This window comes from Nicotiana tabacum, chromosome 8, assembly GCF_000715075.1.
Source record: "Nicotiana tabacum cultivar K326 chromosome 8, ASM71507v2, whole genome shotgun sequence".
Classification (NCBI taxonomy): domain Eukaryota; kingdom Viridiplantae; phylum Streptophyta; class Magnoliopsida; order Solanales; family Solanaceae; genus Nicotiana; species Nicotiana tabacum.
In genome coordinates, this window is record NC_134087.1 from 148,096,971 (window position 1) to 148,157,918 (window position 60,948).

General features: G+C 37.9%; 2 protein-coding genes and 1 long non-coding RNA gene across 6 annotated transcripts; 1 reads left to right on the plus strand and 2 right to left on the minus strand.

Moving 5' to 3' along the window:
• The first annotated feature begins 7,211 nt into the window (after window positions 1-7,211).
• On the plus strand, window positions 7,212-10,546 carry LOC107818309 (uncharacterized). Its single transcript, XR_001655383.2, has 2 exons — window positions 7,212-7,413; window positions 10,276-10,546. It is a non-coding gene; the product is annotated as an uncharacterized LOC107818309 (long non-coding RNA).
• A 2,997-nt stretch (window positions 10,547-13,543) lies between these two features.
• LOC107818308 (protein DETOXIFICATION 29) lies at window positions 13,544-20,710 on the minus strand. 2 transcript variants are annotated; one of them, XM_016644299.2, is made up of 9 exons: window positions 20,304-20,710; window positions 19,689-20,230; window positions 18,336-18,422; window positions 18,187-18,243; window positions 17,876-18,114; window positions 17,676-17,794; window positions 17,425-17,511; window positions 17,037-17,105; window positions 13,544-13,679 (listed from the first exon to the last, which is right to left on the minus strand). In XM_016644299.2, the coding sequence occupies exons 1-8, from the start codon at window positions 20,619-20,621 to the stop codon at window positions 17,049-17,051; spliced, it is 1,506 nt and encodes a 501-aa protein (XP_016499785.1). In that variant the 5' UTR covers window positions 20,622-20,710; the 3' UTR covers window positions 13,544-13,679; window positions 17,037-17,048. The 2 variants fall into 2 exon arrangements, with proteins under 2 accessions (XP_016499785.1, XP_016499784.1); XM_016644298.2 differs by lacking the exon at window positions 13,544-13,679 and having other exon boundaries at window positions 16,790-17,105.
• Window positions 20,711-40,135: 19,425 nt separating this feature from the next.
• Window positions 40,136-59,829, minus strand: LOC107817953 (acyl-coenzyme A thioesterase 2, chloroplastic-like). 3 transcript variants are annotated; one of them, XR_001655318.2, is made up of 6 exons: window positions 58,981-59,829; window positions 58,461-58,638; window positions 54,266-54,735; window positions 42,505-42,532; window positions 42,191-42,319; window positions 40,136-40,620 (listed from the first exon to the last, which is right to left on the minus strand). XR_001655318.2 is itself a non-coding variant. In XM_016643853.2 (5 exons), the coding sequence occupies exons 1-5, from the start codon at window positions 59,473-59,475 to the stop codon at window positions 40,483-40,485; spliced, it is 1,410 nt and encodes a 469-aa protein (XP_016499339.1). In that variant the 5' UTR covers window positions 59,476-59,829; the 3' UTR covers window positions 40,136-40,482. The 3 variants fall into 3 exon arrangements, 1 of the variants encoding a protein (XP_016499339.1); XR_012694265.1 differs by having other exon boundaries at window positions 42,395-42,532; XM_016643853.2 differs by lacking the exon at window positions 42,505-42,532.
• Window positions 59,830-60,948: the final 1,119 nt, after the last annotated feature.

The following is a 60,948-nucleotide window of genomic DNA, read 5'->3' on the forward strand; positions in this document are numbered from 1 at the left end:
TCATAACTTAAAAATCTCGGAGGAAGTAACAAAGCCAAATCAGTGACTAAATTTCGAACACCTCGTAAAAACTTCCGTTTAAATGAAAGTTGTTTAAAGCATTTGTTCAACATTTTCAATAGAGGCTCGGTCTAAAGATGAGTGAAAGCAGTAATTTAATCAACATATTCAAGAGAAACTTACTTTAAGAAGGAGTAAAAAAAACAATAAGTTCATAAACAAGCCCTTCAGGCAAAGCTTCACTCGTATATGTGTATGTACATATATATAGCCCCTCGGGCAAACCACTCTGTCACTCATGACTCAACTCTCAGCAATCAACACTCACACTCAGCACTCACGCTCAATAGGTACCCTATCATAACCGCTGCGGCGTGCAGCCCGATCCATATATCGCTGCGGCGTGCAGCCTGATCCATATATATAGTCGACTGTTCCTATGTGTTTAAATGAACTTCCTTTTCTTTACATATACATATACATATACATATACATATACATATACATATACATATACATATACATATACATATACATATACATATACATATACATATACATATACATATACATATACATATACATATACATATACATATACATATACATATACATATACATATACATATACATATACATATACATATACATATACATATACATATACATATACATATACATATACATATACATATACATATACATATACATATACATATACATATACATATACATATACATATACATATACATATACATATACATATACATATACATATACATATACATATACATATACATATACATATACATATACATATACATATACATATACATATACATATATGCAGCTCGATCCATATATGTATATATGTATATATTGCTGCGGTATGCAGCCCGATCCATAAATATATAATCCTCACAACCAGGCCATCGACCTCTCTCAGTCATTAACCTCACAATCAGACTCTTGTTCTATCTCAGTCATCAACCTCACAATTAGACCATCGGTCAATGTAAACCATCAATCTCACAAGCCACTCGGACTATCAGTAAAACAGGGTGTTCAGCTCAACATATCATTTATAGTATCAAAATTTAGCAAATAAGTCTGAGTTAAGAAATCAATAAAACACAGCATGACTGAGTACAATTATTAAGTTAAAATAGTGAGGAACAATAGTTTAAAAGCCCCATAAGGGTCCAAAACAGTTGGCACGAGGCCCAAATATGGCATTCCGCCCATAACATAGCAATACTTTTCGAAACACAATGATATCAAACAGTTTTCAATCAAATACGCGACTTAACAATCGTACGGGATATACCAAGTCACAATCCCCAATGGTGCACGACTCCACGCTCGTCATCTAGCATATGTGTCACCTCAAAGTAGCACAACAATGTGAAATTCGGGGTTTCATACCCTCAAGACAGCATTTACAATAATTACTTACCTCAATCTGGTCCAAACTCTAATCTGTGATGCCTTTGCCCCTTGAATTGGCCTCTAATTACTCCAAATCTAACCAAAATCAGATTCACACTATCAAAATATGCTAAGGGAACAAATCCCACTCGAAATTAACCAATTTACATCAAAAATTCCGAAATTGGCCAAACCCAACCCCAGGGCCACGTCTCGAAATCCGATAAAAATCACATCAATAGAATTCTTACACTCTCACGGGTCTACCCACAATAAATTTATCAAAATTCGACCTCAATTGCCCATTCAAATCCCCAAAAGAATTCTCAAACTTTTCCTCCATTTTTTCCCAATTTGCACTCAAATTTCTCAAATTAAATAATGAAATTCAAGACTAAATCAGGAATTAAACCAAATATGAGTGAAGAATACTTACCCCAATAGCTCCACTGAAAATCTCCTCAAATTTCACCTTCTCCCGAGCTCTCTAATATTTTTTGTGATGTTGGACTTAAACCCTCAATTTTGAACTTAAACATTCTGCCCAGTTGTTTCCTTCATCGCGATCGCGGAAATTGCCTCGCGATTGCGAAACACAAAAAGGACTGACCTTCATATCAACCCTATGCGATCGCAGAACAATACATGCGATCGCGAAGCACTACCTAGCCAACTCACGCGAGCGCGACCATCCCCACACGATCGCATAGAACAATACTTTTCACTTCTCACCAGCTCACTTTCTTCTACGCGAACGCGGCCTTGCCCACGTGTTCGCGAAGCACAACATCACAAGCGTACCTGATCGCGACCTCAACTCTACGGTTGCATAGAACAAATTCCACCTCTTCCTAACTAAGCCTACGCGATCGCGGACTTCTCTTCACGATCGCGAAGAACATAAATGCCTACAACTGAAACCAGAAAATTTGCAACTTTCATAACATGAAATTGATCCGTTTAACCAACTGAAACTCACCCGAGGCCCCCGGGACCTCAACCAAACATGCCAACATATCCCATAACATTATTCAAACTTGTTTCAACCTTCTGAACACTCAAAACAACATCAAAACATCAAATCAACATCGGATTCAAGCCTATGAATTCAAAAAACTTCCAAATTCCGAATTCGGTCAAAAAGTCTATCAAACCTCGTTCGAATGGCCTGAAATTTTGCACACACGTCACAAATGATACAATGGACCTACTCCAACTTCCTAAATTCTATTCCGAACCCTATATCAAAATATCACCGATCAACCGGAAAACGCTAAAATTCCAATTTCGTCAATTCAAGCTTAAACCTTCCACATACCTCCAAAATATATTCCGATTACGCTTCTAGGTCCCAAATCACCTAACAGAGCTAACCAAATCATAAAAATTCTAATCCGAGATTATATACTAACAAGTCAAAACTTGGTCAACCTTTCAAATTTTAAGTTTCAAACTGAGAACTGTTCTTCCAAATTCATTCTGATTACCCTGAAAATCAAAATTGACGATTTACATAAGTCATAATATATTACACGGGGATAGTCATGCACGAGAACTAGTGAGCGAAGTGCAAAAGCTCAAAATGACCGATCAGGTCGTTGCATTAATTAAGGTTAATTATCATAAAAAGGAGTAATATAAAGGAAAAAATGTGTGAAGAAGGAAAGAGTGAAAAACTAAAATTTTAATAAATTGTTGATGTAGCACTGTCGTGGCATGCTCGTGTAATACACCTCACCCCATAAATCTGGTATTATACGTACCAGGTGGAAGTAGTTCACTTTAAACCAGAATAAGGGGATAAAAGAACACACGTAAAGTTAAAGTGTGTACATGAGTTTTGGGGAAAAGTTTAGGAGGTAAAATATGTATTTTCCCTTCTATTACTGTTACTTAAATGTATTTCATGTTGATGATACTCCTGTGACAAGTGCTAAATTTTCTTTAAGGCATGTGATGTCCATGATGTGTGATTTGCCCCCCCCCCCCCCCCCCCAAACCAACCAACTGTCAGTGTTATAGTTGGATCGTCATTTTTCCGTTTTATACGCCATATTTACAATAAAATAGGCAAATAGTTATTTTTCTGACCGCCGATTAAGATGTAGTCATAATTTAAAAAATAATTAACATTTAGCCACTTTGTAATTAACTAGACAAGAATACACTTCTTCTTCATAGCTTCCACTTTTGCAGATCAATTTGTTCCTCCGTTTCACGCAAATTATTGGGATTTCTTCCATAAACATTGTTTAATGCAAAATATATGGAGTAAAATTGGTTAATGACAGTTGGGTGAATGACGAAGTGACACGTAGAACTAAAGACATGTGGGATGTGAGTCAGCGAACAGCTGTCAACGGATGCAAGCGTCCAAACAATGTTGAACAAGCCCCGAGATAGAGCGGGCAGTAACAATGATTCAAAGCATTGCCATCGGGTAACATTCAAAAGGAAGTCATTACAAAGAATGTCTGCATTTATAACCAACTATTATACACCCATCAATGACGATTTTATTCTCATTTAAGAGGAACTTGATTTGAGGATCTTGTTTCCCTGAATAGGGCTATAAATAGACGGATTACCATCTATTGTAGGCACGAAAAACTTTGTATACAAAAAGCTATAATCTATTTTTATATTACGCTCAATTTTAACACTTGAACATTGTATTCACTCTTGTCATCGGAAAGGTTAAGTTTCGAGTCAGGCCCGTTAATCTTAATTTCATCTGGCAATCTTACTTTTGTCCTTACTTACTTATTATTTTTGTGTCAAATCGATTTGCTTGTCTATAAATCACTCTATAAATTCAACTATACCATTTTAGGGGTAAATAGTTTCTCGCCCACCGTGGGGCATAGACAGTTCTGTAATTACTTTGATCCGTTCGTTTGTTACAAATAAATTTTGACTTTTACCTAAGTAAAAATCAAATATGGCAGCTAATGATGTCAACTACGCTTACAATGTTGGAGCACACGATGAATGGGAGGATTTGTTCATCGTGATGATTCAACCAGCAAAACACGCAACGAAGGGGATGAAGCAACCCCAGTTCACATAGGACAATACCCTAAGCATGTGCGGGGCCCGACTCCTGATGATGCAGAGGATGAGCATGTTGTCAAAACAGTCAAAATCTTGAGAGAACAACAAAAGGCAATTGTGGATCACCTTACATGGCAAGATTGTGTGATGACGGAATTGAAGCAGGCATTATCGTGTGCTTGCAATAATGCTAATGAAAGGTTCCTCCCAGCGTTCCCATAAATTAGACAGCTCAAAGAATCGATAAAAATATTCCAAGGGATGAAGTCAATTTCGACGAGACCTGGGAACAACAACTTAAATGATCCTTTCAAAATCATGATATTCATGAGAGAAATGAATGAATTAATGAATGAATGAATGAATGAACGGACCTGAATGCGAAGGAATTTCATGCTCGGATAGATCGGATCCGAAGCGCGTAGCCGGTGTTAAAAAAACCAGATTCGAGAAAGTATATGCAGTTGCTGCTTAAACCAAGCGCGGCACCGGAGCTGATCCCAAAAAGGTTTAAAATGCCGGATATTCCAAAGTATGACGGGACGTCAGACCCACAGGAGCACATCATGATCTACACCATAGCAGTAAAAGGAAATGACTTGGCTCAGGATGAGATCGAGTCGATTTTGTTGAAAAAGTTTAGCGAAACCCTCACGGAGGGTGCCCTGACATGGTATTCTCTTTTACCTGAGCATTCAATCGATTCTTTTGAAATGCTTGCATATTCGTTCATCAAAGCTCATGCTGGAGCAAAAAAGGTCCAGGCCAGTAAGGCGGATATATTCAAAATTTTGCAAGAACAATCTGAGTTGCTGCAAAAATTCGTGATCCGGTTGCAGAAAGAAAGAATCTTATTAGCAACGGTTCTGGACGAGTGGGCAGTGGAGGCATTTACAATGGGCCTCAATTCGTTGAGTTCCGATGCCTCCCAAAAATTGAAGGAGAACTTGCTCGAGTTTCAGGCAACCACACGGGCATATGTTCACAATCGCTACAAGTCAAAGATAAGGATAAAAAATGATCAACTTAGCTTTTCGGTGTCCTCCAAGGGACGGAGTCGTAATAGGAATCAAGATAAGTTTAAAATTAACTTTAATGCAGATTAGAGGTCTTCTAAGAGTCATTTTCTATCTTACGAGAGGACTGATGGGCGTAATAGTAAAGGATTCCAGTCATCAGATAGGTTCGCTTCCGATAGAAGGACGAATCGTGGCAAAAATAACAGATCATTGCAAGAGAAAGAGGTGTCAGGGACCTTACCGAGTTTAAGCTATCACCGGTAAAGGGTCACACGAATTGAAAAATCAAGATGGAGTGAAATTGCCATGAAATTGGTACTGAATCAAGTCAAAGGATATTATTGCTGAAGATCCTCGCTGATAGTAATTAATAGTGTTAAATTAATAATTCAGTATAAATTATATTACCCCTTACTATGTTGAAACTATTAAATAACCTCTATATTTTGATAACACAAGTTTTACAATTAATTTAACAAATTAATCTTTGATTTTTAATTACACCGCTTATTTTAAATTAATTCGAAATTAGTTTTCTAATTTAATAAATAAAGTGTTTTAATATGCCATTAATTAGTTACAGTAATTTATAATGTAATTGATGATTATATTTTTATCATATTTAATTAGAATTAATTAAGTTAAATTTTAAACGTTTAAAGGGGTTAAAGATTAAAAGGCTACAATTGCACTTACCTAATTAAATACAATGTGGCCATTCTTTAAATAAAGTTCAGCACAAAACACAGGCACAATGCGACTTGACCCGGTCCAGAACTAACCCCTCCTATCCACTTTGGCAATCCATGCCAACCCTGGAGAGCCAAAGAATTGTGCCACATCACCCGTCCCCTTCACTCACAAAACAAGCACAATGAATCTGGGTCGTCGATCTAAATCATCGACGGTCCACATTTATTCCTACTTTTTCCTCTATTTAAACCATATGCCAGATTTTGTCTCAATCGTAGGATCACACAGATCCAACGATCCCCGTATTTTCCTAATAACCATGTTCTTTAAACCCTTATGTCCTGAATTATTAGGGTCATTGATCAAATGCTCCAACAGTCCAAATCCCATCCCTCGTTTTTAATCTACCAAACACCCTAACCCTAATCATTCTCACCTTGAATGGCTGCCTCCCATTTCTCTTTTCCCCTCTATTCTCTCAAACCCTCATCTCCCATCAGTCATGAATCCTTGTACAAATTAGTGCAAGATCACAAATTCAAACCCGTGAACACTCGATCTGTCCCCTATACTCGTGAATCTTAGCCGATTTCTCCTATTTCATCACTAAAATTCAAAAGCCCCATTCTAAAACCCCCATTCTAAAACCCTTATAGACCTAAAACTATGTAACATGTAAATCTCTCAATCTGTCCTACGTTCCGTCGAATCGAAGTATGTATGGATGTATCTTCAGCTTTATCATCATTATTCTTTGTCCAGAAGTCAAACACAGTGACCTCTGGACATTAGCATTTGACCACTGGGTCGAAGTCCTCAACGTTCGACTTCTTTCATGCTCAGGTAAAATTCATCACTGATTTTCCCTATTTTCCCTTTTGATTTCACCTTCTCACTATCATCATCTACCTTATCGTCATCATCAACTATCGATCTTGAATTAACCGGAACCATAAGGCTTCAATAGCCACTATAAATAGGAGCTTTCAATGCTCTCACCTAACATAGATCGACACCAATCAATGCACCTAAAATTACTAGTAAAAAATATCTAAAAGTTTAAGTATTTCGGCTAAATTCTAAATTCCATTAGCTTCTCCCTAACCTTTTCTTTCCTTCTTTTCGCTCGAGTTTAATTCTTGTACGTGATTCATTTGGTGTTTGGATTCCTAAACGGATAAATAAAGAGCTATTGTTTGGTCCGCTGCCCTGCAGAAGGTGAGTGTACTCGGACCCTCCTTCTTCTTTGATTAATTGTGTTGTTTCGTGTATATGATGTCTTCTCTGTTGATTAGCTTTCGTATGCAGTTCATATCAGTAGCTTATGTTTGTGTTTATTGTATTCTTCCTTCACATGTTATTCTTGTTAATTGAATCAATTATCTCCTGATAAGTTATGATTGCGTCGGTGTTGCTAGCTAATTTCTACTGTTAATAAACTTAATTTCTCATAATTTGGATAGATAACAAATGCCTTCTTAATGACTAATGCCTCTTTCGAATGAATCCTATCTTGAGGCCTTAAGTTAATGTTATATATGCCTTGTCAGTTTAAATAACAACTGTACTATTGTGTTTGCTAACCTAATTGAACTATGCTTTTAGACCTTTCCTATTGTCTTGGTAAGAGTTCTTCTGCTGCAGTATGCTATAGTGATCCCTTATTTGTAATATTATAACATGCCGTTGATTAAATGAAAGAGATCCTCACCATAGTTCATGACTTACACTAGACTTAATGATCTAAATTGAACAGTGTAGAACCATGACTATTATATGAACCTTGTAATAGTGACCATCTAGAACTTCATTATAGGCTGGTTGGATAACCCCTATTAATCTTTATGCTTGAAATCCATTAGTTTCAATAGGCTTAAATTGGGTGCGATTTGTTTTTTTGATGTTGTTTGATGTAATTTGAGGCTTTGACTAGGTTCGTATGATGTTTTGGGATGTGTTGGTATGTATGGATAGGGTCTCAGGGGCCTCGAGTGAATTACGGATGGCTAACGGATCAAAAATTAGAATTAATGCATTGCTGAAGAATTTAGGTTGCTGGTGTAATCGCATCTGCGATGGGCTTGACCGCAGATGCGGCTGGAGTGTCTCAGGTGCGGAAGGGGCCTGGCTTGGGGATTTTCGCAGAATCAAGCTGGGTTCCGCAGAAGCGAAGTCTCTTCTGTGATGGTTGTTTCGCAAAAGCAAAGTTTGGTGTGATATGCAGGAAACGCAAATGCGGATGGTTCTCGCAAGTGCGGGCGCGCAGAAACACTTGGTAGACCGCAGAAGCGGACCTGCAGAAGCAGGATTTTGGCCGTAGAAGCGGCAGGTCTGTATTTAAGTCATCTTCGGAAAAGCAAGATTTTGTCTGCAAAAGCAGAACCCCAGGTGCGGTAATGTAGGCCGCAGAAACGAAATCGCTGGCAGTGTGTTAAAAATGAGGGTTTGAGTGTTTTTCTCATTTTTGGGATTTTGAAGTTCTGTCTAGGGAGATTTTTAGAGAGGGTTCCACCTAATTGGAAGAGGTAAGTGACTTTTATTTACTTTTGTCCATAAATATTGAATACCCATTGATTATTTCGCCTATATATCATAAATCTAAGTTAGAATTGGGGGATTTTGGGACTATGTTATTGGAGAGTAAAATTTGTGGATTTGAGGGGCGATTTATGGTGGGAATTGGATGATTTTGGTATGGTTGGACTCGTAATTTAATGGGTGTTCGGAATTTATGAATTTTATCGGATTCCGAGGTGCGGGCCCAGAGTTAACTTTTTTGAGTTGACTTTTGATTTGAGTTAACGACCTTAGCTATATCTTTTGGATTCACTTCTATGGCTTTTATTGATAGCATTATGTTATTTTGACTAGATTCAAGTCTTTCGAAGGTTGATACGCGCGGTAAAGGGTTGTTAGCGGAGTGATTTGGTTTGCTTGATGTAAGTATCTTATCTAAACTTGGTTGAGGCACTAGTTGCCTGAATTATTATGATGGTTACATGCTGTTGGGTGCGCACATGTTTGGGGTTTGAGCCCATGTGCTAATACCTTACCCATGCTCGAGTTGTGCTTAGACTATGATATGCCTAGATTTGACTGTTAAGCTTTAAGCTATGATATTTCTCGCATTTATAACATTATTGTGAACTATTTAAGCCATGTTAGAGGCTACTAAAGGTTTAAATCCCTGAATGAACTTGATAAATACTATTATGTGATGAGATTTATCAATTCGAGCTATGATAATACACTTTGCACATGCCTACACTTAGCATGTCACTTTTACCAGTTCAGGAGCATGAGATTTGTTAGTTATTCATCACGTACATGTATTCTTGTTATTTTCTCTTGTGTGATATGATTGGAATGGGTGCCCGTGACCACGCCGAGCGAATTATGTTGTTATGCATGTGACCACGTTGGGCGGATTGTGTTGTTATACATGTGACAACGCCAGGCGGATTGTATTGTTATGCATGTGACCACGCCGGACAAATTATATTGTTATGCATGTGACCACGTTGGCGAATTGTGTTGTTGTACCTGTGACCACGCAGGGGGGATTATGATATTAAGCATGTGATCACGCCGGGTTGGTAGCACGTTGAATTGACCATGCTTGCGTGTGGACATGAATCCACCCCCTAGGGTCACCCTCTCATGTTTCTCTCTTGATGGTGCACACGCGGATATTGAGAAAATCGGACCAGTGGTTTGGTATTGAATTGGAAAGGTTGAGAAAATCTGTCGAGTGTTTGTTTGAATTTTGCATTTCATATTCACTTGCAAGTTTCGTAATTATTTACCTAATTTAACTGCATATCATATTTCTATGCCGAATATTGACTGAGCAGAGTTTTTGACAAACTCCCTACACATACATACATACGTATGTTTCTTCGTGTGCTTTATGGCTTGATTTCATTACTGCTTTGTACTTGTTAAATGATGAAACTGTACAGGTGATAGCTAGCATCATTTATAATTTGTGCCTCTTTTACCTCGTCAAGGTTAGCTACGATATTTATTGAGTATATTGGGTTGGTTGTACTCATACTATACTCTACACTTCGTGTGCAGATCCAGGTACATTTGGACGTGGTGATTGTTATCTTGGTGCTAGTACCTGCTCGGAGACTTTGAGGTAGCTACTATGACGCCCGCAAACCTTGACCTCTCCTCCTTTTTATTTTATTCAGTACTGCTCTATTACTCAGACAGTTATATTAGAGTTTCAGACTATGTTGATGCTTAGTAGGTCATGTACTCATTGACATCATGTTTTTGGTGGTTGTAGTATAGATTCAGCTACTATTATCGTATATTTATAAGATTCTTCCGTTGTTGAGTTTATTAATGTATATTTTATTCAAGTGTCTCGCTGTTATGTAACTATCGACTTGCCTAGTAAGTGTGTTAGGCGCCGTCACGACAAGTTGTGATTTTGGTTCGTGACAATCTTATAGACCTTATTAACTTTAAAATCTTAATATATCACTTTCAATTTGGGTCAACCTTTTAACAATAGCAACCAACTTACAATTATTCTTAATACAAAATATGTGCAACTCCATACATTCTTACAAAGTTATCTTGGTCCTTTCTGCCTTAGAATTGGATCAAATGCAGTAGGGCTGGAGCGAGTCGAGCAAATCCTGGGAGAAGCTCATACGGATTTTATGTACGTGATTCCATGGGTGATCTTGTATGCGCCCAAGCCAAGGAAATTCATGTCTCCACTAATACAGAGGTGGAAGCCATTGTTATTAGTGAAGCTCTTAACTGTTTGACTTGCTAATCATTTCGTCTAGGTTATTATTGGGACGGACTCACTACTGATGAAGAATATCCTTAAGGATAGTCGTTTTCCAATATACTCAATGGCTAGACAAACGACACATATTGGCTGGCGCTGCTCGCCGGCAACGAAAGCTATTTGGTTTTCTCCCAAGACCGTAGAAGCTCTGATATCAATATGATCAAAAAATATTTTCTTATAAATCTATAAATGCTCTCTACAATTCTCTGTTCCTCCTTCACACATAAAATAAGCTAGCAATACCCTTATTTATAATAGTACGAAACCTATTTTAACAAGAAACAGGAAAATTTATTCCTATATAATTATGACTACAAATCCTAACTAAACATGAATTAAATAAACTGGCAAATATTAAATCCTAAACAATTAAAGTTTCCTACTATAATTTTGAATTAGTTTTCCAACATATAAGTATCTTACAACAATTGCTAAGTCCATAAGGGAGAAGATGCGGCAAATTTGCATATTTTCCGCGATGGAAATGCGTTGGCAGATATCTTACTAGTAGAGCTTTTGCGATTGAAGGGGCATTAAGTATTCACTCATTCTGTGAGCTTATATTAAAGGGAATAGCAACACTTAATTTAGACAAGAGTCAGTGTCCATCTTTGTGAATTAAGCCTGTGAAATCGAGAAGATGAAGATCATGATGGTAACTATACTGGAGTTTTGCGAGTAATTGGTATGGAATGAGGCGGCCGAGAATCAACATTACTTTCCCCTGTGTAAGTTTGGCGAGTCTCAATTCTTCATAGATGCTAGATTGTCAATTTGTATTATCAACTTAGTGCATTCTATAAGACTTAAATTGATATTAGCATCTCTTATCTTGTTAGTTTTTATTTTTTACATGATGTAAGGGGCGATTTTTATTTTACTAGTTACGGATTATGTGCGTTGCACGTGGTCTCATAACAAATAATATAAAATTTGCATTAAAAATAATAAACTTTAACCGCAACACATGCTCTAAAACTATATGTTTGAGTTATAAGACAAAAATTAATAAGTACAAATTAATTTCTTCCAAACAACTTGTTAAAGTTACTTTATCATCTTACTAATTTTTTAATGTGGAATAAATACTTTACACTGGCTGCTAAAAGACATAAACATATGAGATAAAACAGTATCTTGATTATAATTTAAATAAATAATCTCAAAGAGAAATCACCAAAACTGATTATTTATTCACATTTTCATGCCAAGCGTAATGCATAAAACATTAATATGTTAACTTCTTGAGACATTAAATCCTAGATAAAAGATCATCAATCAAGAATATTTTCAAGTATTAATGTAGGGGGTGGAGCTAGAGGGCTGAAAGGGGTTCATCCGCCCCTTTACAATGTGTATATAAGATTAATTTGAAATTTATATATATATATATATTGATTCACCTTGGTTTCTCGAATGTTTACTTCTCTTATTTTTCGAATCCCCTTAATAAACATTGTACATTTGTGGCTAATAGATAGCTTAGGCAATAAATTGTATATTAACTAATTGAATATCATCCAAAAAAGAAAATTACTAATATATCCTTAGTTATTTCTAATCATAATATGCATGCAAGACGCATTATATATTATGAGATCATGACACAAGGGCAGCAAACTTCAGAATAAATTTAGAAAGTAGAACCCAATATGGCTTACTTTCTTCATGTAAAGGCGATAAAGAGAAATCAATCACTTAATTTGTCTTCTCCCTAATTTTGTAAAAGTAAAAGTATCAAAATACTTCGGTTACTATACGTTCATTATCAAAAGTGGAGTAAAAATTATTCTATTTCTCCTTGAAATATTGATCGATCCGGCTTTGCCATTAACATGGCTTCAGTGCTGAAATCTTGTCTAATTTTGTTGCCACTTTCTGTTTATACGATCATATGAAGTTAGTCCACCAATTAAACCTTACTTAAGAGACTATGCGACGTTAATTGTCTGCATTAGCATACTTCAACCATGATTTATGAAAATAAAAGACACTGATCTGGCATATCCTTCATTTATCCAATCTAGCAGCAGACTTGCCCATGTCTATATCTTTGTACTGGCAAAAATAATTTGTAGAGTACATTTTCCTTAAGATAACTGTTCGAATGGTTGTGATTTTTTAAGGGTCATGAAGGCTTGGGGCTATTTGTAGGAATTCGACAATTTTAGTTTTTTTATTTTATTTTTTTATTTATAAATAAGTAGAGTAATTAGGATTTTAAGAGGGGTAAATAGGTAAATTAACTTCTGCTTTTAGGCCTCAATAAAGATAACAACGGTGGAACATCACTAACTAATGCTACTATGAAAAGTTACACCTCTTCAAATAAATTTAGTATTTTTATTTAATATTTTTTAAGTAGAATATTTAAATTAATTAGAAGGGCAATTAGGTAATTTAACTTTTCAGTTAAGGTCTTCCTACTTTTAATATAATAAGAAATATAAAATGAGAGTATGTGATCTGCATAAGAAAACTAAAATCAAGTCAATTAATACATAAAGCCTTCAAACCACGACCGGTTCCATCTTCTGCAGCAATTCCACCACCATTAATTGTTGTCATCTATCCCACCTTGATAATCAGTAGCCACATTTGCCGCAAAGAAACATTTTCATTTGGTAATTTCCTAGCACCAATAATAATGCTGCCAATAAAATTCCTAGTGATAGCACAAAAAGAAGTGTAAGAATTAAGTTTTGCTTCCAGCATTTCGCGAGCAATTAGAAGTTTATCAAAATTGCTATACAAGTTCCATGAGAATCGAAGGACTATAAAAGGAATTTTATATATGCAAAGTTTGTGCTAGAAAAATTCAAAAACTAACTGTTCATTCATTGTAAATGAGTGCAGATTATACGAAAAGGAGAATAGGTCCTCGAAAAATTAAGGAACATTTAATTTGGACAGGAGAAAGATTTTGCGTGATAATCATGTAGAACCATTTAAATGTATTATACTACTTTTACAAAGGCAGCAGTTGAATTTGATTAAAAGGCAACGATTGAAATAATGTTTTCATTACTAATTTGAAGCATTTTAAGATACACAACTCTTCCAAAAATTTCCTCTTTATTTTTGTTTAAATATTATTATTATTATAAATTATAAATTAGTTTAAATAAGTAGGATAATTAAATTTTTGAAGGGTAAATAAGTAATTTAACTTTTTAGTTTAGGGGTTCATGCTTTTAATATAATATATATAGATAGATTAAAAACTTATTTACCCGTCCGGTGGAGGGGCGGCTCAACAGAGTCGGTGGCCTAAAGCCAAGCCTTGATGAGTAGCCTTAAGTTTTTTTTTTTCCTTTTTTCTAATAAAAATTTATCTATTTTATTTCTTTACAAGTAATCTTATTCTATAAGCAATATAGACATTTGACCAAAAAAAAAAAAAAAGTCATTTTGTCTGATCAAGTATATAGATCGATTAGTGTATTTTTTTTACTTGTATTATATTTTTTTAATACTTTTATTAAAAAATAAGTCTAAATCATCAATATTTTTCGTGGTTAACGCAATATCTTTCCAAATTCTAGTTACCTGGTTATATTAAATTCTTTTACCTCCAAATAGAAAACCAAAAATATTTTCATACGCATCTAATTCTTCAAAATTTAGAAGTTTGTAATCTTAGTTTATTAAAAAAATTGTACTTTTTTCTTTTACTTCAAGATATTCAATTTTTTTTAAAATTAATTCATAAACCTACTACTAGTGAAAAATGGAGCCCCTAAAATTTTGGGGCCTAAAGCACTTGTCTTACTTGCCTTATGCCGGTAAAAATTGTGTGGGGTAGCCACTTTTTAAAATGGTATTTACTTTTTATCCAGCATTTTCAATGCTTATCAATAATAACTACTAGTTTATTAAAATTAATATGAAAAGACTGTGTTATCCTTTCTTTTATCTCTTTCATGTTAGGGAGAAGAACTGTGTTTGTGAGACAGCGTTTTGACAAACTTAAGGGCTAAGTATTGCTGAATCAGATTCTGAAGTCGAGAATTACAAAGCTCCAATCACTTTCCTCACTGTCTGAAATTCTATGCCCTCCTTTTTCCTCTCTTTCCCGAAAAAATTCGCGCATGCACAGTGAGAAAAACAATTCTTACATTTTCTAGTTCTTTGTTTTAACTTTTATTTTCTGCTAGATCATATGTAATAATTGCAAAATTCTTGGTCTTTGTGATTAATTTTGTTCAATTGAGCAAAATCGTGCGTTATGGATCTTGAACTTACAGTTTCAAGTTCAAAAGTTAAGGACACTTAGTTCTGAACTTCGAGTTCCAAGTTCAAAAGTTAAGGACACTTGGTCCTGAACTTAGAATTACAAGTTCAAAAGTTAAGAACACTTAGTCTTGAATTTAGACTAACAAACTCAAAAGTTAAGGAAAATAAGTCCTGAACTTACAGTTACAAGTTCAAAAGTTAAGGATAATAGATTCTAAAGTCTTGAACTTAGACTAACAAACTCAAAAGTTAAGGACAATAGGTCCTGAACTTAGGATAAGAAGCCCAAAAGTTAAGGACAATAGGTCCTGAACTTAGACTAACAAGCTCAAAAGTTAAGGACAATAGGTCCCGAAGTCCTGAACTTAGAGTTACAAAAGTTAAGGACACTTGGTCCTGAACTTACAGTTACAAGTTCAAAAGTTAAGGACACTTGGTCCTGAACTTAGACTAACAAGCTCAAAAGTTAAGGACAATAGGTCCTCAACTTAGACTTACAAGTTCAAAAGTTAAGGACAAGTAGTCCTTAACTTAGAGTTACAAGCACAGAACTTAAGGACAGGTGGTCCTGAACTTAGAGATGAAAGTTCAAAAGTTAAGGACACGTAGTCCTGAAGTCCTCAACTTAGAGTTAAAAGTTCAAAAGTTAAGGACATGTAGTCCTCAAGTCTTGAACTTAGAGTTGCAATTTCAAAAGTTAAGGACATTTGGTCCTGAACTTTTATGAGCAGAAAGGAGTTTTTATCCGGGCAGATAAAGTTTATTAAAGCAGTGACTAAAGACTAAAGACATTTTAAACAGTAGCTTAAAAGTAAATAATGTGTTATTAGTGGCTAACCGTGCACTTCCCCCTTATGCTTCAGCTGGCACTGGTCCAGTGGTATTTTTTTTTTTCTTAAAAAAAGCTATACTATACCTATATATCATCGAATGATAAAACATACCAGACAATTCTAATTCGGTCCCAAATACATAAGCAGAATGCAAAAGTAGTATAACTAAGAAAAAATTCCATTGCATAATAACAGTGTGACACCAATAAAAACAACTAATGTAAGATCTAATTTAGTACCTAATATCACCATGTAGCACATCATAATTTTTTTTATTAATTTAAGTGGTTCAAAAACTTTTTTACTTTGATTTTAAGTCATGACATATTGATATTGTGCAAGATGAGTTGTTATAAGGGGTATTATCACTTTTAGCCCGCGTCAGAAACTATTTATATCTGCTAACCGAAAAAAGTGTATAAAATTTATATAATTTTTGTATATAACATATAAAATATATATATATATATATATATATATATATATACAAATTTTATACATTTTTTCGGCTATTATTTTTACAGCGGCTATACAGTGTCATTTTTCCTTGTTATAACATGGTTAAACTTACAGTGACACTTTTATCATGTGGCAGTCCAATAACATTCTTCAGACGGAATTTAACATTTTGCAATAATTTTTGTTATTACTATATATAAGTTTATTAATTGAGCTATCTATTCATTACAAAAATTACTTGTATGACTTTAGTGCAACAAACTGAAAATTGGGTACCCATCCATAAATTTATCTCACTATAAGTAGAGAAACTGAAATTCTTACCGTATAAGTGGACAAAAATAAATTTCAGCCCTTAATTGGTAGAATACAAATTCTACCTAGAGAGATATTTGCTTCAAAAGATAGGATGGAAAGAAAAATAAAAGGATATGATGAAAAGGAGTAAAAGAAAAAGGAAATTTGAAATTTAAAAGATGTAGCAAGAGAGCTACTTTGGGTGGTTCTTAGCTATTATTGGTGTGTCCTCCCAACTTTTGAATTCTATCATTAGCAACAGAAGCCTGCATTTGGCACAAAATGAACCATCATCAGTCTCATCTATATTACTGTAACTTGTTGCAATTCCCCTAGTTGTACCATAATTAAGAAAAATATTCTTCTACTATGTGGTTTATTTAATTTAATAATTATATTCACTATCTTTTTGGGGTGATCACAAAATTATAGAAAGCAAATAGGAAAGGGGAATAACTCTATTATTTTTCCAAATAATAAGTTAACTATACCCTATTTAAGATAAAAAGAATATACTGTCCTAGAATATAATGCGAAAAATGAAATATACAAAATAAATAAACAAATAAAGAAACTATCAGTTACCTCATTTTCCCAATCAGTTTTTGCTATCATCCAAATTAGGACACAGGTTTGGGAAGTAGTTCCTACCAGCATTCCATACCACATGCCCTGACAAATATAGTCAACAATAAAATGAGAAATCTTAAACAAAATACTACTACAACTACAAAGACTCCTCAATTCTTTTCAATATCCACATTTCCTATCGTTTGTTCTTCTTTTCCTAAAGTAAAAAACCTAAAGTAAAAAATAAGATGAGAAGGGATTAGCACCTGAATGCCCAATTTGAAGAGGAAGGTAAGCAAAAGACCCAAAGGGATACCAAAGAAATAGTAGCACACTATGTTAACATAGGCCACATGTTCTTGCCAACCTGCTCCAATAGCCACCCCTGTTGTCACAAAGAATATTAAATGAAATAATGGTTATCGTGTTTCAACCTTATAATTCGTTACAAAAAATGGGAAATTACCAGAGAGCGTAGGTTGGAGACTGTTAATGAAAAGAGTGGCTCCTAATATAGGAGTAAGATCATACACAGCCTGCTGGACTTGTGAATTATTGGTAAACAAAGCTGGATAATGGTTTCGAGCAGCGAAAAGTAGCACTGTAAGAAAGGCACCAATTGCAAGTGAAGTGATTGAGACCACTAACACTGAGAATTTTGCTCTTCTTGGACGCCCTGCTCCTAGTTCATTTGATACCCTCACGCTGCAACAATTAAAATTGATGCTTTTATGCGTCTAATCTGTTGTTAGACTGAAACAAAAAGGAAATGCATACCTTATAGCTGCATTGAATCCAATACACAACATGAATGTCCACCCAACTATGTTTGTACTGCAAATTCAGTCTTATGAAGCTTGTTAGTTCATGTGATGTAGGTCAAATCAATGATCTAAAACTTCATTATAGGATCTGAATGAACTGACCATATGGAAGTTGCATCCACTGCGATATCTGCATTCTTTAAGTATCCAGCAGAGAGAATGAGCGACATAAAGTACCAATATTCTAAGCTGCAAACATAGTAAAGAAGACATCTCAAAGTTTAACTACTCACATCAAACAAGTGAAAACAGAACAATAATTTATCAAATCCTCTTACTATTTATTTCATGTTCACTGCCAAAGAAATAGTAAGTTTGCAATATAATTTTATTTTTTGATAGCCGTGGTGTTCGTACCAGTTTTTACACATCTTGACTAATTTCATGGGGTACCTACTACCTCCCACCAGTCCGGACCAGCTTGCACGTACCTAGGATAATTCCATGGGGTACCTGCTATCCCACAAATACAGGTACCGGGTAGTTGTATCCACTAAAGCTTGAAAGATATCACCTAGTATGTTTGTCTCGGCTAGAATTTGAACTTGAGACCTCAATAATTCTTAACCCTCATTTTGACCACAAAGCCACACCCTCGGTGTCTTTTACGTTTGCTTCTCCGTGTAAACTTGAAAATCAGACAGCACACAAAGGGTGAAGCGACAAGTTGTTCTTGTTTTACCAGTGGGTAGGGGAGAATGAGGTCAATCTGTTCAGCATGATTTATTGCCTCTTTGCTGGATTTCTTTTTCATTTCCACATTCCAAAATCCAAAAACTCATTCTTCGTTCTCCTTATTCCCTCCCCACTAATATGCAACAAAATTAAATATGGTTCTACGTAACTCTCACGTAGATAACAGATTGAATACCTATTGATGCAAATTAGCCTGTTCTTCAATTCTTTGCTTGTGTTTCAAAGCTAAATTGGTTCGGTATGATAAAATTGAATGGATTATGCAATGGTTGCGATGATTTTCACACTTTAATACTCGTTTAGCTCCAAAATGAGAGAAGGCTCGGAATATGACTACTCCCTCCGTTCTAGTTTATGTGAACATATTTCATTTTTCGTCCGTTCTAAAAACAATGACTCATTTCTAAATTTAGAAACAATTTAGTTTAAACTTTTCATTCTACCGTTAATGACTTTTTTACCCACACAAATACTTTGGACTCCAAGTTTCAAAAGTCTTTTTTTTCTTAAATTTCGTGTCTGTCAAACAAGTTCACATAAATTGGAAAGAGAGTAGAGGGAGTATTATATTAATATACCACTTCACTTTCGAGAACATTTCTAGAAGTTTTTCAAAGTAAAAGGTTGTGCCAAATGGTAGGTATACTTTGATAGTGCCATTTTTCTAGAAACAAGTAGAAAACTACCTGTTTAGCTCAAAGAAATTATCTTCAGAAAATAAATAAATAAATAAAACAGAACTGATGAATAGAAACTTACCAAATCATAATACCAGATGCAAGGGATAATCGAACAAATTCCCAGAGATGATGAAAAGCCTTCCAAGAAAATCCAGACCAAGCTTCACCACAACTCCCCAAAAAAATATACACAAGTTTTCCGATGACCATGAACCACCACGAGCCGTTCAGAACCGCCGCGCCGGCCGGCAAACCCCAGCCTAGCTTCAGCATCAAAAGCCAAGTAAAAAAAGTATGCAAAACAAATGAAATCCCAGCTATAACAGCCATGACCATTATCTTGCTCTGAGCTTGCAAAAACTTCATAATTGGGAATTCCAAAGCAAATGAAAACACTTGTGGTATCATCCACATCGCGAATTTCCCCGCCCACCTTGATATGTTTTCGGGCTGACCGATTAACATTAGAATTTGGGTAGCGAATATGTTGATAAGAGTCAATAGTATTGCTGCAGTATTGAGGATTATCCATGATCTTTGCATGTAAATCCCTAACATATTTAGCTCTTTTGCTCCATATGATTGCCCACATAACGTCTCCAATGCGCTTCCCATTCCCAACTGACAACCACAATATCCAAATTATTTTCTTGAGGATAAAATTAATAAAGCCAAATAATATAGATTTATTTACCAGTACGCCCTCTGCGATTCCCATAATGACCGAGTTCTCAACGGAGACAGCAGCAAGTTGAATGGGTCCAACATGGCCAGCAAATAGCTGAGTGACAGCGCCCAAAGAGTACTGGCAAAGGGAGGTGAATATCGCGGGTCCGGCGAGGTACCAAAGTTTCTTGGACTCATAGCTGAACTCCCGGAAAAAGTTTCTGATACCATTAATGGGGAGGATGTCATTTTCATCAGATGGCCATTTTGGAATTTCATGTTTTGAGAGGAGAAGTGGTACGTTAGTTTCCTCCTCCATCCTGGTTTTGTGAACTTGACTAAACATCGTTTAGACAGAGGCTATAAAAGGGATGCATGTGGGGTACTTTAGAGAGAACAAGACAAAGGGTTTGGTTTGGAGGGAAGGGGTAGGGGGGACGAGAAGAACAAAATACATAAGGTTTAAATGGGTAAAAGTACACTATTAGCATGTTCCCAATCCGTGCATCTCATCCAGAAAGTGAACTCCACCTAACCCCTTAATTAGTTATTATAACGATTTTCTAAAAGCTTTCTTACTCCTTTTCCTTGTCGTCCGGTTTGAATTTTGTGAATTGAGCCTCTTTAACCTTAATTTGGATAACAATTGAATTTATATGTGATTTTAAGAATATGTGGATTAATTCAATATAAGTAATTAAAAATGTTAGATAAACTTATTAAAGATAAAATGAATAATCAAACCAGTTATGACGTTAATGCCGGACTCGTATTTAAGCTGAACAATAATTTTGTCCTCGATCGGACCCTCGATTTTAAGCCAAATGTATATGAAGAACCAAGATTAAAATAAGAACTTTCAATAACTAGAAAATAGATAAATAAGTTTGTATTACCTTAATATGCGTGTTATAGTGTCTCTATTGAATAAAAACCTTCCTCTTTAGTAAGGGAATTTTACCTCTAGTACAATTCTAAAAATGATAAAAATCTTCTGTGTACGTCAATCACTGATACACTAATCGGGCGAGATCGACGCCGTGATATCCGGTTGGGTGCAGATATCATGGCCCTCTGTTAGTCGTGTGTGCAACCGTTTGTAGTGCTTTCCGAGGTCTTGGAGTCCGTTTCGGGTTCGGGGGATCTTGTCTTGTCAAGCCCGGTGGCGAGCACCCTGTTCCAGCCTCGATTCAAAGAGCCCTCAGATTCTGTCTCTATCTCATACATTCATACTTCTTACTTTGTTTGACTCACCAGGAACTCGGGTTGTGTGTTAACCTCGAGTTCACCCTTATACAGATAGTCCTCTCATTTCTCAGAGTATAGGTTCGCCTAAACGATGGGAAACGATAGATGAACCCTGATTCCTTTCTTCGTACGTTACAACCCAGACGATGAATGTTACATCGCGTACTTTTCTACGTTGGATTTTGTTACACCCAATATTTTCGTATGTGAAAGTACGCCATAAGTAAATTGATATAAGCTCGGGAGTGAGATTATTTTTTAGGTTATAAGTATTATGATATTTCAAACAAGTGATAAGTAAATTCGTGAAGGTGAGAGGGTAAGCAAATCAAAGAAAATGAGTTTCATCGAAGTTTGACATTTTGGAATAAAATACAGTCCAAGCTATAATACCCTGTAATTATTGACTAGTGCCATAGAAGGTATCACATGACCATGATAATAAGATGTATAAAGTGTGTTAAAAGTGAGTAGTATTTTAAGTAATTTGAGATAATTCTTAATTATGTGGATAATTGATTAATTATTGGCTAATGGAATATTACCTAATTAATTAAGGAATTGTTAGATAAGATTAAACCCCCCCCCCCCCAACGTGGCAACACCCCCATCCCATTGAAGTGACTCTTAAGTTCTTACATAGATGGCACATTTTGAGGATTAGGTGGCTTAGTCATCTACTAAGTGGACCACACCCACTAATAACTTTCCTACACTAGTAAGATATTTTATTCCTTAATAACTAAAGATCAGGTATCAAGAATTGAGTCTCTTATGTAAAAAGAGTGGGTTGGTCGTGAGTCCTTCAGAAAGCAAAATATTTCCATACCAAATATGGATAACATTGTTTGTTGATTTCGTGCCAATGGGATAAAGCGTGAACTGCAAATTCTAAGAGAGCACGATGCAATCTTTCTCAAGAATATCATACGGATTTTTCCCTACTTCGATCTGTCGTTATATGTTTTTCGCAAAAGACATAGGTTAAAGGACTTGTTAAGAGAATCGGCTCAGGTATATTAAGGTTAATCCTTCTTTCTTTTAGCATGATCCAAATAACGATACGTAAATGTAATGTTATTCCATAAATGGTTCTACTCTTAGTAATTAAGGATGTCCATGTTATTCATTCCTATAAAATGATATTCAAGCATGTCTAGGTATGTTCCTAAGTCTATATTGAGGCTTACGATAAAGATGTTAATGTTCATAATATAGTAATGCATGCATCCATATGCATATTCATTTACCACCGTACTACGACCGGTTGGGCAGTCATGCATATTCATTTACCATCGTGCTACGGCCGGTCAGGCAGCCATGCATTTACAATCGTGTTACGACCGGTCGGGCAGTCATGCAATAACCATCAGGCTACGACCGGTCGGGCAGTTATCACTGGTTAGGCAGTTATGTACTATTATTTACCACTGGTTGGGTAGTTATGCATTTACCACTAAGCTATTTGTGCTTAAAATTTCAAATCATTGCCTTGTCGATAATTCATAAGCGTTGTGGAGAATTGATGGTTCCAATTGATGTGTGATTGATGAATCTTTGATTAGCTGGAATATCTCTTAACTTGTGGAGGTGGAAATTACCTTATTTGCTTGAGGACAAGAAAAAGCTTAAGTTTGGGGAGTTGATAAATAGGGATTTTGCCTACTTATTAGCGCCTTTTAGCTTTTGTTTTAGTCCAAAAGCATTTAATTATGTTCCCGAAAACTGATGAAATATGCTTAATTGTAGGAGTATTGGAAAATGAGCCACTAAGATGAAATCCAACTCAATAAGGAACGATCTGAACTCAAGGAATAAAACAGGCACATAAGCTTAAAGTGCGGCAGCCGCAGATTGTGAAGACAAACTTATCAGAGGAATGTGAAAAGTGCGGTCCGCACATGATATGTGCAGTCGCAGAATGTAACGACCTGACCGGCCATTTTGAGCTTTTGCACTTCGCTCGCCAGTTCTCGGGCATGACTAGCCCCGTGTGATGTATTTTGATTTATGTAAATCGTCGGTTTTGGTTTTCAGGATAACCAGAATAAATTTTGAAGAAACTATCTCAGTTTGAAGTTTAAAATTTGAAAGGTTCGACCAAGATTTGACTTGTTAGTATATGATCTCGGATTGGAATTTTTATGATTTGGTTAGCTCCGTTAGGTGATTTGGGACTTAGGAGCGTGATCGAAATGCATTTTGGAGGTCTGTGGAAGGTTTAGAGTTGAATTGGCGAAATCGGGATTTTGGCATTCTCCGGTTGATAGGTGAGATTTTGATATAGGGTTCAGAATGGAATTCCGAAAGTTGGAGTAGGTCCATGGTGTCATTTGTGGCGTTTGAGAAAAATTTCAGATCATTCATACGTGGTTGGATGGACTTTTTGATCAAAAGCATAATTCGGAAGATTTTGGAATCTTAGGCTTGATTTCGATGTGATTTGGGTGATTCGACATTGTTTGAGGTGTTTTGAAGATTGTTACCAGTTTGAGTAGTGGTATATGATATATTTGTGCTTTTGGTTGAGATCCCGGATTCCTCGGGGTGATTTCAGATGGTTGTCGGAAAGTTTGGAGTTCGAGTTATGCTGCAGATTTTGTTGTTCCTGTCATTTCTGCACCTGCGGATTGGGGACCGCAGGTGCGAGGTCCGCAGAAGCAGTTATTTAGTGCAAGTGCGCAGAAGTGGTCGCAGGTGCGGTTTGGTCCCCGTATCTGCGATGACCGCAGGTGCGGTCAGGAAACCGCAGAAGCGAAAATTCCCTATTAATGAAATTCCACATAAACAGAGGATTTTGGGCAGATGCGGCCCCGCAAATGTGATAGTGTGACCGCAGATGCGAATTTGTTGGGTTAGAACATATAAATGTCATTCTTCGCGATTTTGAGTAGGTTTTCACCATATTTCATTCGGGAGAAAGCTTTGGTAAGCTAAATGAAGTGGGAATTCAAGAGGATTTCGTGGAGGTAAGACTTTTGGACCCTAAACTTGTTTCTATGATGAATTTTAACATTGTAAGCTTGAAATCCATGGAAAATCAGTAGCAAAGAAAAAGGGTAATTAGGGCTTGACATTTAAGAGACCTTTGAGTGGGGATTTGAGGGGTCATTTGAAGTCCGATTTTGATATTCTTGATATGTATAGACTCGTGGGGAGATAAGAAATCTATTGATGTAAATTTTATCGAATTTCGAGACGTGGGCCCGAGGGTTGGGTTTTGGTTAATTTCGAGATTTATGTTGTAAATTGATTATTTTCGCATGGGCTTCGTTTCCTTTGCATATTTTGACGTCGTGATTCTGATTTGGACAGATTCAATACGAGTTGAGGCCAATTCAAGGGGCAAAGGCATCGTGGGCTAGAGTTTGGACCGGATTGAGGTGAGTAATGATTTTAAATGTTGTCCTGAAAGTATGAAACCCCAGACCACACATTGTTATGCTATATTGAGGTGACGCACACGCTAGATGACGAGCGTGGGGTCGTGCACCGTTGGGGATTGTGACTTAGTCTGTCTCGAATGACTGTTTTACCACGTATTTGATTGAAAATTATTTGTTATCATCATGTTTTGGGCAGAATGCCATATTTGGGTCTCGTGCCAACTAGTTGGACCCTTAGGGGATTTTTACTGATATTTCCTCATTGTTTTGACTTTATACTTGTACTCAGTCATGCTATATTCTGATGTTTTCATAACTCAGCCATGTTTACTCTATTTTAATACATTAAATGATAATCTGGGCTGAGCACCATGTTTTACTATTGCCCGAGTGGCTTATGAGATTCTAACTGAATAAGGCTGAGGGCCTGAGTTGTACGCCACGAGGTGGCTTGATATGAGGCCGATAGCCTATTGATTATGCCACGAGATGGCTTTATATTGCGCTTGGCCGTAAGGGGGCCCTCCTGGAGTCTGCACACCCCTAGTGAGCGGGACTACCCATTGTGATATAAAATATAGCCCAAGGGGCTGGTGTTGTTCCATGTGTTGCTCGAGGGGCTGATTCTGTTAGTATTGTGCCCGAAGGGCGGTTCTTTATGTGTTTGTCTTTTCTAGCTGCCTGTCATTTACTTGCTTAACTGTTAAAAAGGTATTTTAAAGAAGCTTAAACTGAACTAAGGTGACTTTATATGCTTTCATTGTTTCATTGCTTTTACTAGCTTTATACTTCTCCTTTAGAGCATGTTGATGTGCCTTTACGTGATTTCTTATTGCTCAATCTTCATTTATTATTATTACTCACTGAGTTGGAGTACTCACTTTACTCCCTGCACCCCGTGTGTAGATTCAGGTGTTTCAGGTCTTGTTTGCGAGGGTTGAGAGCTTCCAGTAGATTTCGGAGTTTACTAGGTAGTTGCACGGCATTCGCAGCCCAGTGCTTCTCCTTCTATCTTATTTTCTCTTGTTTTAGTTCTGTAATAGACTATGTAGATTCTTTCAGACTTGTAGTGTTATGATAGATGCTCACGACTGGTGACACCCCGATGTCAGGCTGTGTTGGTTTTATTTCCACAAATTGTACTGTTTCACTGCCTAATAGAGATTTAATCGGGTTAAAGACTTAATATTTATTATTTTAATTGCTTAAAATAAATTAGACGTATGTTGGGTGGCCTTATCTTCACGAGAGGCGCCATCACAACCGGGTCCGGGTTTAGGGTCGTGACAAGTTGGTATCAGAGCCTAGGTTACATAGGTCTCACGAGTCATAAGCAGGTTTAGTAAAGTCTCGCGGATTGGTACAGAGACGTCTGTACTTATCCTTGGGAGGCTGCAGAACTTTTAAGAAAAATTTCATATTCTTGGATTCTTGTCGTGCGTCCTTGATTCAACTTGAAATGTAACTCTTTGAATTCCTTCCATGCATTCGTATGCGTGTATGAGCGCTCTGTATCAGATGTGCATCGATAGCTTGTGATTCCCTGATCGAGGGGCGAGATGTGATCTCTGTGTGTTGATGTTGGGCCAGTCTGGAGGACTCGAGGCCGGATTTTTGCCTATAGCTTAAGCACCGAGGTGCTGATTTTGTGAGCACATATTTTTGAACTTAGATGTTCGGTAGTGTCCCTATTAGTAGAAGTGACGGCTGGATGGCTATGTGATGAGTGTGTTATGACTGTGAGATGTATTCATATGATTTGGAAGCGATGAGAAGGGACTGCTGAAGGATAGAAGAACTATTAGGCGCTTGATTTCCATCTTGATTTGAGGAATAGCCCCGAGTTATGGGGGTGTAAAAAATCTTTTCATGTTTTTTAGTTGGGAGTGAGGTAAACTTCATGTTGCGGTATGAGTTCAGACTCAGGAAGATTAAGTGACTGCGTAATATTTATGACGGTGGAAGGTATAAAGGTATGTTAGTTGAGGCAAAACATGTGGGTAATCTCTTGTGAAGTGTTCTGAAGTGGTGTAATCCTTTTTTGGTCTGATGGAAGATCTCTTCTACCAGTGAAATGTATATGCTGTAATTTGAATTTGGGTCACCTAAGAGAGTGGGCTGGATTGCTACGAGGGCAAATGCGAGATTTGCGGAAGATTTGAGGTACTAGAGGGTCGGTGTTGTACGAGCTTATGAAGGATTGAGTCTAATCTCACTATGGTATTATGGCAGTGATAGAGTATGCGCATTATGAGTTATTGTGAGAGTTGACCTATGGCTTTGAGCTAAGTGGGGGAGTCTGTTGTTGATTAGGTAATTGCACGGTCATGTGCTATGTTGGTTCCAGTTTGAGGCGTACGGGTGGATCAGTTATGGCTTACGGGGATCGAGACCGAGGATGGCTCGAGTAAAGAAATTTTTTTACAAAGGTTATATTATACTTCATAGGTGCATGATAATCACAGAATGTCTTAAGTTGTTATTGGTAAAGGATGCTCAGTGCATAGAGTAGGAGATTGCTTGGTTGCATTAAGGTGAGGTTACATTCTGTGGTGTCGGAGTGCTAATGAGGCACAGGTTGCTCAGTTCATTCGATTAGGCTAATTGCAGCTTGAGTAGAGTGGAGGACTCTCGAGGATGGTTCTAATGTGTTCAAGATTTTACATGTAATAATTGGAGATTTTCAAGTTGTATTTTTTGCTAGAAACTGAGGTTTGCATTGGAGGGTGTCAAGACTTGTGGCATTTCTCTATCGACTATGGGATTCTATTTATCAGCACCGGGAAGGTGAAGGTAATAGATTTAGATTCGCAAGAAGTCTCTTCAAAGTAAAGTATTTTGAATGTGGTTCCTTTGGGGATGTTTAAGAGAGTATTCAGCGGCTTATGAGCTTTAGACGGTGTGGTTTCATGCTTGGGTCTCGTGTGGAAAATCTGGGTTGAGGGATTGTGGTGTTACAGCAAGAAAGAGTATCAAGTTGAAGGTAAATCAGAAGAAAACTCGGATAGATGGGGTAGCTTGGTAGTAGGCCGGATCGGTATGGTAAGGATATGATTAACTCTTTGGATGCTTATGAGGTAATGAGCCTATACATGTGTTTCGCGGCAATGCTCTTGGGTTTTAGTAGCCGCGTAGCTTGGTTGAGTTAGAAGGATTCAGTCCTGACAATTTAGTTTTGTGCATATGGAATTCGGGGAGTTCTTGATGGTTTCTACCTCAGTTAGAGATGTATATTTTCTACGAGCGTGAGGAGCATGAGATGTATAGTGATTTTCTTTTAGACGGGATCAATGGAAAGTTTTTGGCTAGTTGAGTACATAGTTGCTTGTGGCTCGGAAGGGATAGAAAGTTCTCATGGTTATCCTAGGACGGTATGGTTTATGCGGGATATTGTGTAAGATTGAGATCTGCATCTGTAAGGTCATGGTTCAGTTCTGAAAGGAAGGTCATAAAATCCTTAGGCAGCACGGGCAGCTTCAGATGATTAGGGAAAGGATCTTCGGATGATTAGGGAAATAATATTACTAATTGGCGTGGCTTGATAGAGGTATACATTTCAGAAAAAGGGTAAGTGTTTGAGTTGATGGTACTTTATTAGTATTGTGGCACTCCCTTGTTGGATCGACTGCGGATATTCGAATTTGCTTGGTGGCACGGAAGAATTGTCGGAGTATATCTCGTGGAAAGATTGGGTATTAAAGGTGTGGCATATGTTCGGACGGCGGAATTGGGATCAGATATGGTGATTCATGTGCTATATGGAGTTGGAGACTGGGAGTTCTCACATACAGGTTATGTTGTGGTTGTGGGTCGCGTGTATCAGCACTATATAGTGACTAACAGGGTTTGGAGACCCGAGTGGATCTTTTGCGGCTTGGTATGTTAGATTTTGATGTAATATTGGGTACAGATTGGTTGTCTCCGTGTCGTGTTATTCTGGACTATTGCGCTAAGGCGACGATGTTGGCTATACCGGAAATGCCACAGATTGAGTGGCGAGGTTTGACGGATTATGTTCCCAGCAAGGTGATTTCATTTTGAAGACTCGGCAAATATGTTCGAAAGGGTTGTCCTTCTTATTTGACCTTCGTGATGGGTTTCAGGGCAGAGAATTCTTTTATGGATTCAGTTCCAATGGTGAGGGATTTTCCGGATATGTTTCCTACTGTCGGGCATGTCGCCGGACAGAGTTGTTGATTTTGGTACAGATTTGGTGTTGGGCATTGTATCATAGGGCACCGGCAGAGTGAAAGGAGTTGAAGGGGCAGCTTCAGGAACTCCTTGACAAGGGGTTCATTAGTAGACCTATATGGATGTATGTTCTGCATCGAGACGGCTTTGTTGACTTCGAGTCTCTATTAGCGAGGGATGTGTTGATTCAGTTGTTATTGAGCTATTAGTGTTCGGAGGTGATATATGAGTTACTTTTTTGTTGCGAGGAATTATGATTTGTTGGTTATAGGCACACGTGGTGTGGTTCCATTAGGGTTTCATAGTGGAAATCGAGCCGGAAGAGTACTGGGTATTGCTCGGTGGATGGCGTATCAATTATGTCATTTCGGGTTTGTGTAATATTATGTCAATTGCTTCGCGATGGTTATGATGATTGCTTTGGTTTTAGACATCATATTGCGTATGGTTGTCGATTTTGAGCATAGTGACTTGAGGTGTTTCATGTGGACCAGTGTTTGGATGAGGTCGTGCATTGGAGCGAAGCTATGTGGAGGTATGATCCTGAGGGTTAGATTCGTGTGTTCTGTTTCTATGATGTGTGATGAGTTCTTAGCATTGTGTGTGGTGGTATAGGTGAGCTTGCGGTACAACTCTTTCATTTGAGTCATTTTCATGATTTGAGTATGCTCAGATCGTTGCTTATTAGTGCACGGATTGCGCAAGTTGTGGCTTTAGTCTGTATTGATATGTCATGTCACCAGAGTAGTCGTGTTGGAATTAGATGAGATTGTTGGGATCTAAAATGGATACAAACGAATTCGATTTCAGCATGTTGGAAGGATAATCTCGAGATTCAGCTCAGAAATTTGTTATGGTCCTTGCCAAAGGAGAAGTGGCTTTACGAATGGTTGATCTGAGGAATGGTTATTGACTTTTTACGTGTTTCATTTATCATTGGCAGTATATGAAAGTGTTGGAATGAGACTTTAGTTGATAATAGGTTTACTATCGGTATTCGGATGATGTGTGCAGCTGTTGTGATTAGAAGTTATCGCTACAAGTGTTTGAGTCAGGTGGTATATCATGTAATTGCACCTGAGGCTGTAGGTATGGGTTATTACAGCCGGTTCGGGCTTATTCAGAGTATAGATGTGGAATTCTGATCTTGTAGATGATTTCAGAAGTGGAAATGTGGTTCTAAGGTTTGTGGGCTAGGTTGGGTTGTGAAATTTCAGTTGCATTGTGTTATCGGACTTATATGAGATAGGGTGATGTGGGATCACCCCCAGGTATGTGCAGGGTAAGGTTACACAGCGATTTGATGGCTTTCGGAACAACTTTGGACACGTTCGAGGACGAACGTATGTTTAAGTGGGGGAGGATGTAACGACCCGACTGGCCGTTTTGAGCTTTTGCACTTCGCTCGCTAGTTCTGGGGCATGACTAGCCCCGTGTGATGTATTTTGACTTATGTAAATCGTCGATTTTAGTTTTCCGGATAACCGAAATGAATTTTGAAGAAACTGTCTCGGTTTGAAGTTTAAAATTTGAAAGGTTTGACCAAGATTTGACTTGTTAGTATATGATCTCGGATTGGAATTTTTATGATTTGGTTAGCTCTGTTAGGTGATTTGGGACTTAGGAGCATGATCGGAATGCATTTTGGAAGTCCGTGGAAGGTTTAGGCTTGAATTAGCGAAATCGGGATTTTGGCGTTCTCCGGTTGATAAGTGAGATTTTGATATAGGGGTCGGAATGGAATTCCGGAAGTTGGAGTAGGCCCGTGGTGTTATTTGTGACGTATGAGCAAAATTTCAGATCATTCGGACATGGTTTGATGGACTTTTTGATCAAAAACATAATTCAGAAAATTTTGGAATCTTAGGCTTGATTTCGATGTGATTTGGGTGATTCGATGTTGTTTGAGGTGTTTTGAAGATTGGTACAAGTTAGAGTAGTGGTATATGATGTATTTGTACTTTTGGTTGAGGTCTCGGGGTCCTTGGGGTAATTTCGGATTGTTGTCGGAAAGTTTGGAGTTCTAGTTGTGCTGGAGATTTTGCTGTTCCTATCATTTCCGCACCTGTGGATTGGGGACCGCAGGAGCGAGGTCCGCAGAAGCGGCTATTAATAGCAAGTGCGGTTTGGTCCGCGCATCTGCGATGACCGCAGGTGCGGTCAGGCAACCGCAGAAGCAAAAATTGCCTATTAATGAAATTCCACAGAAGCAGAGGATTTTGGGCAGATGCGGCCCCGCAGATGCGATAGTGTGACCGCAGATGCGAATTTGCTGGGTTAGAACATATAAATTTCATCCTTCGCGATTTTGAGTATGTTTTCACCATATTTCATTCGGGAGAAAGCTTTGGAAAGCTAATTGAAGAGGGAATTCAAGAGAATTTCGTGGAGGTAAGATTTTTGGACCCTAAACTTGTTTCTATGATGAATTTTAACATTGTAAGCTTGAAATCCATGGAAAATCTGTAGCAAAGAAAAAGGGTAATTAGGGCTTGAGATTTAAGAGACCTTTGAGTGGGGATTTGAGGGGTTATTTGAAGTCCGATTTTGATATTCTTGATATGTATAGACTCGTGGGGAGATAAGGAATCTATTGATGTAAATTTTATCGAATTCTGAGACGTGGGCCCGAGGGTCGGGTTTTGGTTAATTTCGGGATTTATGTTGTAAATTGATTATTTTTGTATGGGCTTCGTTCCCTTAGCATATTTTGATGTCGTGATTTTGATTTTGGATAGATTCGACTCGAGTTAAGGCCGATTAGAGGGGCAAAGTCATCGTGGGCTAGAGTTTGGACCGAATTGAGGTGAGTAATGATTTTAAATGTTGTCCTGAGGGTATGAAACCCCGGACCACACATCGTTGTGCTATATTGAGGTGACGCACACGCTAGATGACGAGCGTGGGGTCGTGCACCATTGGGGATGGTGACTTAGTCCATCTCGAATGACAATTTTACCACGTATTTGATTGAAAACTATTTGCTATCATCATGTTTTGGGCGGAATGCCATGTTTGGACTCTTAGGAGATTTTTTACTGATATTTCCTCACTATTTTGACTTTATACTTGTACTCAGTCATGCTATATTCTATTGTTTTCATAACTCAGTCATGTTTACTCTATTTTAATTCATTAAATGATATTTTAAATGATAATTTGGGCTGAGCATCATGTTTTACTGTTGCCCGAGTGGCTTATGAGATTCTAACTGAGTAAGGTCGAGGGTCTGTGTTATAAAGATACACTGATTTATGATTATGAGACCGATGGCCTGAGTTGTACTCCACGAGGTGGCTTGATATGAGGCTGAGAGCCTATTGATTATGCCACGAGATGACTTGATATTGTGCTTGGGCCGTAAGGGGCCCCTCCCGGAGTCTGCACACCCCCAGTGGGCGCGGATACCCATTGTAATATGAGATATAGCCCGAGGGGCTGGTGTTGTTCCATGTGTTGCTCGATGGGCTGATTCTATTGGTATTGTGCCCGAGGGATGGTTCTTTATGTGTTTATCTTTTCTAGCTGCCTATCATTTACTTGTTTAATTGTTAAAAAGGTATTTTAAAGAAGCTTAAACTAAACTAAGGTGACTTTATATGTTTTTACTGTTTCATTACTTTTACTGGCTTTATACTGCTTCTTTAGAGCATGTTGATGTGCCTTTACGTGATTTCTTACGCTCAGTCTTCATTTATTATTATTACTCACTGAGTTGGAGTACTCACTTTACTCCCTGCACTCCTTGTGCAGATTCAGGCGCTTCAGGTCCTGCTTGTGAGGGTTGAGAGCTTCCAGCAGATTTCGGAGTTTACTAGGTAGTTGCTCGGTGTTCGCAGCCCAGTGCTTCTCCTTCTATCTTATTTTCTCTTATTTTAGTTCTGTAATAGACTATGTAGATTCTTTCAGACTTGTAGTGTTATGATAGATGCTCATGACTGGTGACACCCTGATATCGGGCTGTGTTGGTTTTATTTTCGTAAATTATTGTTTCACTATCTAATACAGATTTAATCAGGTTAAAGACTTAATATTTATTATTTTAATTATTAAAATAAATTGAAAGTGTGTCGATTGGCCTTGTCTTCACGAGATACACCATCACTACCGCATCCGAGTTTAGGGTCGTGACACAAAAACTAAGCAAGAGCAAAAGTTCAGAGAGTTTGCATATCGAGTTCAAAGGAAGTGCGGACCGCACAATTATTATGCGGACGCAGAAGATCAACTACACGTCCGCAGTGGCATTTGTGTGGACCGTAGAAGAGCCATGTGTGGCCGCACTCAAAAATTTGCGGAACGTAGAGAATGAGAGATGCGGATGCGGTTCAGAATTCTGCGGCCGCAAGATTCAAATCATGTTAAGCTGAAGCAAAGTGCGGACCACACATGGAATTGTGCGGCCGGAGAACCTCTGAAAGGACATTTTTGTCCGAAAATTCTAGGTTTGTATAAATAGAAGAATTTCACATTTTTAGGTCAAGTTTGAATATCAGCAGCCACAGTAGACATTTTTTTTTACCCTCTTTAGTAGTTTTTGCCATTTTGAGTTTTGTGAACATAGATTTCATTATTTTAATCATCAATATGGGTTTAATTATCATTTCTTCTTCTATTTCTCCTGTTTTAAGCATGAGTAGCTAGATTTTCACTAGGGTTGTGACCCAACCCTAGAGTGTAAACTTAATGGGTATTTGATTTATGCTTGTTTATGGTTGGGTGTTTATTATTTAGCCTTGTTCTTGCTTTAAATTGTAGAATTAATGGTTGCAAATATTAGTTCATGCCTATTTAACTTGGTCTCTGCTTGAGAAAGAGAGACTTAGTCTAGGAAAACTTGGCTAACAAGAAATTGAGGTAAATCAAGAGATTGATAGTCCCAATTAAAGGGTTGAGCCTAGAGATAGTAAAACCCAACTTGAGCTTTTTATCAACCGTTTTGTTCAATATCTATTTGGACTTGAGAAAGCTGAACTTGGCAAAATCACTCTCTTACCGAGAGGTATTGAGTGGGTACTTGATGTTGATAGCTATAATACACTCCGACCAACAAAATAAACTTTAAAGTTTATAAGCAAACACCTAGGTGAAGGTCATAGCCCTAGGCCTTTTATATCATTTGAAAAACAACAAAAACAATTTTCTAATTCTAATTCTTAGTTGGTAATCTTAGTTTAACTTAGACTTAAAAACAGCCCAATTTTGTGGAAGTGCAATTTGAGATAATTCAAGCTCATTCACTAAAGTATATACTCCTAAGTCCCATTCATAGCTCCCTGCGGAAAATCGAGCCCGACTCTTTGTTAGGTATTACTATTGCTCGACCGTTTCCTAATCTCAAATAGAGGTGTGACTTGGACGCGATCACCAAGCCTGATCTTAGATTGAACAGTGACCTCGTCCTCAATTGGACCCTCGGTTCGAGCCCAGTCGTGAACGAAGAACATAACAAGTGAGCAAAGTTCTTAACAGTAGCCAGAAGGTAAAAATAAACTTTTATTGCTTTGAATTGCATATTACCAATGTGTCCAATCAAAAGAAATACTTCTCCTTTATATAGTAGGAGAATTTCAGTCCTAGTACAAGTCTAAAAGAGGTAAAAATCTTCATTTCCCGGTAATTATTGATACAGAATTGATTCTGAATGAAATCCGCGTTGTGATGTCCGGTTGAGGGCGATTATTACGACCCCCTATCAGTCGTGCATAACCGTCCACTGCGTCTCCCGAGGTCTAGAACTTATACTCGGTTCGGGGTGCGTCACTTTACCGTGTCCCATGTTGGATATATCATTCATCCTTCCCAGATCTCTGTACGATGGGTCTCAAGCCCCAATTACAATCTCGGGGATCCGTGCTCCCCCTTCGTTCTTTCATCGCAAAATCGGGGTAGACATTGCCCTCGATTTTATCCGTACACAATATCAACAACAATACAATTTGGTGAGGTACAAGCTTAAGCTTGTACTGGTGGAGCTCCTAAACCCCATCTTGCAACTGCGCAGACAGTCAAGGGCTCAAAGAAAAGTTAAGGATCGCAAAGAGATGATACCTTAAGATGTGAATTTATCAACAAGGCAGAGCAGAAACTTGCTATAGACTTAAGTGTTGTAGCATCTATTTCCTTGTAATGACTATATAACTTCCAACACATAGCCTGGCAATGGCACCTATACATTGAGTGCTTTTGCTGAGACGATGGAGTATGTTATTTTGATAAACTACCGCGAACCTATTGTGAGCACGTGATTTTTTGCTTCACGAAAACTACTCCAAAAGAAATCAAAAATAAAACAAATTTCATCTGTGTACAATTTTGAGAATTTGCGTGACATTTTGGTAATTATTTTGTCCGTAAATATTTACCCTTGTTGTGATTAATTAAAAAAATACAAAAATACATGTTGCATGCACATTCAAGATTTAATTGTGCATTTTGGAATTAATTAAACCACGTTTTATTTTAAAAGAAAGAAAATCACAAAAAAATATGTATTTGTTGCATTTTGTCATTTATGTGTGCCGTTGTGTAATTTTATTTTTTTAATTAAATGTTTGACCTTGTGCGTTAATTGTTGCTAAGGTTTAATTAACATTTTTCTAGGCTAATTTTGGTTTTACAAATTATTTTTAGAATTTTATTGATTGTTAATTAAAAGTAGAAAAAGAAAAGAGTTGAAAAAATAAAGAAAACTCGGTTTGGGCCAAAAAAATTAAAATGAAAGCAGGCCCAAACAAGCCGGCCCAAGGCATAAACCGGTCCGTCTCCTCAGAGGTGCCCGAACGGCACCGTTTTTGTCACAGTTGAGCGGGGCCGTTGATCTCAAATAGATCAACGGCCAAGATCACATCTTTCATACCCGTCCCCTATACCCGACCCATTACCCGGTCAAACCGGACCCCCTGTTTAAACCAAGCGACGTCATTTCCTATAGGTAAATTGATCCAGGCCATTGATCTCACTTGATCGAACGGCCTGGATTCATTCCACCCTTCCGTATATAACCTTAATCTCATACCCCGCCCCCAAGCCAAAAACACCTCATCTTTTCATCGTCTCTATGCCTTAGAGACCAGATGACCCTCCGCCTCTTACCACCGTCGACCACCCACCGGAAATCGCCTCACGGCGGTTCCGGTGGTCCAAACAACCCCAGCTTCACACCACTGAATCCCCTCGACCTCCCCACTCCAAATCCATAACCCTTATCCTTCGAATAATCACCAATCTTCTCGAATCTTCAAACAAAGAAGTCAGCCTGAACTTCACCTTCTCCGATGGCCACCAAAATCACACCCCTAAGCCTCCTAACCACCCTCGTTCCAAATCCATTAATCGTTTACCTCGAATCACCCTACAGCTTCTCGAATCTTCAATCGAAGATTCGAGCAAAACCTAACCCTACCCCAACCTACCCCAAATTCATACCAGTTACTCCCCTGACCTCACTTGTAACCAAACCAAGCTTGGTTTGGTTCGAATCTAACCAGAAACCTTCAAGCCCCAAATCGACTGTATGAACCCTAAAAATCCAGAACCTTGGGGTCTATCCAATTAAACGAAGGGTTGGGGTCTAATAGACCTTAATCGAGGTGTTCTCAGTTGAGAACACTTCGATTAAAGTCCGTTCGACCTCAAAGAGGTCAAGTCCGGTTCGAGACTAGGTCATTTTTGTTCTTTAGATTCAGAAGTATTTTTCCTTTCCTTCCTTCTGTTCATGTGTTCTAGTTGTATCTTTTTGCATGTTTTAGTAGTTGGTGTGATTTTTCTACTTTTCTTTTAATTAATTCTGTCCTTCCCCACCAGACTTTTTATTTAGTCCAATTCTATCATTTGCTTCTATTTGCTATAATTGCTATGTGTTATAATTTGTATAATCAATATGGTTAGCTTCGTCGATTAATTGGTTATATTACAACTCACTGTTTCTATCAAATGCTACTTGAATCACATGTTTTTTTTTCTAATTGATTGTCGATAATTGTTGTACATTATGGCTTGTATAATCGATTAATCGAGTGTCTTCAAGTAATTTCCTTGAAAAATTAGAGAAAACATGATAGTAGTTCCTGTTTGTTTTCCAGTAGGTTTACCATTTCTTTTGTCTGCTGTGTTAAATGTGTAATGAATTGAGCTTGTTGTTTTCAGTCTTGTTTATTTTAACCAGATTACTCATTTATCTCATTACCCTGATTAATACCATTTCGATTTTCTTCTGTTCTTCTGCCCTAAATCTTTGTGTCTGAATAGGATTGTGAATTGGATATAGCTGTAGTTATTTAGGTGTCTAACCAAATGAGTTTCAGGTTGAACTTACATAAATGTAACTTCAGATTTGTAAAGCTTAGGGTAATGAAGTGATAACAGTAGGGTTTCAGGGGTGATTTAGGAATGAAACAGTTAGGATAATATTTTAGTGTTAGTGTTTTGTTAGTGGGACATTAATTAATACACTAATGGGGAACCAAAGGGAGTGGGGGGGGGCTGAAATTAAGAAAAAGCCTTCCTTAGTGGGATTTTAAGTGGAAAATTCAGACTTAGTGGGAAATTTAGTGGAAAATTCTGATTTAGTGAAAAAAGGGGGTCGGGCAGTAAGTTGGAAAGGAAGGGCAGACTTGTATAAAAGGGTGTTGAGGCTGGAAATTGAAAAAGAGGAAGAAAAAGTTTGAGAGAGGGAGGAGAGATAATTTTTCCAGAGAAATAGAGTGCATATAGGCTGGATTTTGATTCTAAAAGGTTCAGGAAATAGTTTAAGTGCTAAGGCTGGATTTTTGAGAGAAAAGTCCAGAGAGAGATAAAGTGTTAAGGCTGAACTTTTACATTAAGAGTTTCAGGCTGCTTTTCTTGAGTGTTTGACAAATCAGAAACTACTGTTTCCTTGCGTCTGTCTGTGTTTCATTTTGGTACTGCTGGGTTTCAGTTTAGTATTTCCTGGGTTTCTGTTGTTGGAGTACTGATTGCAATGAGTTCATAGGTTTTCCTGCTTGGTTTTAATCTTTCCTAGGATTTCTGCTATTGTTGGCTACTGGTTTACTGGTTGTTGCTGTAATGTTGTGTGGCTGTGTATGCTACTGCTGTTTTCTGCATTGATCTTCCTCTTCTTCTCTTTGCTTTCCAAATACCAGGTACACAAATTGATACACTGGTTCTTGTAGGCTGAAACTTGAAGCATGAATACAAAGAAATAAAGAGTTGAAGTTTTAAATTCATTGTAGTTGTCTATTTATTTGTATATACATTAGAATACCTATTTCATTAGAATCATGTAAGTGTTTGTTTATGTATAACTGGACATGCCTTTTGTAGTAGTTTAGTGAGAAAACTGCTCATGTATGCTTGGTTAGAAGGATTGATGGTATAGTAATTATTGTTCTGTTACTTCAGTATTATTTGTTAAATAGTATATATCAAAAGCATGTTAGGCCATTTAGATTATTCTTAAACATTCAATAGTTATCTCATTGAACAAATGGCCTGTTTCTGAAACTGGTAGGAACATTGTTTAATTCGATATCATTGGTTAATTTCATGCATGTAAATGGTTTAGGATAAAAAAAATTAGATTTTCAAGTGCTTTCATTCCAGTAGAATGCCACTTTAAATTTGCAGAAATCTGTTAACAAAAATGACACCATTTTTTTTGCAAGCTATGAATATGTGTAGAAACCATTAACTAGACCCTATTGGATTAAGGATGTCCCGGGTCCAGTTTTACCCCATATACGTTGGACCTGGGCCCATAAATAGCAAACGGATCGCCCTTATTGCATCATTTTCAGAATTAACGAATCGTATTCGAAACTTAACTATAATAACCCGCAAACATGTAAATAAATTAGGTACTTTTCTTCTTTTATTTTAGAAACGGACGGAAATAGAAAAACATAGTTACTATACGACGATCCTTTAAAATAAAATGAGGCGTGCCTCGCCAGAGAAATCACAAGTTGCGAGGCCCTCGATAAAAAGACATAATAAATGGATAGACTCCGGGATCGACCGCTTAGTGAACTCCATGGTCCTTCCCCAAAAATAACAATACGCTAGTCTCTTTAGGACGCGTCTTTAATAAATTACGTCCTTAAATACGGGTGTGCATTTATGTAACCCAAATCTCAATCTCAACGGAGTCGAAACGTGTCAATAACCACGAGTACATTGATTGTGACGAGGTTCGAGATACGTTTTCACAACGTTGCAATTCCTTGTTAAAATAACAATAATAATAATAATAAAAGCGGTAAAAGAGTCATAACTTGCACCAAGTGCATAATTGTTAAAATCAGATAAATAAACCGAATATAACAGTTGAGCGACTGTGCTAGAACCACGGAATTCGGGAATGCCTAACACCTTCTCCCGGGTTAACAGAATTCCTTATCCGGATTTCTGGTACGCAGACTGTAATATAGAGTCATTTTTTTCCTCGATTCGGGATAAAAACCGGTGACTTGGGACACCATAAATCTCCCAAGTGGCACTCTGAATTTTAATAATAAATCTCGTTTCGGTTGTACTTTAATTGGAAAAACGGGCGAAAAAGGAGGTGTGACAGCTATAATCTCTTTTCTTTTCTTAGAAGTTTTTCAAGGTGTGATAAGACTGTAGTTTTACAGATGCGAATACTTGAAAAGACAATGATGATTTTACTCCTCTGAAGGACGTGTAAACATGAGGTAAGTTCTGCTCATGAAAAAAGAATCCAGGTTCTTCTCCCAAAAATAAGTCCTTCACTTCTCCGAGAGAACTTCTCAATATGATGCCTCTATCCTTCCTCCCCTGAGTGTTAGAACCGTACAAAAGTTTTTGTCTGCTTATTCTTGACGCGTTGCTTTGCTTGAAGATGCACATTTTCTATATTTTATGGGTATTGCATCAATATACCTGGTTGTAATCGCTACCTATGGTTGATTGTAGATTCTTTTTATGTCCTCTTTTGCATATGTTGTACAATCCTACCATTTTGTATGATGTATCGAAAAGCCTACTGGTTATGATAGTCCAATTTCTTATATATAGATGGAGCACTGTTCGATTGGCAGCAGAACACTTGGAAATAAAAACAAGCAGAATGCTTAATATGTTGGGCCTGTGCGATAGCACGGGCAATCTTCATCTAGTACATCTCCAAGAACCTAGTTAATACGAAAGCAAAAGGATGGCTTTCTCAGCTCTCTGTACCTGCAATCTAACTGGTTATTGACATAGCATTTTAAATTATTGCCTACGATCCTTTTTGCAGAGAAATAAATAGCTTTTGTGGTTGCTTTAAATAACTGGAGGCATCTTTGCTCCGCTTCAAAATCAAGTAGTGCCCTCAGACATTGTCTTGCTTTTCCTCAGAATCTATCTGCCAAATGATGCTATTCAAGAAATAAAACTTCATGACTTTTCAGCATCCATACGTTCAATCACACGCCGTGCTTCTTCCTCTGTACCAGGGACGACATTCCTAATCCGCTTACCATTTTTCAGTGAATCTTGTTGGACAGTGAAAGTGAAATAGAAATTGTTTGAAACCTGAAAAAGAAAAGCATGGTGCAACTAATCAGCAGAGGTTTTAAAACAATGAAATGAATCTATCTGAATAGTAGAGCACAAGTCACAACATGAATTTTGTAAATTCTATCTCCCCCTCTAACTTTTTCTTTTATCCTTCCTTTTTTCCCCCACTATAGTCATCGACTGTTCCCTAATTTGGTTTTTTATCACGGTCATTTTCAGCAAATCTAATCACCTAACACTTGCTACTTCTCAATAAAATAAAATAAAAAGCGGGTCCAGCCATTGCTTTCCCTGTTAATATCAACGACCTTAACCATAACAGAATGGTCATCCAATATATATCTTCCCCAAAGTTCCACAAGTCTTAAGTATGTTTTAACATAATAATATCACTATTCCAAGTGTTTGACCAATATACTGAATGGAAGTTTCTGCAATAGATATGCACTTCTCTTAGTTTATAAACAATGGAAACATGGAGAATAAGACGACAAATCAACACAGAACCACTCACTCGACCTTGAAATGCGCCCTTTTCTAGCATCCTATCTGTCTTTACCAAGTGTATTTGGCATGCCAGTACCGGACTTTTGTTTGTGGCGAAGTTTGAACTCATGACATGCACCTAACCCACACATTACGCTCTGGGCTTTTACCACTAAGCTAAAGCCCTGAAGGCCCACAGTTTAGTGTTGATTTGGTTGTTACCATTTAATCAATAATTAAGATGTTAAGAAAATAGACCTCGGGTCTAACTCTACCCAAAAGCTAGTTCATGAGGTGTGGATTGTCCAAAACTATATGAGACAAAGTCCATTCCCTTAACATGTGAGATACTCCAACATCTCCTCATTCCAATTGTAGTATAGATAACATAACATGGGTGTCCAACACCAGGAAACACAACAATAAGAAATCAGGCTAGCTCTAATACCATATTAAGAAAATGGACCTTCAGCTCATATCAACCTCAAATGCTAGCTTTTGAGGTGAAGATTGTCCAAGACCATATAAAAAGACCAACGCATTTCCTCAACTAATGTGGGACACTCTAACAAAGAAAATACATGTTTCTCCCAAACATATGTAATACATCGGTTAAACACTTTTTCTAATCATATAACCAAAAAACAAACTTAAGGCATTAGCAGACAAGATTAGCTAAACGCCTAAACCTTTAAGTTGGTAGACTGAAAACCAATAGACCAAAATTTCCTCACAAGTGAGTCATAAGGGAGGTTTCATTTGGTTTTTGATGGAATAAATACCAGATCCATCTTGTCAGAAGGTAGAAGAGTTAATAAGACCAGATTTACTCATCAAAAAATAAGACTAGATTTGCTAACAACAATAATTGATGGACAAAAAGGAAATATCGTAGGCAATGATGGACTATTTTGAAGGAAAACTCAATTTCGAGAACAAGCATTTTCTCACGTAAGAACTAATTACATGCATGAAAAAAGTTGATAGTTCAAATAACCTACAAAATAAAGATTAATAAACTTTAGATGATCCACATAAGGCACTAATATCAATAATATCAATACAGCAATATGTTATTCTATAGAGTGCCAATGCTCACCTCACTAGAACGCAACTCCGGCCGCATAACATGAGCTATCACTTCTACATTAATCAGAGGCCTACACAAATTCTCTAGTTCTGTGTACAAAACACATGATTTGAGGCGGAGAAAATTTCCCACATCGACCTGCATCAGCAGATTAAGAGTTAAATCTCATCAACATAATTATACTTAACTGCAGAAACTTAGCTTGAAACATACTCCATTGAGTGTTTGCTATAATGAATGGTATGTAATGAAAAACACCCTATCCCATTGCTTTTCCTTAATTTTGATGGATCTTTGGGTAATTATTCAAGTGCGAATATTACCAGTAAAGGTCAGGCGATCACCGCTAGGCTGCAAGCAAACAGCCACATACACATTAGAGATTGTAAAAGATTGGTCAGAACCCTACTGAATACCTTCTTTACTTCCACTTCAAAGTGGCTGTTAACACAATTAAACTACTTCTAAAATGGTCTATTAGTTTTAGCAGAAACTTTAGCACATCCAAATAGAGTACTTTCTCAAGCATCTAACCAAGGAAAAAAGAAAACCTCAATGTTGGAGATTCACTTATTTCAATATAAAAACTACAGTTTGATATCACAAGGAATATCATGTATTCTAGGTAGATCAAAATTTTTACAATTTTATTTAATCTCTTCAGATATTACATCTCAGTAGCAGTGTAGTGTTAACTGAATAGATAGATGCTCAATCCCATAAAACAGTAAACCTTTTGTGTCTCCAAAAATCAGAGGGTGCCGCTACTTCACCGCTCAACATATGCATCAACTCGAATTACCAATTCCCAGAGGATGATGCTAGGTGTTCACTTGGTTAATAGGATCACGTGGTATACTATTGGGAGTTCTTCGAAATTTACACTACAACACAGGGTATTGCACCCACATAGCCACCCTTTTCAATTTTCACCGGCATAGCCAACATTATTTTGCGATAGTGTTTATACATCTTTATATATTATTATACAATACTATACGCTTATTTTAAAACAATACATAACCTTGTATAAACATGTATAATAGTGTATCAGAGGTGTTTATACACTGTTATATATTATTAGTGTATATACATTATTATATAGTGTTGATACAAATTGCTACATACTGTTCGAAGAAAAAGTTGTTCTGTCAAGAACATAAAAATAAAAAATAATTCACTAAATGACTTCAAATATTATATAGACTAAAACTAAATATTTTGTAGTATTGCAATTTCTAGTTCTTCTCTTTGCCTACAATGTTTCTATTACTGTCAAGAAAAAGAATGAATGAAGCAATTGCAAAATTCTTTTTCTTTCTCTCATGGTTACCCTACGGTTTGACCACTTACATTATCTTATAACAGTGATCACCTTGAATCAAACTACTTAATGATCAAAAAAAAAAAACCTCATTGAATGAATGGATAAGTTTGACCACTAACATTATCTTTATAATCAAATGGTGTTTCTTAAAACAAGTCAATTAAATTGTCGTATATTGTTATTCATCAGCCATAAAAAACCGAACATTTTACCTTGTTTTCTCAAAGATACTCATTAAAAGGGTAAGAAATGAGGTTAGGAGAAAATCAATGGACTATTTCCAGTTCACTTGTATTTAAACCCAAGGAACAAAAATAGAAAAAAGTAAATAGATGTGCTTCCCTATCTCATTTTGCACCCTACTTCCATTAACGGGTTGATGTAGCAAGGAAAAAGAAGGTTATTACATCTTGATGGGAACCTCTCAGCCAATTCGTGAAAGAAAATTCAACCCCATTGTACCTTAAAGTTCTGTTACATAAAAGATAAGATACCTAACATAACCTTACTTTGTACTAATAGGTGCGTGACGAACGGATAGGTCGTTTGAGTACTAGCCTTAATTTCAGTGCTCCTAGACCTCCCATAGCTTCATTTGATGTTTTTATTGATTTGCGTGCGTGATCCGTGTCGTATTCCGAAAAGCTTTTACGTAAAATTTTAAAGAAAATGAGATTTTTGACTTAAAATGAGGCTATAGTTGACCACAGTCAATATTTTTTGGTAAACGACTTCAGATCGTTGTTCTGACGATTCCGGTAGGTTCGTATGAGAGTTTTGGGCTTGTACGCACGTTTGGTTGGGGTCCAGGGTGACTCGAATGCATTTCGGCGCATTATGTGAAAAATTGTGAAAATTAAGTTTTCAAGTTGAAATGTTGAGTTTTGATGATCGATTCTTGTTATTTGATGTTATTTTGATGATTTGAGGTAGCGAGCAAATATTTAGGATGTTATTACACTTGTGTGCATGTTTGGTTTGGAGCCTGAGGGGCTCAAGTGAGTTTTGGACGTGTTACAGATGACTTTGGGAGTGCCGGTGTACAGCAGTTGCTGGTGCAAGCCTGTAGATATGGCTTGCATTTGCGAGCATCGCTTTTGTGGCCAAATGATCGCTTTTTGTGAAAGGCACTAGGATTGGGGAACTTCACATTTACGAAGGAACCACATTTGCGAAGGCTGGAAAATCGCAAATGCGGCTGGAGTCTCGCATTTGCAACTCTAACAACCTTGGGGGCAGCTTCCCAAAAACGAAGCTTAGTTCGCATTTGCGGAGGGAGGGGCCTTCGCTAATGCGAAGGTTTTGTCGCATTTGCAACCTCTGTGCATCTGATGCACTAACTGCTTTTATGAGTGAACAAGAGTTCGCAATTGCGACATCTGCAACTGGATAAAAGGAGGGAAAAATCGGGACTTAGCTCATTTTACACCATTTCTCAATCCTAAACACTCTAGAGGCTATTTTTGAAGAACTTTTTCTCCCCAATTCATTAGTAAGCATCTCTAACTACTTTTCAATCAATTTCAATTACTTTTCATGAATGCTTAACATCAAAACTATGAATATCATGGTAGAAATTAGGGATTTTAGGTAGAATTTAGGAATTTTATCAAATTGAGATTAGACCTCAAATTGAGGTCGGATTTCGAAACAAATCACATAAACGGACTCGAGGGTGAAGGTAATCGAATTTTGGTCCGAATCTTGAATTTCGACCAAGCGGGCCCGGGGTTTACTTTTGTTGACTTTTTAAAAAATGATCACAAATGAATCCTTTTCACTCGGGGTGGTTTCTAAAGCTTGTTTTGAATTATTTGATCGATAATTGGCTAGATTCGGTTTGTTTGGAGGCTTGTCCGAAAGAATAAGCCGTGATTGATTGTGATTTTGTTGCCGAAAGAAATTTTGACGTTGGTACCAGGAGAGTATCGAGAGGTATTTAGCAGCTACCTCAGTGATTCGAGGTAGAGTTGCATTCTATTCGCAGACCTTGGAGTCATTTTCCTATTTCTTGTATTGTTTCCTTTTATTTCGGACAATGATGTATTTCTTTCAAACCTTGTATTTAGGTGGATCTAGACGCTCATGTACTTATGACACCAAAATCTTGGGATGGTTTATGTTATGTCTTTGATCAGTCATTAGATAGCTACTGCTTTTCTTTTTATATTATCTGTTTATGTCGGTTTACCTGGCATTCGGTGTCAAGCGCCATCACGGCCCCACGGTTGGGATTTCGGGTTGTGACAAGTTGGTATCAGAGCACTAGGTTGCCTAGGTATCACAAGTCATGAGCAAGCGTAGTAGAGTCTAGAGGATCGGTACGGAGACGTCCGTACTTATCTTCTAGAAGCCAGTGTTTTGGATAGCGTGCGTCGACAAATAGCGACGAGGGTCCGCTTCACTGAGGCGAGAGGCGAGCAGCGAAGCGCTCGCCTTTTTGCTGTGAAGCGACAATTTATACAAAAAAATAAAATATTCTATATATAACTAAAAACTCAAATAGCAATAATAATATATTAATAAATATATCAATTTTAAAAAATTAAAAACTCAATATATAGCTATAGTAGATTCATACTAACAAGCAACATCTATTCTTCTTCAAGCTAATCCTAAGCTATATCATTTCTTTTATTACTATCGGATGACGCCATTTCAATACTGTTTTATAGGAAAAAATTATCAAGTCAATATGCAATTAATTCTAACTCTTTAACCGAAAAAAAGGAGGAAACTTCAGAGCGGAAAAAAGAAAAAAAGAAGAGAAGAAGAACTGAAGAAGCTCTCTGAACTGAAGAAAAGACATGAGTGCAGTAGCAGTGATAAAAAACAGAGCCAAAAAAAAAGAGAAGAAGAAGAAGAAAAAGGAAGAAAAAACAGAGTAACACAGACTCTGTTATGTTGTAGCAGCAGCGATAAAAAACAGAGCCCAAACAAAAAGAAAGACAAAGAAAAGAAAAAGGAAGAAAAACGGAGTAACATAGTGATGCTCTGTTCTGTTGCAGCAGCAGCGATTAAAAACAAAGCCCAAAACAAAAAGAAAGAAGAAAAAAGGAAAAAAAATTGGACAGAGTCACAGAATATAAACTCGAAGAAAGAAGAAAGAAGAAATGAGATGAAGAGAAGCATACCTAATGAAGAAAGAAGAAAGGAAATCGTTGGTCTGAATGAAGAGAAGCATACCTGATGAAGAAAGAAGAAAGGAAATCGCTGGTCTGTTGTAGGTTTGCTGTCGAGTTGAAGGAGAAAGAGTAAAGAAATCGCGAGCCCTAATTTTTTGTTTTAACAGATCGCTGCTACTGCCTTCTTCTTTTCTTTTTTGCAAAAAGCGACGCTACATCTCGCCTCACGCTACAGGTCGCCACACGCTACAAAGGCAAAGGCGCTCGCCTTTTTGAAAACGCTACGCCACACAGTAAAATAGCGATGGCAGCTCGCATCGCCTCGCCTCACGCTATTAGCGCTGACGCGAGCGCTATTTACAACACTGCTAGAGGCTATAAGGCTTTAGGAAATTTCGCTTCTTTCTTACTTCGTCGTGCGACTATATTCTATTGCTGAAGTTTGAACCATTCTAATCTTGTTCTCTCACAGATGGTGAAGACACGCACATCATCCATAGCCGATCAGGAGACGAAGCCCCAGGTCACAACCACTACTAGGGGTCGGGGCAGAGGTAGAGCTAGAGGCAGAAGTAGAGACTGAGCTCAACCTAGAGCACGCGCAGCAGCAAGCCTCAATTAGAGCAGGATGAGGAGGTCCATGTTCAGACTGCGCTAGTTGGACCAGCTCAGGTCCCAGAGGCGTTCGTTGCCATCCCAGTACTTCACGACGCTCTAGTCCGTCTAGTAGGCCTTATGGATAATGTGGCCTAAGCCGGTATGATCCCTATGGCTAGGGGAGGAGCCCAGACTCCCGCCACTTACACACCAGAGCAGATGGCTCACAAATATCTGACTCCGGCAGTTCCAACAGTTGGAGCAGTTCAGCCTATTATTGCTACTCAGTCCGGTGAGGGACCAACTATGTCATCCGAGGGGCGAAGAGGTCGGACAAGTTCACCAAATTGTTCCCTATTCGCTTTAGTGGATCACCTTCTGAGGACTCCCAGGATTTCTTGGACCGTTGCCATGAGGTATTGCGCAACATGGGTATCGTGAAGTCCAATGGAGTCGACTTCGCAGTGTTTCAGATGCACGGTTCTGCCAAGAGGTGGTGGCAGGAGTATGTTCGAGGCAGACCAACAGGTTCACATTGGTTCACAGCCACTCACTTGGGATCAGTTCTCATAGCTAATCTTGGAGAAGTTCATCCCTTTTACTATGAGAGAGACTACCGCAGCGAGTTTCGAGTGCCTTCAGCGGGGTAGCATGACTGTTACCTAGTACGAGACCAGATTCGTGGATTTACAACCTCTTGCAGAAATATAGGGTAAGACCGCATACAATAGACCGTTATGGTCTGGCCCTTCCCCGGACCCCGCGCATAGCGAGAGATTAGTACATCGGGCTGCCCTTTATCTCTCCATGTAGTCGTCTTGATCCCTATTGAGAGGGAGAGGGTAAGGAGATTTATAGATGGCTTTACTTATGGTATCATGCTGTAGATGGCTAGAAAGACTAAGGATGATATTCCCTTCACCTGAGTTGTGGAGATTGGCGGGCGAATAGAGAGGATTCGTGGTCAGGGTAGAGAGGCAACATATGAGAAGAAGCCTCATCATTTTGCTAGTTTTAGTGGTTCCTCGTCTGGAGGCAAGGGTTCATTTGGTAGCGGGCATCCCAATAGGTCGATTCAGGTAGCGCTCCAGGTATCCTGAGCAGCTAGCATACAACACATTTTCAGCTCCGATTAGTGCACCTCCGATTCAGAGTTATCAGGATGGTTATTCAGGTTGTCAGTTATAGGGTCAGCAGTCATATCAGCCGAGGACTTGTTATACTTGTGGAGATCCAAGGCACATTGCGAGGTTTTGCCCTAGGTCACAAAGCAGCATGCCACAGCGGGATACTCGTGCCATGGTTCCAACACCGGTTACTCCACCCACTCAATCAGCTAGAGGCGAGGTCAGGCAGCCTGAGGTAGTGGTCAAGCCATTAGAGGTGGAGGCCAGCCAGCGAGAGGTCGTCCAAGAGGTGGAGGTCAAACTGGTGGGACTCAGCGTCGTTTTATACATTCCCAACTAGACCCGAGGCAGAGTCGTCTGATGCGATCATCACAGGTATTGTTTTGGTTGGTAATAGAGATGCCTCAATTTTATTTGATTCGGGCTCCACTTATTCGTATGTGTCATCCTATTTTGCTTCATATTTGGATGTGTCTCGTGATTCCTCGAGTGCTCATGTTTATGTGTCTATGCTTGTGGGGGATTCTATTGTGGTTGATCGTTTTTATCGCTCATGTGTGGTCTCTATCGGGGGTTTTGAGACTAGGGTAGACCTTTTATTACTCAGTATGGTAGACTTTGACATGATATTGGGTATGGACTGGTTGTCACCATATCATGCTATTCTGGATTGTCACGCTAAGATCGTGACGTTGGGAATGCCGGGATTGCCAAGGTTGGAGTGGAGAGGTTCATTGGGTTATGTTCCCCGCAGGGTGGTGTCCTTTCTGAAGGTATAGCGGATGGTTGAGAAGGGGTGCTTGGCATATTTAGCCTTTGTGAGGGATGTTAGTGCTGATACTCCTACCATGGAGTTAGTTCCGGTAGTGAGAGATTTTTCTGATGTGTTCCCCCAGACCTACCGGGCATGCTGTCCGACAAGGATATTGATTTCGGTATTGACTTGGTGCCGGGCACTCAGCACATCTCTATCCCACAATACCGCATGGCACTAGTAGAGTTGAAAGAATTAAAGGAACAACTTTAGGAGTTGCTTGATAAGGGTTTCATCAGACCTAGTGTTCGCCTTAGGGTGCTCGAGTTCTATTTGTAAAGAAGAAAGATGACTCTATGAGGATGTGTATTGACTACAAGCAACTGAACAAGGTTACAATCAAGAACAAGTATCCACTACCGCGTATTGATAATTTGTTTGACCAACTTTAGGGTACTAAGGTATTCTCGAAGAATGACTTAAGATCGGGATACCATAAGTCAACAACCTTTATGCACTTGATGAACAGCGCATTCCAGCCATACCTTGATTCCTTCGTCATCGTGTTCATTGATGACATATTGGTGTATTCTCGCAGTCGGGAGGATCATGAGCAGCAAGGATTGTGCTCTAGACTTTGAGGGAGAAGAAGCTCTATGCTAAATTCTCCAAGTGTGAGTTCTGGTTGGACTCAGTTGCCTTTTTGTGCCAGGTTGTATCCTCCAATGGCATCAAGGTGGATCCGAAGAAGATTGAGGCAGTTCAGAACTGGCCTAGACCTGCATCATCTACAGGGATATGATGCTTCTTGGGTTTGGCAAGTTATTATTGCCGTTTCGTGGAGGGTTTTCCATCCATCGCATCTCCTTTGACTAGATTGACCTAGAAGGGTGCTCCTTTCAAATGGTCCGACAAGTGTGAGGCAAACTTTCAGAAGCTCAAGACTGCATTTACTACAGCCCCAGTGTTGGTGTTGCCTACAGGTTCGGGATCTTACACGTGTATTGTGATGCATCGTGCATTGGGCTTGGCGCGATGTTGATGCAGGATGGTAGGGTGATTGCCTACACGTTTCGTCAGTCCAAGGTTCATGAGAAGAAATAACTTATGCATGACTTAGAGTTGGCATCCATTTTTCATGCGCTGAAGATTTGGAGGCACTATCTTTATGGCATTCCATGTGAGGTCTATACCGACCATCGGAGTTTCCAATACCTATTCAAGAAGAAAAACCTTAATTAGTGGAAACGACGATGGTTAGAGTTTTTGAAAGACTATGATATAACCATATTATATCATGTGGGTAGACCAATATAGTGGCCGATGCATTGAGTAGGAAGGCAGAGAGCATGGGTAGTTTGGCATATTTACTGGCAGCAGAGAGGCCACTGGCCGGATGTTCAGGCTTTGGCCAAACGGTTCGTGAGACAGCCGGGTTCTTGCTTGTATTGTGGCACAGTCGTCGTTATTGGAGCGTATCAAGGCTCGCCAGTTTGATGATCCGCACTTATTGGTGTTGAGGGAGATGGTGCAACAGGTGGTGTCAAAGAGGCCGTGATCGGGCATGATGGTGTTATGCGGCTTCAAGGCCGGATTTGTATTCCGAATGTTGATGGGTTGAGAGAGTTGATCCTTGAGGAGGCTCACAGTTCGCGCTATTCCATTCACCCATGTGTCACGAAGATGTACCGTGACTTGAAACAGCACTATTGGTGGCGGAGAATGAAGAAAGATATTGTAGCTTATGTCTCTTGGTGTTTGAATTGTCAACAGGTGAAGTACGAGCATCAGAAACCGGGTGGGTTGACTCAGAGATTGGAGATACCAGAGTGAAAGTGGGAGCGCATCACTGTGGATTTTGTGGTAGGCTTACCACGGAGCTTGAGGAAATATGATGCAGTCTGGGTTATTGTGGAACGGTTGACTAAGTCCGCACACTTCATTCCGGTGATGACTTCTAATTTTGACGATTCCGGTAGGTCTGTATGACGTTTTTGGACTTGTACGCACAATTGGTTGGGTCCGGGGTGACCCGAGCGCATTTCGGTGCATTATGTGAAAAATTGTGAAAATTGAGTTTTCAAGTTGAAATCTTGAGTTTTGATGATCAATTCTTGTTATTTGATATCATTCTGATGATTAGGATATTATTACAATTGTGTGCATGTTCGGTTTGAAGCCCGTGGAGCTCGGCTGAGTTTTGGAGGTGTTACAGACGCTTTTTGGACTGTTGGTGTTCAACCGTTGCTGGTGCAAGCCTGCAGATCTTGCTTCTGCGGCCAAATGATCACATTTGCGAAAGGCACTGGGATTGGGGAACTTCACATTTGTGAAGGAACCGCATTAGCGAAGGCTGGGAAGTCGCAAATGTGGCTGGAGTCTCGCATTTGCGACTCTGACAACCTTAGGGGCAGCTTCGCTTTCGCATTTACGGAGGGAGGGATGCGAAGATTTTGTCGCATTTGCGACTTCTGTGCATCTGATGCACAGACCGCTTTTGCGATCAGTGTCTCGCATTTGTGGACATCTGCAACCGGGTAAAAGAGGAAAAATCGGGACTTAACTCATTTTACACCATTTCTCAACCCTAAACAGTCTAGAGGCGATTTTTGAAGAATTTTTTCTCCCCAAATTCATTGGTAAGCATCTCTAACTAGTTTTTAATCAATTTTAATTACTTTTCATGAATTGTTAACATCAAAACTACTAATTTCATGATAGAAATTAGGGATTTTGAGTAGAATTTAGGAATTTTATAAAATTAAGATTTAGCCCTCAAATAAAGGTTGGATTTCAAGACAAATCACATAACCAGGCTCGGGGGTGAATGAGGTAATCAGGTTTTGGTCCGAATCTCAAATTTCAACCAAGCACGTCCGGGTTGACTTTTGTTGACTTTTTTTAAAAATGATCAAAAATTCAAAATTGAACCTTTTTTTCATTCGTGGGTGGTTTCTAAAGCTTGTTTTGAATTGTTTGATCGATAATTGGCTAGATTCGGTTGGTTTGGAGGCTTGTTCGCAAGGAAAAGCCGCGATTGATTGTGATTTTGTTGCGGAAAGAGATTTTGATGTTGGTACCGGCAGAGTCCCAAGAGGTACTTAGCAGCTACCAGTTAGTGATTCGAGGTAGAGCTGCATTCCATTCGCAGACCCTGAAGTCATTTTACTATTTCTTGTATTGTTTCCTTTTATTTCGGACAGTAATGTATTTCTTTCAAACCTTGTATTTAGCTGGATCTAGACGCTCATGTACTTGTGACACCAAAATCTTGGGATGGTTTATGTTATGTCTTTGATCAGTTATTAGATAGGCTTATCTGGCATTTGGTGTTAGGCGTCATCACGGCCCCGCGGTTGGGATTTCGAGTCTTGACAAGGTGTGAGAGTGCAGACTGACTTTTCCTTTTTAAAATAAAAAAGAAATGCCAAGATCATGAAAATAAATAGATACATGAAGGTTTTTGGGTGTAAAACTTGGGGGAAAAGAATGAAATTTGTGCAAAAGAATAATCTATGTTCACTTCTTAAGAAGTACTGCCAAGATGCAGGAAAAAGAAAACACTACAAAATGACGAGAGAGGTGGTCGTCAATGGTTTTAAAAGGAGAAGGGAAATGGGAGCTGCTAATGAGGGTTTTTCAAAATATATACAAAAGGGTCCAAACCGGGTAAGGATTATAAATATGGGCCTGTTTTGGTTGTAAGATTGGACCAGCTGATCCAGAGTGTAAAAATTCCTATATTATTTGTGATTCAAATTTACTTTCACACACAATATGCATCAATGATTGAACTCTGTTCCAAATTTCAAGAGAATATTGCCGGGTATTCACTTGCTTAGTGGGGATCACGTATCCTATTTGTAATCCCATAAATACCTTACGAGACTCAGTATGTGGGATCATAAAGCATCTGACTTCCACATACAAGCCAAATATCAGATGCTGAATCCTGATTATAAGAACTTCACAATCCCTTCATTGTTTCATGTAACATCTTTTTATAAACATCTTCTCATGAAAAATTAACTACATTCTCGACATACTATCAGTATAAGGAACATACCCCCCCCCCCCCCCCCCGACACACAAAAACAAAATAAAAAGAGAGAGAGAGTAAACTATTGCAAGGTAAAATGTTTATTCAAAAATATTGTAAATAGTTGTGTAGAATTAGTTCGGCATTAGATGTAATGGAAGTAAATTAATGGCGAAAACTTACGGCTTTTGCAGGTATAAGATGGAGATGTGACTATATTTAACTTTTGTAATTCTGCAAAGAAGAATGACTAAGAAAGGTGTAGAACTCACATACTATGCCTATAACAAAATATGACTATAGTCATGCCGACTAGGTAGATGTTGTATTGGGGATGAAAGATTTGACAATTTCTACAGAAACATAATACACTCATAGTTCAGATGACCATATAACCGACTGAAACTAATTCGGATAATGTAGATGTAAACTATTCTTTCTTGGCTTTATGTATTGGGTTGAAAATGACAGAGTTTTCGGTACAAGATTACTTTAATAAACATTATATACTACTCACTCTTGTAGAGGGATTTGGATACGAAGGTCAAACTAATAATTTCCGGTGTAAGAATTGGAAAAAAGATTTCCAAGTTTTTTGAAATAAAATTTGCTTACTTGGAGATTACATCAAAAGTATTATAAGTCATGATAATTAGTCATTTAAATTATTAACCATAAAATTTTGAATAGTTAGAAATAATTACAATATCGTGGTCAAAGAAGACCCTTTTAAACTCTCCAAATAGTAATAATGCCACATAAAAATGGAACGGAGGTAGTATTCAATTTGATTAATTTAGAAATCATACATAAGGAAAAGGTGGGCCTCCAGAGGAGAAAGAATGAACAGTCTACAAACTTTTGGTCCCATTAGAATGAAACAGACATTGAATCACTAGAACTTTGTTAGGAATGTACTGTTTGATGTATTTAGTATCAAAATCACTGTTTTTATCTATCCTACGCTCAACCTTTTAATTTAGATCCAAGAAAAATTAAATGTAAGGAATAGTGTGACGATATTTTTTTTGAGATGGTAACATATAGTGTGACGATATTTATTTGAGATTGAATAATAGGGTGACTATATGCTAAAAGGTAACAGCTAAACTTACAGGTTTCAAGAAATCAACATGATCAACTTCCACAAAGCAAGGTGCACTGCCTGCAAATGCATAAGCTGTTGCATAAGCCAGCTCAAAAGCTCTCCGCATCAAGAATCCTCCAAAAATTCGTCCATGGATGTTTCGCTGCTGTGGCTGGCAAATCAAAGAGTTCTGAAGACAAGTATCCTTCATTAAAATGCTGTCTCTATCTGCCAAAGCAGGCATATCACAAAAGATTCGGCCCTCAGCCAGCAACTCGTTTAGCCCTTTCACTTCCTCACCCTGAATTTTCTTCTTCTGTTCCCCTTTTTTAATCTTTCTCATTTTGTTTCTTTCTTCTGCTTCTTCCCTGAGAAGCTTTTCTTTTTCAGTTTCAGGCGAAATCTGATTAATTGGAGCTGATTTTCCAGTCTTAGAGTCTCGGGCCACAAAAGTGAAGTTTGCAGTTAGAGCTAATGACTGTGAGGTTCTGGATGTTTCTGCAAGAAATGTTCCATGTCATAGGAGACAATAACCACCAAATACAGAGGCAATGAAGCATGAGTGCATGACATAGAAAGCTATCAAAACTCGGTCCTTTTAAAACAAGAGGTTTACACAGAAAAAACTCTGAGAAACCTAGCCTTTCCAAGAAATATCTTCTATCACAATCAAATAATTTTGTTGTTAAATTTTAAAAAATCACAAGGCACGTAAGCCTGCAATACTGTAATACACTACTGCATTTTCCAGCAGAAATGGAATACTGAAACAAATTCCTTCTTATTTATGAATACCACAGAGCTTTTAAAAGTGAAAGATACAAACAAGGATAAGCCTCATGGTGTTTTAAGCGAAAAGCGAGTTGCACACTTTTCGAAGTGAAGGGTACCATTTATGGAATATATAAAAGGTCTAAAATATATGATTTTAGTACTTATAGCACAAAACTGCTACAATACTTGCTAAATTTCAGCTTCTAGAATACAATAATGAAAATAGTAATCCAACATCAGTAAATTGTAATTTCGACAAGGCCACTGCAAGATAACGTCAATCTCAAATTTAGCTTTCAATTTTCATCTAATCAATTCAAAAAAAAAATTGTTGGCATCATTCAGTTTTTTATTTAATTTCTTTAATAACTCTACTAAGAGAGTAGATTTGAGAAGAGGGCGAAAAAAGCCTGAAAACTTAAAAAGAGGAAGAAGATTACTAGCTTACTAGGAGAAGAAGAGAGGGTGATTGCTCTAGATGAAAACTGAAGAAAGAAGCAAATGGCTGTTAATAGTAATGTGATATCAATTAAACGATAAACAATGACACAAAAGTTAGTACTCCCTCCATTCCAAATTGTGAGGATGCACAGGAGAAAAATCTTTGTTTTTAACAACGATACAATGAGCCCTATATATAATACATATTCTACTCCTACTATATATAGGACTAGAACATATTCTACTCCTACTACATATAGGACTAGGAATATTTACACATAACTATCTAACACTCCCCCTCAAGTCGGTGCATACAAATTATATGTACCGAATTTGTTACATATGTAACTAAATACGAGGACCAGTGAGGGACTTGGTAAAAATATCTGCAAGCTGATCATTCGACATACAAAGCCACTAGACTCCCCCTAAGCAACAAAACCAAGTGGTTGCTGATAAACAGAAGTTGGCCGAAAGGTCGCTGGAAAAATTTGAAAATAGTAAGACTAAGCCGAATTCCACACTACAAAATAGGTTCTAAAACACCACCAGAAAACAGAAACTTTTTGTGGAAATTACTATTCACACCGGGAAATCACTATTCACGCCGGAAAAACAAAAGTTGTCAGAATTTGATGTAATTATGGGTAGACTCCGAATCACTAGACGAGTTGTCCTGAAGAAGTTTTGTCAAAAAGTGGCCGGAATGGCTCGCACGCGCCGGAAAAGTTATTGTAGCTCACTGGAACCTAGTTCTGGCGACGCATGACTTTCTGCCGGAGCGATTGACTGGGGTTTTGTCGCCCGACTTTTCCGAACAAGATAGTAGTGTTGGTTTTCGCACAACACTTACTGATAAGGAGATAACGCAAATCAATCTTGAGTGGTCAACCGGAAAGACGCACAGTAACTGACTTTTCTATTCAGATGGGACTGGAATTTCTGGGATTTGGTTGCACAAGGGTTTATGGTGGTACTGGTATATGCACAGTACCACTGTAGCGGTGATGAACCCTGGGAACAAAACGAAGTTGCCGGAAAATTGCACGGCGATGAGATCTTTCTACCCGGATGTTGCTGGAATGACGCACAATGATAATTATCTCGCTGAAGCTCGGATACCATGTGAGAATACATGGGAGAAAAATCTATTTTTCTTAACAACGATACAATGAGCCCTATATATAATATATATTCTACTCCTACTACATATGGGACTAAGACATATTCTACTCCTACTACATATGGGACTTGGACATATTCTACTCCTATTATATATAAGACTAGGACTATTTAAACATGACTATCTAACACAATTTATGTGACGTAGTTTGACTCGGCACGCAGTTTAAGAAAAAGAGGAAGACTTTGAAACTGGTTGTTTCAAAAGCTTAAAGGGTAAAAGTTTTTGTGACGCTTTCAATTTGTGCAGCTGTAAAAGCTTCTCATTAAGGGTCAAATTAGCAAAATGAAAAGTTTAAAGTTAAATTGTTTCCAAATATATAATTGTGTTATTCTTATTGGAATGGACTAATAAAGAAAGTGTGTCGCATAAATGAAATGGAGGGAGTACTTACAAGTTACAAGAGTAAAGAGCATTTTCTTCCACAGGAAAAATTCCACAGGGAAGGCCAGTCATGTATGAATTGGTTTACGAAATTGACATTCAAATTACAGTTGATTAAAAACAGCTCAAAAATTTAAGATAAATGTTCACGACCTGAGACCCTGACACTTATGTTTCACTTTTAAAATGCAGTATTCTTAAACGCACCCAAACATCCAGGACACAAGTGATATGGCAAGCATATGAACCCAATGCAACATATAAAAAAAAAGAAGGAGCAGAATTCAATCTCATATTCAAGAACAATAAGTATCTCCTCTGTGTTCTCTAGTGAATCTATACCACTTGCACTCAGGCTTGGCCTTGTTTCTGCAGTTTGTTAATTACAACCCTTCCTGAACTGGCCATGTGGCTCAACAAAATTAACCAACTAGTACCAGTTCATCTTCCATCGTCCCTTTAAGAATTTATTTCTGATTCATGAGTTTTCTTTACAAAAAAAGCTAATAACGAGAACAGTGAAACCATCTTTGTCACCATAATATCACAAGTGGTTTTGCAAATGTGTCTCAGCCCCTTTTTCACATAGCGTTAATGTTTCCAAAGGAGGTCTTCGCTAAAGTTTTATGATATGACAACCTTAATGGATCAGCCTTAAATCAGCACTAGGATAATGTTAACATAAGTTGAAGAAAGAGAACTGAAGGGAATCAAGCAGTTCACAAAGAATCTGATACATGGAAAAAGAACTCCCTTTACTGTGGCTAATATGAAAATCCTGAAAATAATTCAACCCAGTCTAATGTATCTAAATTGACTTCACCCTATGTTTGCACTTGCAGTGTCGAAAAGTATCAAGTTATGTGGGGCTTTAAGAGGAAACACAATTAAAGCAATTGATTTAGTGAAGAGAGATGCATAACAAAAAAAAAACAATAATGGAAGAAACAATGGAACGAATAGATAAATTGAAAAGATTACAATTAGAGAAACTTATGAGGTAGAAGACATGTCAATCAAGGTCAAAATCATCTTAAATTTCTGATTCAGATGCAAAGATAAAATTTTAAATATTTCAAATTAATTTACTAGTTTATACTTATGAATTTAATAATGATAAAACCCGCATACAAGGTGTATATAGAAAACCTAGTACCCAATTGCTGGAAGCAAGATGATGCATTGCTAAGCTCTATGTCAATATGACAAATATTCATCTATTTGCAGTTTGAAAATCTCAACTCTAATTGGTGGTATTACCCTTGCATTAGCAAAGCTTTAACCTATAACCACTCAGGAAAGAGTATAGCACTAAATTATTATTAATAATTAACATGAAAGTAGATATGTCATTTCCTAATGACTCTGCATGAAAGCAGGAACAATTTTCCACGAAAATCACAACTTCTGAACTAAGCGAACTATGACTTTTGGAATATACCTGGGGAAGATTGCATCACTTCCAATTGAATCTCCATAGATGACCGACCAACCCATGTCACAGCACCCTCTATTGTAAGATCAGTATCAATACGAATAGGTTTTTTCAGAAGCATCTTGTCCACAGAAGCTGTAACTAGTATCAAGGGCCTAGTAGTACCATCATTACTGGAACAGTGCTGGATTGAAAAGAGAGAAAGAGAATATGAGGACAATACTTCATAAGAGAGGAAATTCTTTGGTTCATGATCAGCCAAAGCAGGCAGCAAGTAGTCAAACTCTGCACTACTGGTGAAGTCCAACGACAAACAGAAGTACATGACTAGCACAACAAAATTCTAATAATAAGAACAATCTTGTGTGATCATAACTGATAAACCAAACACAAACATGATCAAGTCTTAAGTACCCTGATATCATGATCCTGATAGCATTCAAGTCGAAACGTCTTAACTATAAAGATAATGAGCTCAGCTCAAACAGATATGCAATAAGCAGATGCTCAAAGCCTTAAAGAGTACCTTGAAGGATATAGTTCCAGCCAAAGCATCAAGGTCTTCAAGCAACTTTCCCATCCTAATCTCATTCCAGGGGTTCCTATATTGCTCTCTCAGCACATAATCAGAAGAGAATTTGTAAAGAACACTAGTCCTACTCTTAGATGGGGTCTTAGCAATCAAATCAGTTGGTGGAGAAGGATCAACTGGGGCACTTGAAAGTCTCTCAAAGATACTTGATCTTGCTTCCCACAATGCATTTGTCACAGGTGAATGGTACATACCTGGCCACAAACTGATTGGCTTTCTAATTGAAGAACCTGCATCAATGGTATCTAGTGTGGTTGCCACAACTGGGACTGGATCACTATTTTGTCCAACTGAAAATACCCTAGTCTGACACACCATTTGATCACAAAATGAAGTCGGTTTTTCATAATTGGCTAAGCCAAGCAAGAAATTTGAGAATTTGGGACACCTTTTGGTAAAAAAATGCAATCTTGATGATGGGCTCCCCATTTTTTATGGAGATGAAATTACATCAAAAGAATAAATTTTGAGGCAAGATTTTGGGTTTTTCCTGATAGATACAATGGGTAGAAGAAGTGGCAAGAAAGTAGTGTTCTTGTAGGTTTCATTTGATCACACTTGGAGAATCTTTGGTGTATTTTGAGAAAGTTGTAGCTCTCAATTGGAAAGAATAGAGGCCGTTATATTGTTAAATAAAGATTCTTTCAACACCAAATGAGTACTGTCAGATTGTATTGTATTCTGTTGAATTTCCTTCGGCATCAATATTGCTAATCCTTAAATATCTACCCATTTCATATTGGATTATCCTCCAAACTCATCCCTGAAAATTTATGATACCGAATTTTCTTGTTTGGATCATATTGTCTTGTTAAAAATAGGAGCAAAACGATCCCTTATCTTTATCTTTAGATTCAAAATAGTCCTTATTCTTTTATATTGGCACTAATAGTCCTCTTTCTAAGCAAAAGTGGTGCACTTTTGATAAACCCCACCGGTTTCTGTCACTCACTAACGGTAGCACCACTATAACTGTAAAAGAATTTTTCCTCATGGTTTAATATGCCCGATCTTGTACTTTCTCTCCATTCATCAAGGCAATTCTGCCCGTCAATACTTCAAAAACAACAATATACCAGGTGTGACCCTACAAACAGGGTCTAGAGAGAGTGAGGTGTACGCAAATGTTATTCTTATCCCCTATATTTATAGGGCAAAAGTTATTTTTAATAAACTCTCGACTAAAAGAAAATATTTTTTCAAACAAGTTTGAAAAATACAAAAATAAAAAAATAATGATGTAAATACTACAGAATAAAAAAGTAATGACAACAATTAGTAAAGTTAACCAAAGTATAAGAAATATCAGTAGTCATAGGGAGTAGCTAAGGTGCTCTAAACTAGAATCATGCTCCCCCGCATAAAAGAGAGGAATTGCTCGACTACCTAATAACTTTCTACGTTACTTGCTCATTACCTACTAACCTTCTACCCTAATCTTCGATCATAATGCTCTCATATCTTAGTCCTCGGTGAGCTGAAAATGTGTCATGTGCTGTCTAATTACTTCTCCCAAATTCTTTCATGGTCTACCTCTACCTCGTTCTAGACCTATTCCTGTCAATATCTCACACCTCCTCAGTGGGGTATCTGTGCTCCTCCTCTTCACCTAACCAAACTATTTCAGCCTCACTTCCCACCATGGAGGCCACTTCTACCTTGCCACTTATATCTTTATTCCTCGTCTTGCCTCTCTTAATATGCTCACACATCTATATAAGCATCCTTATTTCCGCTACTTTCATTTACTTTCATCTTCTAAGGGCCCGATATACCCCTTTACTTTGGTAAATAATATATTTCTAGCTACAATTGCGCCTATTTTTAATGCTTGTCCACCCCAGCAATTAAAACACCACATGAAAATAATTAACCCAAAACCTCTTTAAAATAGCCAGTGAC

Coding starts and splice junctions, on each gene's coding strand:
- LOC107818308 (XM_016644299.2), bottom strand. CDS start 20,621: ATGTTTAGTCAAGTTCACAAAACCAGGATGGAGGAGGAAACTAACGTA. Junction 20,231..20,303: donor GAATCGCAGAGGGCGTACTG/GTAAATAAATCT, acceptor TGTGGTTGTCAG/TTGGGAATGGGAAGCGCATT. Junction 17,512..17,675: donor TCTTCAAATTGGGCATTCAG/GTGCTAATCCCT, acceptor TATATTTGTCAG/GGCATGTGGTATGGAATGCT.
- LOC107817953 (XM_016643853.2), bottom strand. CDS start 59,475: ATGGGGAGCCCATCATCAAGATTGCATTTTTTTACCAAAAGGTGTCCC. Junction 58,639..58,980: donor CTGGAACTATATCCTTCAAG/GTACTCTTTAAG, acceptor TTTTCAATCCAG/CACTGTTCCAGTAATGATGG. Junction 54,736..58,460: donor AGTGATGCAATCTTCCCCAG/GTATATTCCAAA, acceptor CATTTCTTGCAG/AAACATCCAGAACCTCACAG.